Consider the following 72089-nt stretch of genomic DNA (forward strand, 5'->3'; position numbering starts at 1 on the left):
AGAAAATATACTCAGTACAGTCTTTGACATCGCTCTTTTCTGCACCCTTCCCAATACTATGTCTACTCAAGCAAGGGAAAGAAAAGAAAAAATATACAAATGGGACTACATGAGACTAAAAGCCTTCTGCAAGGCAAAGGAAATGATGAACAAAACGAAAAGACAGGGCCAGCCCCGTGGCTTAGTGGTTAAGTGCACGAGCTCCGCTACTGGCGGACCAGGTTCGGATCCCAGACGCGCACAGACGCACCGCTTGTCCGGCCATGCTGAGGCCGCGTCCCACATACAACAACTAGAAGGATGTGCAACTATGACATACAACTATCAACTGGGACTTTGGGGAAAACAAAAAAGGAGGAAGATTAGCAATAGATGTTAGCTCAGAGCCGGTCTTCCTCAGAAGAAAAGAGGAGGATTAGCACGGATGTTAGCTCAGGGCTGATCTTCCTCAAAAAAATAAAAAAACGAAAAGACAACCCACGACTGTGAGAAAATGTTTGCACATCATATATCTGACAAGGGGTTAATTTTCAAAATATATAAACAACTCATACACCCGACAACAAAAAAAAAATAATAATCCAATCTAAAAATGGGCAGAGGATATGAACAGACATTTTTCCAAAGAAGATATACAGAAGCCCAACAGGCACATGAAAAGATGTATAGCATCACTAATTATTAGGGATATTCAAATCAAAACTACAATGAGTTATCACCTTACACCTGTCAGAATGGCTATAACTCCCAAGACAAAAAATAACAAATGTTGGAGAGGATAAGGAGAAAAGCGCACCCTCACACACTGCTGGTGGGAATGCACACAGTTGCAGCCACCGGGGAAAACAGTATGGAGATTTCTCAAAAATTAAAAATAGAAATACCATAACTTCCAGCTATCCCACTACTGGGTATTTATCCAAAAAAATTGAAATCAACAATTCAAAGAGATTTACGCACCCCTGTGTTCACTGTGGCATTATTCACAATAGCCAAGATGGGAAGCACCCCAAGTGCCCTGCTACAGATGAATGGATAAAGAAGATGTGGTATGTATTATATACAATGCAATACTACTCAGCCAGAAAAAAAAGACAAGATCGTCCTGTTTGCAACAACCTGGATAGACCTTGAGGATATGTTAAATGAAATAAGCCAGACAAAGAAATATGTATGATTTCACTCATATGTAGAAGATAAACATACACAGGGATAAAGAGAACAGATTAGTGCTTACCAGAGGGGAAGGGGGCTGGGCGTTTAGTGAAAGAGTTAAAGGGGCACATGTGCATGGTATGGATAAAAGTCAGACTACTTGTGGTAAGCACGATGCAGTCTATACAGAAATTCACAGATAATAATGAACACCTGAAATTACACAATGTTAAAACCCTTTATATTTTCAATAAAATAATTAAAAAAGAAAAAAATAATTCATTATTTTTTATGGTTGAATAGTATTCCACTGTGGGGATATACCACACTTTGTGTATCCGTTCACCAGTAGATGGACATTTGGGTTGTTTTCCGTTTTTGTCTACTATAACTTGGCTGTTATCATCATGTGTGTACAAGTCTGTGTATAGAAATATGTGTTTATTTCCCTTAGATGGATTCCTAGGAGAGGAATGGCAGGGTAGACGTATGTAATTATTAAAGACGCATCCAAGCTATTTTTCACCAGTACTGATGAGAGTTTCAGTGAATTGACATCTTCAACAATATTTGCTATAGTTAGTTTTTTTAATTTTAGCCATTCTCAAGTGTGGTGGAATCTTATGATGACTGTCACTTACATTTCCCCAATGACTCATGTTGTGAAGGAGAAGGCAAGCCACACACAGACTGGGAGAAAACATCTGCAAATCATATCCCTAGAAAAGGATGTGTATTTATAATATATAAAGAGCTCTTACAACCCAATAGTAAGAAGACAATCAACACGTCATGGCTTGCCAGGAGACAGCACATCAGGTTTGTGATAAGCACCAGGAGGCCCGCCAAGCAGATGAGGATGAGGGCCCAGAAGGGGAGGTCTGGGGAGACAATTGGTGTGGTGAGCCACGTCCTGTCATCACCCCAGGGCTCCTGGTGACCCCACTGTGCCTCAACTCTCCTTGACAAGGGTTGGCCAACATTCTTCATCATCCAAGACACTGTGCACATGGTTCTCTTCGATGAGACACAGCATCAAGATACTCGTCCTCTACCATGGGCTAGGACTTCCTGCAGGTTTACCAGGTTTCTCAGTCAAGGTGTCATCTCTATTGGGAAAATATTCTGGAAGTGAATGAAATGGAGAATGCATGTGAATGTGTTTCACTCTTTTTAATAAAACTTTTTAGACACAGAAAAATAAAGGGAACAGTTTCATAAACATCCACCATCTAGATTTAACAACGTATATTCCAGCCAATTAAAACAATATTTCATCAATGTATAAATTATTAACACTTGCCACCCTTGATTCATCCCATGTTTTCAATGAAATATTAAAGTCAAGTAGACATCATGATGTTTCACACAATTTTAGTTTCCATTTCTAAAAAGTGAGCACACTTTGTTACAAAATCCAAGACCATTATCACAGAACAAAAGTGTAATAAATTAAACCAAATTCATACCTCTGGGCACAGAGGACTGAATTTGGGCTGGACTTTCTTAGGATGGTTGGGGGGAGAATGGGTCATCACAGTTGGCAAGCCTATGGGATCTCTCTAAATTTGTTAAATCCCACTCAAATGTGTTCTTCCATGCCTGGAAACACATCATCCCCTTCTCCTTTATCTATTTGCTTCATATTCATTTTCTAGGATTAACCTACAATGTAATATCCTGCAGGAAGTCTTCTCTGATTACGGCCTCCAAGTATGAGTTTGTTCACATCAAATAATTGATAAGTTTGAATTCTCTATTCTTGTTATTGCCAGCTACAACATAAACTCCAGAAGGGGAGGACACACAGCACCCAGTGGGCATGGGGGGAGGTGTGTAGGTCCCTCTACTTGTACCTCTATCCAGACAAACTCTTAGAGGTGTGCTGTCTGATATGGAGCAGCAACAAGTCTCTTTTTGAATTAAAATTAATTTTAGTTAAATAAAATAAAAAATCTAGTACCTCAGTAACATTAAAAATCAGTACAAATAAAGACCAGTCACAATACCATCCTTCGAGTACTCAACAGCCACATGTGACTATGCACTGGAGAGCACAGATATAGAACATTCCAACACTGCAGAAAGTTCTAGCGCATTGGTGCTCATCTGGAGTGGGACTGGGTAAACTATAGCCTGTGGATCAGAAACCACATGACGCCCAAACCTGTAAGTCTTCCTCACACACAGCTGGAGACCCTCACTGACCATCTGGCCTAGTGGCTTTCAGTGCAGAGATAAGGAAACAAAAGTCCAGAGAGGGGAGGTGCCTAGCTTGAGGTAACAGAGTTGTCTAGAAGAAGGTGACGGCCTCCTATATTACACTGGTGTCCTTTTCTCTCTCTCAATGGTGGGTAAAGACTGGGGGACTATGCCACCTCCTGCCAGCCTGAGAAAGTTCAATGCTTTCTCAGCCCCAGGTATCCAGATTCCCCAGAAAGTCCTCATTTCCTTTCACAATGACCAGGGAGTCTTATCATTCCCAAGGAAACTCTTCCTGACCAGGGTCAAGTTCTGCAGCTGGGTCCATTCTGGGTCAGCCACAGGAATTCCTCATAGATGGCAACTCTGTCCAGCCTCTGTGCCAAGGCGGCAAGGTACACAGGGAGTCCACTCCAGTGTGGTTACTGTGGGGGACAGACCTGGAAGGGTACAAGGGATGAAAAAGAGTGTCTAGAATTCTACTCTGATTCTAGATTCCCTGCTTCTGGGTCCTGTCCAAGATAACTTTCTGCAATAATGTAAACGTTTGTCTGCACTACCAAATACACTCATTATTAGCCCCATGTTGTTATCAAGCACTTAAAATGTGGCTAGTGTGTGTGAGTGAGGAACTCAATTTATCACGTAATTTCATTTTAAGTAATTAATTTATAAATAAATAACCACAGGGAGAACATTTTTGAAACATTTGAGAAAGGACTTCTGCAAATGCATAAAAACAATGAGAACACTGGTAAAATAAGGTCAAAATCAACTTTTCAGAAGTCTAGAAATTAATCAACGGCTTGTAAGAATCTGAGGAGGGTTTAGTGAAGAAACATGGTGGAATCTTGATAACGGAAGCAAACTTTGTGGCATTATAAGTTGCACTATTCCCATCCTGCTCTCACAATATCCTGCATAACTTTGAAAGCCATCAGTCTCAGAACCTTGGTAGCTGAGACAACCAGCAGCCAAGCAGACATGATGGGTTTGGAGCTTTGAAAAGAGCCATCACCATTGAACTGTCACTAGCTGACCTGCCTGGCAGCTTCCCGAAAAAGCCCCATGTTCAGGGCTTGACGTTACTTGACTCAGAGCTTGCCCAGGGAGGAAAGTCTGTCCCTAGGGCACTTGCTAAAAATATTCAGGGCTAATTTTTTTTTATTGTAGCTGCCTGAGGGAGTGATATCAGCTGAGGCAGGCAATGGTGAGCCAAAAACTTAGAAGAAAAATTGAGGGAATGAGATGTCCTCAGGGGGCTTTGAAAATCTCCAGTGTATTTGCGGGCATCTAGAAGGCCACAAGTGCTCATTGCTGTGGCACGCCCAGGAAAGACTTGAGACCATCTTAATCTCTCGCCTCTAGTTGAAGGGTTGGCTTAATATCTGAAAACTTGATTATGTATTACACAATATTAGAAGAGTAAGGGCCAATACCACGCAATCTCGACCACATATATAAAGAATTTTACAAAATACAACACCTTTCATGTCTAAAAAAGAAAACACTCAACAAATTAGGAATAAAAAAAAACTTTCTCAACCTATAAACAGCATCGATGAAAAACCCATGGCTAACACCATATTCAATCGTGAAAGACTGAAAATGTCCCCCTAAGACCAGGGACAAGACAATGATGTCTTCCCATATCTCGTATGTTAATCACAGGTACTAGAGGTTCTAATGAGGGCAATTAGGCAAGAAAAAGGAATAAAAGAAACCCAGATTGGAAGGGAAGAGGTAAAACTATTTGTTTTGCAGATGAGAAGATATTGTATATAGAAAAACCTAAAAAATACACTCCTCCCCACACATAATATGTGAATCGTATCCTAATAGGTGTATAAAAAATTTAAATTGCCCCATGTGGTTAGTGGCTCCGCTATTGGATAGCACAGTTAGACTGCTGATATTTGTTGAAAGTCTCCAGAAGAGGATGAGGAGTAGGATGCTGGAGGTTGGTGGCACCAAATGTTAATGCTTTTCTCATCCCCCGAAAACCTATGGAAGGAGATGTTAGGATTAGCTGACAGGGATGTGGGGCAGAATGGGCACGATGTAAGTGACTTCCAGATCAATGATGTGTCACGGGAGCTCAGAGTCATCAGCCACCAGCTCAGCCAATGCTTCCAATCTCCTCAACCTACATCAAGTCGGTGACCAGGCAGGAGTGAAATATGTCTCAAAGCTGGCTGCCTCTGTAGAGCTTGGTGACCTAGAACAAACGCGAGGGAGAGTGGGTGAGGTGGAGGTCTCCTGGGGATGCAGGGCGCCACTGGAGCCAGTGAAAGATCACAGACCTTGGGGCAAGGGAGACCTGACTTCAAATCCTGGCTCTCTCCCTAACTCACTGTGTGACCTTAGGCACAATACTCCCCTTTCTGAGCTTCAGTTTACCCATGTGAGAAATGGGGATGGCAGCTAGGACATCACCTCTGGACACTGAGAAAACCCAGACATGCAGGGAAAGTGAAGCGTTGAAACAATCACATAACAGATGTAAGTCAGATGGAGGAATGATTGTGCCCTTAGGGCAAGGAGAGACGGGAGAGGGAGACCCCACCTGGTCCTGGGTGTCCCCGAGCAAGGCGGTGTATTCCAAGGATGTGGGCTCCGAGTTGCTGAGGTTCCAGCTGATGATGCAGAAATGTAGCTGGTGCTCTCTCTGGATGGATAAACTCTGGGCTGCAGAGCCTGGAGCCACCGAGAGGAAGAGCAGACAGGTGGAGACTCTCAGCTCCCAGCACAGAGGCATGGTGGCCCACGAGGTCAGGGTGGTGGGTACAGACAGCGTCCACACTGGTGGCTGCCCCATCCTTCTCAGGTCTGGGGAGAGAGGGATGTGGGTACTCTAGAGAGAGGTCCTGTAACCTCTGGGGTTGGGGGTCAGAACAGGAAGGAGGAAATGGGAGGACAGTGGGGAGACAGAGAGGGGTGGTCACAAAAGTGGTCATTAGGGGCAAATGCTCAGGGGAGGGTCTCACCTAAGGGAGACCAGTCTGCAACTCGAGTAGAATGGGTCCAGGCTGCTCTTCTTGAAGAAGGATCCAGCTAGGGAGGAAGGAGGAGGAGGAGGAGCAGGAGGGACAGGGGTTTAGGGAGGGGCTGGGTGGGATTTAACCCACCAGGAGCTGCTGGGACCAGGGTCTCCCCAGGCTCTGCAGGACCCTCTCAGTGAAGTTGATCTTGGCTTAGTCTTTGCTCATGTCTGAGGAATACCAGAGGGTGGAGATGGTGACGTTGACAGTGAGGGTCTTCAGGTTGTGCCTCAAAGCTGCAAGACGAGAGGGAGAGCGATGGCCGTCTCTGAAATCTGGCCTGAGACCACACCAGAGTCCTGCACTCATTATAAACTGTCGTCTTCTGTCCCAGTGGCAATACCATCCACACGTGCAGTCACCCAAGTCAGAACCAGCATATCTGCTCACTTCCACCTCCTTCCCAGTAACACCCATTCACCTTGCAAACTGGTCCTCACATACACTCCCTCTATCCACCCCTGTCCTAGCTCAGGTCTTAACTTCCTTCACCCGGACAAACACCCCAGCAGGCTCACAGAATGCTCTGTCTAAAGGATGTTCTACGTGGACTACTAGAAGAATCTTTCTGAAATGAATACACCACTAGGGCCACAATTGCTCTAGTACCACCCATGGCTCCCTATGGCCTTCAGTGTTTAGTTCAACCTTCTTGACCTGGCACTCAAGGCTCTACTCAATCTGGCTCCTGCTGACCTTTCAGTCTCATTTTATCCATCCACTGCGCATTAAAGGTTATGAATCATGCAACCCAAATTCATTTCAATTCTCCCCATACGGAATGTTGTTTCTGGCCGGAGCCTTTGTTCATGGAATCCCCTCTTCCAGGAAAACCCTTCATCCTCTATTTGCCAGGGTCCCTCCTACTCATTCTTAAAGACTTCATTCTGGTGAAAATTTCTCTAGCAAGCTCTTCCCCTCCAAATTATGCCAGGTGCCTCTCCCCGAAATATCCCATATTGTATTATAATGGTGTGTTAATTTCACAAGACTTGGGGTTCTCTGAGGTCTGGCCTTAGACTGAATCGTTGGTATAATCTTTGTAATCAGCATGATTGCCCTAAAACCAGAATTTCACACCCTGGCTTCCCAGCTCCTGGATCACAACTGGCTCGTGGGGGAGTGGGGCCAGAGAGCTTCTCTTGGGAAGGAAAAGGCACCCCCAGATACTTGTGGTGGCTTCTGGTGGCACAGGTGATGAGCAAGTATGCAGGGACCTGGTGGCCGGCTCGGGAGCTGTGGAGTAGGCTGTCAGCAGGGAGGGACAGAGTGGGATGAGCCCCCAGGCTCACACGGGCTCCAGCACTGGCTGTCTCAGGACCACCATTCACAGGTGAAGCATAAATGAAAGTGAGGTGACGGGTGACTGTGTGAGCAGAGGGATGAGCAAGCCTGTGGATGAGAGGAGCCCAAGAGAGAGAGATAGGTGAACAAGAGAGACTGAACTCAGAATAGAGACAGATAGACAGGTAGAAAAATGGGAAGATGGATGGGATACCTGGAAAAGGAGGACCAAGGGTGGGGCTCTAGTAGAATTAAAGTGAAAACCACGTGGGATCAGAATGTAGTGGAGAACATATCTGTGTCTAAGGCTTTCTCACACTGGGCTGGGACTCTCCACCAGAACCCGGGAGGGAGAGAAGGGATGAATTAGGGCACTTCAGGTGCCTCCCTCATCAAGGACAGCAGGTGAAGGAGAACAAGTGCTCCCCAACCCCAAATGCAGACGGGACATTGGAGTTCAGGGCCAGGAATACTCACTGTTGGTAGTTGGGGCCATGGCTCCATAGGTGTAACCTGTGGAGAGAAGGCCAGAGGAGCTGAGCAAGAGTTGGGGTGAACATAAAGAATTAAGGAAAAGGAAGGATGTAGGGACCTTTGTGGGAACAGCAGAGGGGATAAGTGGAGGGGTGTTCAGGGGGAACGCAACGAGATGGAAGGTGGTTGGACCCAGTGATCACACAGTGATGAGAAGACTGAACCCAGACCAGGAGGATAGAGAGATGGATCATAGCTCACTTTAGAGCAACGGAGGGAACACAGAACTCCGACTGGGAGAGAGAGCGTGGTTGTATCACAGCCCCTCACCACTGACGTAGAGGCTGTCCCCGTCCAGGATGAAGGAGCCCAGATGGGTGATGCTCTGGGTCTCATGGCTCAGCTCCCAGTACAGTCACTCTCTGTCCAGCCTGGGACCTGCAGGGGTCAGAGGGGAATGTGCAGATGATGTCCACCACAGTGGCTGCCCCACCCTTCTCAAGCCTGGGGGAGGAAGATCATGGGCATGTGGAATACTGAGCAGGGGTCATTCTGGGTGTGGAAAGCGAGAGAGGGGAAGGGAGGAGGCTGATGGAGATGCTGAAGGGGCTGCTCTGATGCCTGCAGGGGCTCTCCTAGGTGTCTCCCGTGTGAGACAACCACCTCACAAGTAAGGCCTGACTTCTTTTAGGATGTGGAGGTGGGCCTGTGAGTGGCAAAGAGGGGTGAACACACAAACGTGGGTGAGGCGCCTGCAGGTCTACACGGACAGCAGCGAGGAGCACAGTCAGTGCCCTGTGCCATCTGACACATGCAGGCAAGAAAGTACCGTTATGTTCTCTCGGTTTACACTCCAAGATCTTTTCTTTCTACTTCTTTCCTACTCCACAGCCATCACCCAGGCCTAGGGAACAATCATCTTATTCCTAATCTTATTCCCAGCACCTCCCATCTTGCATATTAAGTCTTCATTCTTTACCATGAAGTCCATTTTTACCCACATGCTTAGACCAAACCCTAATCACATCATCCTTCTACTCGCATCTCTCCAGAGTGTTCCCACTGGTCTTAGAACAGAGTCCCAAGTCACGCCTGATCTGGTCCTGCCTGTCCCGCCCTCGCTGGTGTGGCTCACACCCCTCCCCCTGTGTGGACTCGGCTCAGCCATCCTTCTTCTCAGTTCATGGACACACCAGTCTCTCTGCTTCAAGGGTGTCCTCATGCGGGTCCCTCTGCCTGAAACGCTCTCTTGAACACACTCCCACACCCTCACTCCAGTCTAACCCTCCGACCAGCTAAATCCAGTCCCAACTCCAGCTCTCAAGCTAAATATCAGTCCTTCTCAAGAGGGCTTCACTGCCCCCTCACGTTGATTCCCCTTGTGCCAAACTCCTACATCACTCTCATCATTAACTTTTCAAAATCCAAATTCCCAAATACAATATAAATTCCATAGAGATGGGACAAGGTCTCTCTGGTTCTCCAGGTCCCCATGCATGTGGCCCAGGGCCTGGCTCATGAGATGAGGAACCATCCCGGTTTGTGTAGGACTGCCCTTGTTTGAACACTAAACGTCCTGTGTCCTGGAAAACCCCACTGTCCTGAAGAAACGAGGATGGTTGGTCACCATAAATTATACACTCAAAGATTATCTATTGCATGACAAGCACACATTCCCCTCAAGAACATCACAGGAAAGCTAGAATGAAAAATGCACACACACACACACACACAATTAGTAGAGGCCAACAACTAAATACAAAATTACTTAACAAGATTCTCTGCAACGTGAATCACCAGACCGTTATTTCAGAAAAGTTTCAAGAAACAAAGTTAATTCCCTTTAGATGGCAAGGTGGAGAGGACAGTCTTTTTGGAGACTAGCGCCCTTCCCTTCAACCTACAGTGTTGCTTAGTACTCTTCCAAATGATGTGAAATGTCATAAAGAAAAAAATGCTCAAAATAAATCTGGCTACTGGCAAATTCAATTTTAAATTTGTTATTAATACAAAGAAGTTCCAAATATCTTTTTCCCTGAATGTTCCTTTATTTCAAATTTATGTGGAGGATTTATAGGACTTTAGATGTCAAATTGAATGGGTCGTAGGAATGTTGCTGAGTATCCCTGCTAATATTTCATGGGATGTTTTCTAATACTACATACACACGAAAACATTTCTGTATTTATCTTATATATAAATCCTGACTTTTGAGTATTATGCAATGCAAGTAAATCTATATTTTTTACTATAATACACATTTGCAGTTATTTACGTTTGTTTCATGTGGTTTTATTTGCATATAACTGTACTTACTGAAATATTTACCACACAGAACCACACACAGCTTACCATGTTTCCATCCATCAAACATCAACAATATTTCTCAAGATACCTTCACTCTCAATGACTCCATGTGGTGACAACCTGAGCCCAGGAAAGGCCACTGGCAGGTCTTCTGCACAGCGGAGGCTGCCGGAACCTCTTGGTACCAGGTCCACAGGGTACTCACCTGGTCACACAGAAATCCACGGATCAGCGAGGACAGGTGGACCCTGAGACTGTTTTCACCTCAAACTTGATCTCCACGGATGCTTTTCGTGTCTGAGGGGGGAAAAAAGTGCAAACAATCTTTTGAAGCCTTTTATAGGGTGTTGGATGGAAAGTTCACCCCATTCACTTTTCTTTTTATGTATTTACTGATTTAACTGTAACTGTTGGCTGTGACTGTATTTTCCCAATTCCTATCCAGCCACCTGCTGCTCCCCGAGATGGGAGAAAGCAGCTTTGTGCTGTGTGCACTTGAGTCGCTCAACTCACTTGGCTGGACAGAGATTTTTGATGACTCTGGACCCTTTAAACAAGCTTGTCATTTAGGGACCCTGTAAGTGACTCGCTGACTTGTCAACAATTTCCACACTTCATTCAGGGCTCGGGAGATTTTCAGGCCCTGGAGCAGGTTTCCCAACCTCGGCACAACTGATATTTCGGGCCGGATAAATCTCTGTCATGCGTTCCTGGGCCCTGGAGGACACTGAGCAGCATCCCTGCCTCCCCCACTAGATGCCAGGAGCACCCCATTTGTAACAACCCAAACACCGTCTGCAGACGCGGATAAGCCCTCTGGGGACAAAATCCCATGGAGAACGATGACGGGGACTCTGAGGAGGGGACAGCGGCTCCCGGAGCCAGGAGGAACAGCAGCCTCGGGTGCACTGAGCGAACAGCCTCGGGGGAAACGGGGCTCCGGGAGGACGGAGGGACCCCGGCCCCTGACGGGGCTTCTCCAGGCCCAGGCCCCTCCCTGGACCGCGACTGGAGCTGGGAGAGCCCGCCGCTCACCGAGCCCCGCCCATGAGGGTGAACGTCCACAGGAATGCTGTCAGCGCCAAGAAGACGGAACACACCGAACAGAACGCCTGCTCCATCCACGGCGCCACACGCGCTTCCGGTTCCGGTCTGGGGCGGGCGTTCGGGGAGGACAAACGTTTGGGGGCTGCGGGATGGGCGGTGGGCGGGGCGAGGCTGCACACCCCAGGCTTGGGGGAAGTGTCTAGTTTCTAGAGTGAGTGAGAAGCTGGAAAGCGGGCTGGGTCAGCATCAGGGACAGGGACAAAATCTAGGGGCGGGGCAGTGTGCGGGAACCAGTTCTAGGGGCGGGATGTGGGCGGGGACAAGGCTGTGAGTGACAGCAGGCCTGGGAGGCGGTTCTGTGGGCGGGAAAAAGGGTGCGGGTGGGGCAGTGATCCGGGACCAGGCTGTGGGCGGGGACGAGGTTGTGGGCGGGGCAATGAGACAGAACAAGGCTGTGGGCGAGGTCCAGGCTGTGGGCGGAGCCAGACCCGAACGTTGTGGGCGGAGACCAGTTCCAGGGGCGGGACGAGGTGGGGTTGTGGCTGGAATAATTCAGGCAGACTTCACAGGGGGAGGAAATCAGCTCCAGGGGTGGGGCTGGAGGCAAGGGTTTCCGTGTACCCCTAGACTGTACATGTAGCTGGATGTTGAACAGCTGTTCTTCATTCCTTTCCCCACCTTTACACAGCCTCATAGAATGATGTGCCCATACTTAGAATTCTAAATTTTTTGTGCATTTGCTATTGTTAATTTCATTAAAAAATTGGATCATATATTCACATTTATCTACAACTTGCTGTTCCAAGCCAGTAGATAAGGATATAACGCTATTTTAATTTTAAAAATCTGGGGGGAGGGAGACCTACGTCGTAAGTGCATGTATAGGAAAACTTCAGAGTGGTGCAAAGTCAATAAAATATTCTCACTTTACCACTGTCTCCCGTTACTTTTGCACAGAGATAAACATCCTTTCCTGCTCTATCCTTCCAGACATACTGTATATATGTGGGACTGTGTATATGTTCAAGCCCAAGAGGGATGTCCTCAAGCAAAACCTGAAGCCCATGAATTGTCTCATGCATCAGAAGTTAATGAGAAGAGATTTAATTTTCTGGTGGAAGTAGATGAACCAGTGATGAATCCATAGGAAGACAACAAAGAAACAAGAAAATTTTACCATTTAAAAGGTCAAAGGAAAAAGTGAGAAAGAAAATGTATTCATAATATCTGACGTAGCACATCTCTGGATAAGATTCATATGCTATAAAATGGTAAACAATTATGTCATAAAACAGTAGACATCGAATTTTGATTTATCCTAATACATTAAATAGTTATATTGGGCAAGGGGAATTATGTTTTTCACATATGTACTAACATTTCATGCTGATTTTTTCAGAGAAGAAAGCAACTATAAATAGTCAAAAGCTGAAAAATGAAAAAGCTGTATGAGTAGCTAATTTAGAAATATAGATTTTCAACAAGAAATTTAAAGTTGTTGTTTTTGGAACCAGAGTCAAGAGTGGGGAAGGTAGCTTTTCATTATAAGGCTTGGAGTATTATTTGAGAGATGTGCGTATACATACACATACACACACACACACACGGGAGCCTGAATTTGTATTCCAAAGTGATCATCTAACTCTACAAAGAATTTGTAAAAATGATTCACTTTACAACAGTAGAACGTATTTTGAAAATTACAGACTTCATGCATTAAAAAAGCTGTCATCATCCCGGAGGAAAAATGAATGAGGCATCACTTTCCAACCCACAGGGTGATAAGCATTTTATATACATTACTCTTGAGTTTTCTCACAGCAACTCATAAGGAAGATGGTATTATCAATCTCCATTTTGCAGATGAGGAAACTGGTGACAGCATATTGCTAAAATTTTCATATAAGTTCTCAATAGATATTGTTTTATGTTAAAATTGTTTATTGAATTTTCTTTTCATTAATAAAATATGTGCCACTCTTAGAAATAAGCAAAGGCTGTGTAAAAACAATTTAGCAAAACTACAGTTTTCTTTTGATATAATTAAATATAACAATCACTTTATTATTTTTCTGCTCTCTGCCTCACATCTATGAAGATACTTCCTATCCTAAAGGCTTACTAGAAAACTCTACTAAAAATAAAGCATCAGGGAATACCCATATTATGCAAGGTTCCTGAATACATGCAAAAAAAGACATTATAACAAATTTTTGTACGAAAATCTTAGATCGTTCATGAACTGATAACAACACAAATCATGATTAGGCAAGGTATTTCTGTAGAATGACAAATATATAAACTTTAGACATTTAGAACGGTAGTTCATTACAGTAACTAACATGTATAAGAAGAATTTTTTCAAACTCACTAAGTGCCAGGAAATCATTTGACAAAATGCACTGCAATATTATTCACAATAGCCAAGAGATGGAAACTACCTAATTGTGCATCCGTGGGTGAAAGGATGAAGAAAATCTGGGGCATCTATACAATAGAATATTATTCAGCCTTAAAAATGAAGGTAATCCTGTATTCAGAATTGCTTGCCTGGATCATTTCAGTAGCCATGTGCTTTCTTGCTTAGTCGCCTCTGGTCCATTCACCAACCAGGACCCAGGGTGATCCTTTTACAACATAAGCGCAACAACAGCTAATGGATCCCTAAAAGAGATTTTGGAGGTGGACTGCCTGGGTACCAGCTGTGTGACCTTGGTCAATTATATAACCTCTAATATTCCTCATCCATAAAATAGAGATTAATAGTATTGTCTCCATGGCATTGTTGTGAGCATTAAATGAGTGAATACATGTCTGATGCCTAGAATGTGCCTGGCACATGATAAGGCAACATGAAAAATTTAACTGTAATTATAACCAAATTAAATATTGTGATGGCCTATTAATTAAGTTGACCAATATGAAATTTCTAATATTCAACCATTTTGACCCATTATTATTGTTGAATAAATGATAAAACTCAGTTTAGGCAGGTTTGGTAGAGTCAAAAAGGATTGGATAAATGAAAATATTATTAGAAAAAATAAGCTGAAATTGATTGCTTCGTAATTTACAAACCAGTTTCTCATACTTTGTTTCATTTAATCTCTATAGAATGCTTTTCAGGGTATTATTACCCCAGTCTCTGAAGGAGTAACTGACTTGCCCCAAATCACACCACATAAAATAACACAATTAGAGAGGAAACATCATTTCAAGTATAAATCCCATATGATATTTTGTTTCCCCTTCAGAATATCATCGGTCCTCACAAGAAAATGATGAAATAATGCTGATTCATAGGAACTTATTCTTAAAGAGACATACTCTCAGATGATAAAAACTACGTCTTTGAAACAGGGTGTTGCGAGAAGTAACTTGGAACCAAGGCTTTCTGGGTTTTCAAGTCTATGATTAGACTTCTGGAAAACAATCAAAGAAGGGAAAGGGTGAATAATAGTCCAGAATGTAAAAAGTTTGACGTATATGTAACTTTATGGATCTCCTCAAGATTCTCTTTTTATTTACGGTCTGTGTCACCCTACTAGAATATAAATGCTCTTAGGGTAGATCAGTGCTATCGTGCAGCAAGAAGTAGGCGCTGAGTAAATATTTATTAAAGGAATGAAAGTGGCCTTGAATACATCTGCTCTTTACTCACCAGAGAACAGCCCCATAGCAGGCACATGGCATCATTAACAAAATTTTAAAAATCATATCCTTATTAGCTCGTAACCATGGATACAAGGCTCCCATTTATTTCATACTTTCTAAGTACTTAAGCATTCTGGTGTATTAGGGAGTGTTTCCACAGCCTTTCTGTAAAATAAAGCAATATTTTTTGGCCCGTTGATTGCTGTTTCAAGCAGGGCCCATCTCTATACTTACCTCTAAACAATTAACTATAGATTTGTTATCCCAATGAACAGCGATTTGGTATGGAACCTGTTTTATCAGTGTCATGCGAAAGTAGACATTTGATATGTCTTAAGGGGTGATATGGATAGTAATGTTGATGCAGAAGAAGACAAGTGGATATTCTCTCTGGTCTCTGTCAAGTGCATCTGGGTGAAGGATATCTTGTTGTCACTGGATTTCAGAACTCAAAAAGACTCGTCCAACTCTTCATGTTACAGTTGAAGAAACTGAGGTCTAAAGAGGTTGAGAGATTTGACCAAGACTAATGCCTGGGACTAGAGAAAGATCCTCTGATTCTCAGCTGGCCACGTTGTCATAAGATCTCCAGCTCCAAACAGCCAAGAGAAGCAAGTCTGTTGATTTCCAGACAGAAATGATTCCCCTTCACGTTTTTACTTTTTCTCCCTTAGATGCCTGCTCTGCCCTGACAAAGAATTTATCTGATGTTTATGCTAAACTTAAGAAGATGAAAATGCTTCTGGCAAACACTTGAGATTCAGTGTGGCACTGGCGACCACAGCCATAAAAAAATGAGAATCAAAAGAATAAGAGGTAAATAATATTAGAGAAGAAGAGAAAAATCTATTAATTTAGTGGGACATAACTTATAAAGTTTAGAACTGGTAAATAAGTGTAATAATGTATAAGGAAGCTAGATTCCTATATGAAACATCAAAAATACTGTTACATGAGCAAGAATTAGTTTAAACATGTAAATAATTATTCCATACCTAAGAGCAATGAATTATTTAAGAAGAGTAGTTAAAATAATTGGAACTACACATTAGTTATATGAAGAAGATTATAAAGAGATACAAAGCGTGTAAAAGCTCTGATTAAATGCAGAGATATACTATACTTGTGATTGAAAATTAAAAGTAAAAATCCCCCACGTATAGCAGTGGTGGATGACAATATATAAGAATATCCATAATCTTAAAATTAGTGAAGATATTCTTAATATATATGGTTAAAAATGTCTAGTTGAAAAGAAGGAGAAAAAGTAAAATGCAAGGTGATATGGTCTCTGATTTTCTTTCAGTGACTTAATCTAGAGAAAAATATTCCAGTCTACGATATTAGATAAAGAAATAGAAATCTGTGATAATTACACAAATAATGAGAGGACATATATAAATGGTAGCATAATGTATCAACTAGCTTCTGCTGTATAACAAACCACCCTAAAATACGGTGGCTACAAATAAGAATAGTTTATTTTTTCTCAAGATTCTGTGGGCTAACAGGGCAGTTATTTTGATCTGGACCTATTGGTGGCTCAGCTGGAATTGGCTGGTCTAGGACGGCCTTACTCATATATCTGATTGTTGACTTGTAGTCACCTGGAGTAATAGAGATGTGAAGTCTATCTAGACTCATTCACATATTGATGGCCTCAGGCTTCCCAAGGGCAGACAGAGAAGGACAAGTACCAACAAAGAGCAAGTGTTTTTCATGCCTTTGTTTATGTCATTTGTTAATGTCCCATTGGCCAAAGCAAGTTACAAGGCCAAGTCTACCCAGAGTCAACGTGGGATGCTACGACCAAACAGACAGTGGGAGAAGACTAATGTGTGGCCATTTTCGCAATCTTTCACACATAATTTTAGAGGAGAATTAGTATGAATGTTTTTGTATTTGTTCATTTGAATGCCCGAGGAAAATTGTACAAAGCCAAAACAAACGTAAAGCAAAAAGTTAAGTGGAGATGTAAGATAAGTTTAGTTGGTACTTAAAGTGAATCTGCAAAAATGTGGTAGTTTATTTTTCAAGTGTAGACAAGTTCTTGTGACCTATGAAAATAACTTACATTTTGATTATTTTCTCGCTGAATGTGTTTAATTCGTTAACACATTTGATGTGTTTCTCTCTGGCCTTAGGAAAATAACGTAGCAATTTGGAGCAAAGATGCAGCCTAATAGCCCCACACTGGAGGCCAAGATGAAGCAGACATCCACGGCCACCATGACCTTGCACTTGGTGCTGTGGTAGACGGGGAGGAAGGTGACCCAGACACTGCAGAACACCAGCATGCTGAACGTCAGGATCTTGGCTTCATTAAATGTGTCAGGCAGGTTCCGGGCTAGGAAAGCCACAGTGAAGCTGCCCAGGGCCAAGGAGTGCAGGTATCCCAGGACACAGTAGAAAGCAGTGACCGAGCCCTTGTTGCACACGATGAAGATGTGGCGGTGTTCAGAGTATGCATCTGTGTCAATGAAGGGAGGAGAGGTTCCCAGCCAGATTCCACAGAGACTAAGCTGGATAAAGGAGCAGATGGGAATGATGAAGTTAGGTTCCTCTGACACCAACCACTGCCACATCCTTCTCCCTGGTGCAGTGACCTTGAAGGCCACAGCCACAGTCATAGTTTTGGCCAATACAGTGGAAACAGCCACAGTAACTACAACTCCAAATGTGATTTGTTGAAGACTGCAGGTGGCTGTCTTGGGACGATAAATGAAGAGTAAGGAGCAGAGGAAGCAGAGGGTGAGGGAGATGAGCAGGATGTAGCTGAGAGTCCGATTATTGGCCTTGACTATGGGAGTGTCTTGGTGCTTCACAAAGACCCCCAGAACCACAGCTGTGAGGACAGAAAAGCACAGAGCTGTGCAGGCCAGGGCCATCCCCAAGGGGTCCGCATAAGCCAGAAAGGTCACAGCTTTTTTGAGGCAGCAATCACACCCTCTGTTGGCATACTGATGATCTGGACACTTCACACACTGATCCATGTCTGGGGAGAGATGCAAAGTTTCCTCAACCCAGGTTCAGTAATTCTCTCTCATTCGCATGCCCCCAAAGAAGGCATTGGGTAAGTTTAGCCAATTGTCTTCCTTTGTTGCTCCAAGCACCAAATAACAGAATGCTCTGCAGAGAACCATTCCCAGTTAATACTGCCCATCTTCTTTCTGGTTAAGTAAACAAAGCTATTATCCTTCTCAGTATTTATCTTGCATATTCATGAAAGCACTTTTTTCTTAGCAGAAAACCAAATGTCCTCCCTGTCTCTCTGAGCTATACCCCTGTAAGCTATGGCCTAGATTTACTAGTTCAATGAGCAAGCAGTTATTGGAAAACCTCCATGAGGCAGATAATATGCTGCATTCTAGGGAAACACAGATGACCAAGTCATAGACCTCACTCCTTGGCAGTGTCAAAATGAGACCCTTTCTACCATCTAAAATGATCTCCAAAACATTTCATCTTGATTTCACTTCCACCACTTCTGTTAATATTTTCGTCACTTCTCTCCTATGTTATCATAAGATCCTTTTACTCTGGTTCCCTGCCCTTGTCCTGCATCACAAGTGATACTTCTACATGTAAGTGGGATCATGTTTATCCTCCATTAAAAAATCCGACAAACTCTTAGGAAGACCAAAAAGACTGTATAACCTTGGTCTTGCCTACCTCTACTACCTCTGCTCTGATTTTTAAGATTCCCAAATCTTCATGTGGTTTTGAAACTGTTCCGTGCCCACTCATCCCTGCAGGTAGCAATACATACCTTCTACAGGGGCATTGCTCCTTCCTCTTTACGTCCCTTTAAATTCTCTCACTTTTCACGTTTAGAACTACAATCTGCCTGATAACGTTTTCTGTGGATGGTGTGAGTTAGGGTTGGCGAGTCATTGTCTTCTTCATGAAGACAGCCAATTTACCCAACATGGTTTTTTGAAAAGTCTTTCATTTTCCCACTCCTCCTCAGTGTTTCCTTGTAAATCAGACGTCTATACGTGAGACCCTATATGAGCAGCTTGTATCTGAACTTACCATTTGGTTCCGTTGATTTTCTTGTTTATCCTCTTGATGAACCTCCTCTATTGTGATGCTATAATACTTGATGTCAGGTAGGGTAAGTCCTCCCACTCTATTCATTGTCTTCAAGATTTTCGTAGCTAAGTTTTTCCTTTATCATTTCCATAAGAATTGTATCAATTGTAATTTCCACAGAACGGGTCATCATTTTAGCTGCAATTTTGTGGAAGCTGTAGATTAATTTGGACAGTTTTGATATCTGTAGAATTTTGAGTCTGTTCAGTCACGAATTTGATTTATCCCTCCACTTCGTTCAGTCTTCCTCCATTTTTCTAAATGCTGTTCTATAAATTTATGGACAGAAATCTTTTGAAAGTCTCATTAAAGTTATTTCTAGGTACTTCATACTTTAAGATGTTGTAAACGTCATTTTTTAAAATTTAAATTTTGAATGCTTATGACGGGTAGATGGAATCAAAACTTTCTATATTAACCTTGTATTCAGCCACCAATAAACTCAGTTAATATCTTAATTTATATGGATTTTACATTTATACCATAATATCATCTTAAGATAACATCAATTTTACTACTTCATTTGAAGTAAATTATTCCTTTTATTTCTTTTCCTGCCAATATTGTATCAGGCAAGACCTCCAGCAAAACGGCTTATAGAGGCAGTGATGTTGAACATTCTTCTCTTAATCTTGCTTTCAACAGTGTAAGATAAAGTTCCATTCTGTGAATACTGTATATGGGAGTAAGAGAGTTTCCTTCTGTTCCTTATTTGGTAACTGTTTTTTCTGTTGTTGTTGTTGTTTGTTTTAAAATATGAATAGGTGTTTAATTTTACTAGTTTTTCTTACAGTTATTGAGATTATTATTTCTCTTTTTTCAGAGGTTAGTGTACTGAATTACATTGCATGAACCTAATTTGGTCATGATATGTCCTTCTTATAAAATATGGCTAGATTTGGAACCTTGATTTGATTTGATTTTTTTTTTAGGATAAATGAATTTAATCCAAGAAAGAGAGTGGCCTGTAATTTCCTTTCCTACAATGATTTTGTTAGATTTTGGTACCAATGTTAATCTCGTCTCTCAAAGTGAGTCAAAAAGTTTTCAGTTTTTCCTATTCTCTGGAAGAGTTTGAGTAGATGTATATTATTTTTTTCTTGAATATTTGGGCAGATTCATCATCTTTGCACCAAATAAATAGCTTACAATAAAATATTGCAGAAATATTTTAAAGGATGGTCTCAATTTCTGTAATAGGTATGGCAATATTCAGATATTTCATTTTTTCTTGAGGCAGTTTGGTCACTTTTATTTGCCTAGAAATTTGTGAATTTCCTCTAAATTTTCATTGTATCAACATGATATTTATGTTTTCTTCATGTTAAAAATTTTCCATATGATCTGCACAGATTACTCCCTTTTCAACCTTGGTTTTATTTTGTTGTAATTTTTCTCTTTGTTTGAACACAGGTACTAGGATTTTATTGAGCATATTTGTCATTTATTAGAATCTAATTTAGTTTTATTTAACCTTTTGATATTTGTCTTTTATTTTGTTAACACTTCCTCTAATATTTATCATTTTGTGTTTTCTCTTTTCCTTGTGTTTACTTTTCTGCTCTTTTTCTAGTTTGTGATGAATGCTTAGAACTTAGAAATTCAACCTTTCTTTATTTAAATATACACAATAATATATAAATATATATAATCTAGGATTATATATTTCTCTTTAAGGATAGATTTAACTCCACCCCTTAAGATTTGATGAATAGTATTTTTAATTGGAAATACATTCTAATTTCCATCATAGTTTACTCGTTAATCATCGGTTGTTTACAAGTGTATTTATTAATCTCCAAGCATGTAGGAATTGAAGTTAGTGGACGTAGTGTTCTTTAGATGTGCATATGGAACATATACCCAAACTTACCACATGCCAAATGTGCACGTGGAAGCTTTATCCAAATTGACGATATGCCAGACTATATCATCAATCTCAGTACATTTCAAAAAAATTGAAATTATACAAAAGATGTTGTGAAATTAAGCTTCATATCAATCACAAAAATAAAATTAGATAAAGCCAACATTGAGGGGATTCCAGCATTGCACCGTTTAATATCATAAATCTGAGTAATTCCAAGATGTTAATTATTGTATGAAAAATCTTCAGTTTTGGTTTTCTGTCCCTCTTCTGCTTCATGACCCAACTCACAAACCCACATTGTCTGTGTTCTAGTCATGTTGAACCTTTTCTCAGCTCCCTAGAATATTAAATGCATGGCTAATTTGCCAGTTTCTGCCATTTCTAAGAATTCCACCAAGAATTTAATCCGCTTTCATTAGTCTGATATAATACTAATGCTACTGCCTCTATGAAGAAGTCCATGACACTTCCCTCCCCACAAACATATATACTATCACTTATTTCATCCCATGGGTCTCTGTGTACCTATATTGCAGCCCTATGTCACCACCTTGAATTTGCATCACTGCATGTTGTCTCCCCTACTCACCTGTGAACTCGAGGAGATCAGAAACCAAGCTGTACCATAAGCTCATTGTACACCATGGAAATACTTACTTCTTAAATCAAACACAACCTTTCTGAGCTCCTGCTCTGTGCCAAGAACAACATCAGGCACTGGAAAAATAAGGATTTGTTCAATGTGATCTAAATGTAGCTTTAAAGAAGATTAAAAGTAAGGAGTTACAATACCATGTGTTAGATTCCATGAGAGAGATTTAAGTTAGTTACTGTGGAGTGCTCATAAACGGTTTCCTTAAGATCATAATGCCTGCAAAGATGCTAAAATGAGACAAGCAAGCTAGTTCAAGGTAGAGAGAGAGTGTATCATTTTGGGAGAAAATCTTATTGGCTATAAAAGTTAAATTACTAAATGGACGAAGGCAACATTTTGACCCTGCAGTCTTCATCAGAGCTTTTCCTTTTCTTTGAGAGAACGGTGCATACAAAAGAGAGGTGGAGAGCCAGCCCTGATAGCCTAGTGGTGAAAGTTCAGTGCTCACCACTTCTGTGGCCCATGTCGGTTTCCTGGTCATGAAAGCACACCATCTCTCTGTGAATTGCCATGCTGTGGTGGTGGCTCACATAGAAGAACTAGAATGATTTACAACTAGGATATAAAACTATGTACTACAATTTTGGGGACAATAATAAAAGAACAAGATTGGCAACAGATGTTAGATAGCTCAGGACAAATGTTTCCCTTAAAAAAAAAATTGAAGTGTAGAATGTCGCTGCAAGGCATATACTCACCTATCTCATTAGAAATCACATTCTCTGTGCTGGGAATGCAAGCAATACAACAGGCAGCCTTGCTCTCTTGAGGGCTCTTCCTGAATCCCGGACTGCAACTCTCACTGCATACAGAGTGTGGAGTCTGGAGAAAATCAGATAACACTTGGTAACAGCTGTGACTTTTGCCTAATTTTCAAGTAACTAGAGTGTTTTAGAGTATTGGGCCTTAACAAACTTAATCTTGAAATATCTAAATCCAATTCATTGTTTGGACGCCATGCTTATTGTATGATATCAAACACTGGTACACCTCAGAAATACTGTGGGTTTGTTTCCAGAGCACCACAATAAATGAAATATTGCAATGAAGTGAGTCACACCATTTTTTGATTTCCTAGTGCATAAAGAAGTTATGTATACACTATACTGTAGTGTACTATGTGTGCAATAACATTATCTCTAGAAAACATGTACATAACTTAATTTAAAAAAAAAAATTATTCCTAAAAATTACTAACCACCATCTGAACCTTCAGCAACTTGCAATCTTTTGCTTATGAAGGTCTTGCTTCCATCTTGGATTGTTGGTAAATAAAAAAATTACTTCAGTTGGAAGTGAATTGTTAAATTCCCATATGTGGCCCTTGATGAAGCTCTTAGGGGACACAAAACCCCAACAAGATTTTGGTTATTCGTGTGTGGTGTAAGTAATTGTGATTGGGTTCAACCCACCTCAGTAATTCCTGTGTCCCACTCAATCATCGTCTCAGATAAAGACAATTCTTGACGACGTGGAGCCTGTTGGGAATATTCTCCTACTTTCACCTTAAGTCCAAGACCTTCGGGAAAATTCCAAAAGCTGAGAATTGTTTACTCTGAATCTGATTTTCCTTCATCAGCCAAATTCACTGAGTCACCATCAGGATTGTTAAGTTCTATGTTCCTCAGAAAGAGGTGCAGCTAAAAGAGACACATCATCCTGTGGTGAAGTGGGCCCGGGTGTTAAAGAGAAAAACCCTGAATTGGGGACAGCCTTTCATTGTCTGTAATCCGTGCTTCATAATTTACCTTTATTACAAGTATCCAATGAAGTAAAGTAAAGGAAATCATATGGAGAACTAAAATATCATAATGTTTCTAAAATGTCAGTTAGTTTCAAGAGAAAATGCCTTAAGACAAGAATATCAAGATGATCAGTGGTGATAAGATTCAGACAAATCTCGAGTACAAGGTCCAATCTAGCCACCCTCATGCACTCTCTGAATTTTCCCAGACCATCAATCTGCAAAATGATGTTAGCAATACTTAAAGTTGTTGCAGAATTAAATGAGATCATTTATGTAAAGTATTCACTGTGATGTTCAGCACCAGATAGGCACATAAAGGACAAGTTCTCTTCTTGTCATTGAGGAGCTTCATGGGAGAAGACAGGATATTCCCTATTGAAACGTTAGGCAAGAAGGATGTTGGGATCCTTTGTAACACAAAGCATTGATATTGACTCATAGCTCACTTCCTCGTTGCCACTAGAACCTTCTTGTAGATGACTTACTATCCAGGACTAGATATACCTCCTAGATAGTGAAACAAGTATAGAAACTCTTGTTCTTTTCTTGGAGAAAGAATCCTAACTGCTTGGTTTGAGCACCTGTGGAACCATAAGAAAGTCACTTTTACGAGTGTACACTCTGTTAAGTTGAAGAGACTTTACCTGCCAGGGACAAAACACCAGACCTTCCCCACTTTGCATTGGCTGCATTTCTGCATGTGGAAGAAACAGCTTGTGAAGGTTCCAGGCCACAGCATACACAGCATTTTACATACTGTAACTCCATTCAGTCATGCTTGTGTCAAAAATCTGCCAAGGCAGCCATCCTAAGGAGGCATTAGGTGGACAATTCTCCAGTGTTTTACAGTAAGACTCAGAAATCGTGCAAGGAATAAAGGGAAACCACAACATAGTGAGGTAAATGTCTTCTGGATCTTTGGAAGTGTTAACTGTCTGGATAAAATTTCCAAAGCCAGGGACCTCACTATGGTGGTGTGAAAAAATGAGAGTCCCATGGAATGAATCGAGGATGAAATCTCTCTCACTGTGGATAAAATCCCGCTCTGATGTCGTGACCCAGACTTTCCATATCACTAAATACTCCCAAGTAGAAAAGCTCAAGCTTATGAGAGAGTTGGCATCACCATAAATGATAACCACATTCCCTTCTGTTTCCTCTACTTGCAAATCATATGGCCATGTCCTTGAGTAATATGACCTTTCAGTCACGGGAAACTTTTCCACAAAGGCTGCACAGATTCCATTCTTGTCCATCTCTCCTCTCAAGTCTTATAGTAACACAACACCTTTCTTGTCTTGCGAGATGACCAGACCCACCCAGCTCCAACTGAAATGAAGCAGCAAAGAGTCCATGACAATGGCTAGAGATGTGTCCCTGGGGCCCATCTAATAGAGAGATGGAAACTGCTCATTCATCACTCAGGGTAAGATCAAAAGGACAAAAGGTAAGCTAAAAGGAAACGACAATTGGAAGCAATATGAGGAAGGGGATTGGCAAAAATCACACTCTCAGTCCTGAAGTCGGTTCAGCAACACCTGGAATGGTAGAAGGGGACAATTGCTCATTTCATTTTCTTATCATTTTCCACTCCCTGAAAGCTTTCTATAAAATAAGATCAGTCAGAGTTCCAGGAAACTGCTTTGTTTCCCTCCCCCTCAACCTTCTCTCTACTCCAAATAAAGGAAATGTCATACTCGATCGAGGTCCTGTACACGGACCCTTTGAGACCATATCCTTGGAGAGATGCACAAACCCAGTCTCCTCCGTTATTCCTTTTTAGGCCCCTGAGAATGGCACCAAAGGAGACGTGGTTTCATCTCTCCCCATCCCACCCAGTCTTACCTGTGGAAATTTGTACAGTTCCAGCAGTGTTCCAATCTCTGCAGAAATTGCCCAGGTAGTTCCTGTAAGGACTTCTAGAGACTTACTCTCTCTCCTGCAGTTGTAATTAGGGATGTCCTTGCCCAACCCTGAGAGCCAAATCAGGGAACTCTCCAATGTCCTCCTTTCACTGAGCAGGGCATTATAGAGATCAAATCCCAGAGATATGTTTGGCAAGATATGAGGGTTCCTGTTGATTTCCTCAATGGCAAAAACCAAGGCAAGAACATACTGGTAGTTCTTGTACTGAAACCTGCATAGAGGGATAAGGATCCTTAGGGAAAATACTCAAAATGATTTCCTTCAAATGCAATACAATGACTTTATTAAAATGAATTTGCTATTGATTCGAATGTCTGTGGCAACAGATGGCACTCCTGAAGCCTTAGAATTTATAAGTAAAGAAAATCACATGACTCCAGCTGTGGAACGTCCTTACTGAATTACACACTCATGAAAGAAACTGGTTAAATACACAGAAGAAAGTACAATGAATGGAAAAACAGATCACATTCAGAGTAGACTTGTAAATGGCTCTTTGGTTCAGAATCCAAAATGCTTGTTTATATGAGCACACCATAAAATCCTTCCTAGAAGAGCAACAATATTAGCATGAGATTGGAGAAAGCCCTGGGGAGGAAGAATAGTTGCAACTGGAAGATACCTGACAAGCATAGACGCATGACATGTGCACGTTGAGAATGGTGCAACAGAAGGCTGTCAATCAAATTGCCTAAACCTCTGTCCCCTCAAACCTGTGCGTCTGCCACCATCAAAACCAGGAAACTAAGGTGAACTTCAGAGATCCAATGAAGGAGGAATCATCAACAGGCAGGAACAATTGAAAGAATCAAGAAGGACTGAAGGGACTAGAAACACTTAGGAATCTAAGAGAGAGAGCACTGTAAAGTTTAAAAAGCTTCTCATCCATTTCTTACTTTAAAAATATAAAATTAAAATTAACCATTAACATCTTTAACGGTACCTATTCCCGATAGCCCATATTGTCTTCATCTTTTCTACAGACATTCTACACACAAATAGCACCTAAGCCAAAGAAAATTCTCTGCATTTCTATTGCCTGGGATTTGTAATAGCATGAACAATAAAATAGAGCAGTCACTTGTACTTATTTCAAGTGTTCTATTATTTGAGGATTGATTAGTACCCTAGTTCATGCTCACTGCTTGTTAATGCTCCCACTGTCCTTGTGAAGAATAGGTGTTCTTCACTTCTTGGGTATAGGGTTCGATGTGTATCCATTAAATCCAACTTGCTAATTTGTTTTTCAAATACTCTATTATTAGATATATGTTATTCTTTGTCTCAGAGGAAAGTTGAAATTCTTCACTATGATGATATATTATGTCTCCCTCTCCTCTTCCTCTGCATCCTTCTCCTGTACTTCCTCCTCCTCCTCCTCCTCCGATTTTTCTTCTTGTCTTCTCCTTCTTCTCCTTCTCCTCCACTTCCTTCTCCTCCTTCCTTTCCTAGTTGAGGCTATATTATCTTCACATGACATCGTGTGTAGTACAACGACTATATCTTCATGATAAGTTGAACTTATATACCATTGGGGTTTAACCACTTAATTCCTAATGATGCTTTTTCCCTCATCTGTTTTATCTCATATTATTATAGCTACCCTGGGTTGATTTTTGACTGATATTTTCCTAACATATCTTTATATCTTCTATTCTGCTTTGAATTTCTAGTTTTTCATGTTTTTTAGTTTTCACATGACTTGTAAACAAGATATAGCTAAATTTATCATTGTCGCATCAAATTTAACAATCTGTATTTAACTCGAGAATGTATTCCATTTACATTTGTTGTGATTATTTATATCCTTCTTTTGTTCTCACTATGTTTTCCTTCTATTTTTTCCACAAGTTTTATTATGTCATTTATCTTTAAAATTTATTGATTTATACTGGTTTTCCATATTCTATTGTATCTCCTCTATTTGGGTGAGAATTATATTCTCTACTTCTGTTTTACCACCAGTCCACATTGCCTGAAGTGGATATAGTTTCTCATCTCCTGAGAAATTTATAGACCCTTTAACTTTCAGTTTTACCCTCATGACTCACTTGTTTTTGTTGTACAGTAATTTATTTCTCCTTTTTCTTTACTCTCTCTCATCATATCCATATCGAAATTATCTTTCATGTTTTTTAGTTCCTTGTCTTTCTATGCTGCATTCTATTTCGTTCAGAATTCAAATTTGGTTTTCTATTCTCTCTTCTGTTGTAGAACCCATCTATGAAGTTTTAAAACTCAACAGTTATGTATTTTTCCTCTCTTAAAGTTCTATAAGGCACTTTGCCAAATATGTCAGATCATTTCTAGAGTCTCCTGTTTGATTTTGTTATTCCATTTTTTGTTGTTCCACTTTTTATGCACAGTTATTTTATATCTTGAAGTTGGTAAGTCTAATAGTGAAGGTTTTAGTGTTTAAATCTATTGTTTTACTTTTAATTTTCTTATGTCTTATGACTCTTATCGACAATGGCATGTATTCCTTATTTGTTTGGAGAACTTTGATTATGAGCTCATATTTGTCTGATTTTAATGTGTACAGAATGTAAGGCTTTAGTTTAGATTCTTTCCTCCAGAAAAGTATGTCACTGGTTTCTGCTCACAGTCATGTGAGATGACACCAAGTTAAGTGCCTTTTTTGTGTGACTCACAACTAATCTGTGAGTCCCAGATTCATTCCCTCAAGTCACTGGTGACTCAAAGACAAATCCTTTCATTAGAGGATCATACTGGCCTTTGACCACTGGGTGAATCCAAATTTGTCTAGTGCTTACAATTTCCTTCTTCTGTCCTTTGAGACTTGGCTTATATCATGTGAACTCAAGAATACAATAACATTATATTTTATGGAAGATAGTGTTTTTTGGAGGGAAACTCCTTTGAGGTATCTACTCCTCCATACTCCTAGTATTTCATTCTTTTGGATACTTCTTTGCATTTCTTTCTTTTAATAAAAATTCTTTATTTAACTTGAAAAGAAAATAAATTTTAAAACCAAACGTGTGAGCTTGGGGGTATAGAAATAATTTACATGCTATTCAACAAAATAAGTTTAAGATATAGAAAATTTTACAGTAATGTATGTATGGATTAGGTACATTTAACTGAAACTAAGAAGCTCTATTTAGAACATATTTAATCAAGTTTTAGGAGAAGAATCATTGAGATGCACACTTCAGGAACATTCTGTTTCTGTGAGGTGCACACATACTACAAATATACCTGATCATCATGTGACAAACCATGATATGGCCAACTTTAGTTCAACTTAGTTCAGGTGTGATATGATCAATTAAACTTGGAGAAGGGAGAGTGTCCAGAATGTCCAGAAGCCCCATGTGTTTCCAATGTTAGAGCATTAAATACTGAGAACAAGGAAGAATGGTGCAGGTGTTGTATAAATAAATTGCAATTTCTAAAGAGCAGAGAACAGCATCCACATTAAACTTATTGCAGATTTTGTCACATTTCTGAAGATAAAGCACCCCTTTAGAGGAAAAATGAAGAACACTTTTGTGTCAGTTGGGGCCTCCAAATGCTGAGGTGGAGTTAGGAGTACAAGAAGATTATTGTGGCATAACACCTGTGAAAAATCAAAGGCTTGGGTAGGGACAGCCAGCACACTCAGATACGGATTTTTCTGCCTCTGAAATGAAAAAAAAATAAGGAATGTTAGGCACAGGAGCTTTGAATCACAATTTGTAGATGCTAGTCTCCACCCAAGACCTCCTGAATCAGAATGTTTGGGGTGTTTTCCAACAAACCTTCTGTGTTTTAACAAGCCTTCCAGATAATTCAGATCCATAATCAAGTTTGAGGTTGACGGGTTTCAAAAAAAAACACCGTACCAAATAAGTGAACACTGAAAAATTAGAACAATTGTCTCAGTACTTTGTGTTAATGTGATTTTTAAAAAATGCAAAACACAAACTACTTTAAAGAATGTGCATGAAATTTAAAACCATCCTGAACCAAGAGCTTAATCTATACTTAGAGACACTGGATTTGGAGAAAAAGAAAAGAAGTAAAATACTAATTAATTTTTCATCTAACATTGAGGAGGCAGTGAGGCAAGACTTCAGATTCTGGGTTCTTCTTATTTCTCAAATTAAAATTATTGTAAAATAGCGGCCACCCAGGTGGCATAGTGGTTAAGTTTGCACGCTCTGCTTTGGTGGTCTAGGGTTCATGGCTTCAGATCCCGGGTGCGGACCTCTGCACCGCTCATCAAGCCATGCTGTGGTGGTGTCGCATATAAAGTAGAGGAACATGGTCATGGATGTTATCCCAGGGCCAATTTTCCTCAGCAGAAAAAAAAAATTCTAAAATAGAATGTGAAAAATATGTATATATCCAATATCGTGGAGAAAAGTTTACTAAGGAAAATTACTTTAAATGGAGCAAAACAAGGAAAAAAGAAAAAAAGCAAAGTACAAAATTTAAAAATAGAACCACAGAGATAATGCTACATATAGCAGTTATACTATACTGAAGTTACTTAAATCACTTTTTCAATATTGACTGTTACTCTACATTCCACGAAGACATAGGAAACTAACACTGAACATAGATGTTGAAAGAAAGGAGATAGTCAGTGATATTCCATACACGTGTTCACAAAAGTAAAGCCACAACTAATATGAAACTTTTATATATGAATGTGTATAATGTACACATATCTGAAGGCAAAATATTTAGGGACTAAAAGGTGGTTAGCAGTCAAAATGTATATGTTCAATTATAGTATCACATTTTTAAAAAAGGATTTTAAAAATATGAAGTAAAGTGAACTTAACTACAACCAAAGTAAGAGTATTCAATTAACTTCTCAGTATTTGTCCAAAAAAAGTCAATATAAGAATTATATATATTGTTAATCTTGATTTATCATTAAATATGTTTGGAGCATACACACACACGTGCCTGCATATAAATATCAAACACCCTACTTCAAAGCAAAGAAAGCATATTATTACAAAATAAGGTCCTATCCTTGTTCAGCAAGCAATTTCGACATAGTAATCAATTCCTGAAGCTGCCAGAAGAGAGATACATGGCCAACCACAGATATTCTGACTCAGTAGCTCATCAGAGGAACGGGCAGAATTGAAATCCAGTTCCTTAACCAAATTGCACGCAAAAATGCTCATTAACTGCCAACATATCTTAAGCAAATCAGACAATTTATAAGCCAATAAACACTCTCATGAATAACTGTTTGGTCAAGCAGGAAATCAAACCAATGATTAGAAAGCAGTGGTGATGGTTTGTAATTGGTATTTGAGTGGTGAACACGATGTAATCTATGCAGAAATAGAAGCATAATGATATACACCTAAAATTTATACAGTGTTAAAAACCAATGTTACTGCAATAAACAAAAATTAAAAATAAATAAATAAATAAATGAAGGAGTAGCAAGGAGCCCTGGAGAGAGATGCGAGAGAAAGGAAGAAGAGAAGAAAACTGTCTGTTCCGAGGGAAAATATCTCAGCAAGGGAGGAGGAGAGGGGAATCACCTCCTGCAAACCTGGAGGGGGAGAGAGAAGGGGAGGAAAGGGGGAGAGAGAATCCCCCTCTGACCGTTCCCTGCAGCTTCTTAGGGCTGACCAATTCCTTAACAAGACAGGTTGGCTAGAGAAAACCAGACCCAGCTGAAGAACATGAGTCCGTGGGAGAAACCCGGGAAACTGTGTCTCTCGCCACAATGGCAGAGAATTTCATCTTGCATCCTCTCCTGTGCTAATGACAAAGGTGGATGTCGTGGGTGGGCCTGTGCAATGGGAGAAGGGATGAAGACAATTGTCATTCAGAGAGACAGGAAAAGGTTTGTCTGACCAGTTTCCCCTGCACTGGAGTCAGGTCCGGAAGGGCTGGCACGGAGGTGACCAGGAACCGTCCTCTCTGTGGTGGGGCTGGCCCTGGGGCAGGCGTGGGGGCAGTGGGTGTAAGTGGCATGGCGTGTGAGTTGGCAGCAGCCAGCAGTGGAGGCAACGACTCAGAGGTCATGGATCTCTCTCTCTCTCCCTCCTTCTCTCTCTTTCTCTCTTTTTCTCTCTCTCTCTTTCTCTCCCTCGGGGACCTGAGGAGAGGAAGGTGACGCACCCTGCCCACCTCGCCTACATCCCCCATGGGCCCTTCTTTCTCTGACCGCTCTGGGAGTCCTGCGGGCTTGTGTTCAACCCCCACACCCCCGCACTGGCCAAGGGTGCATGCGCGACCGCCAGGGTCTAGTGCTGGCGTCAAGGGTCCTCAGTGAAGGTCCCACCCACCCGCCAGGCTCTGACCGGCGAGGGCAGACCTCTGGCGCCTCCCCACTGCAGCTGTTCCATCGCCACCCTTCTGGACTTGGCTTCAGCTGTTGTCTCCCTCCCCTCCTCCACTCCCACTCAGCTTGAAGGCCGCTTCCCTTCCTTGGAAGCATTGCTCTGGCCCTGATGGCCAGAGGCATACTGGGCTTCAAGCTCAAGGATCTGCCTGGGCCAGCTGCTTCATCCAGGGGCTCCTTTCTTCCTGGAAAGAAAAAAACCATGGCCTCATCCCACCTCTGCACTTTGTGTCTGCAGCCAGGTCAGGTGTAGGAAAGGCTCTGTGGAGTCAGAAGGGCAGAGACAGGTAGATGGCACCACAGGGCTAGGGAGCCAGGGCCAAGTGGGCAAGCCCTTCTGGCGACAGGTCCCAGCCTCCTCCTTGGAGTCGGGAAGGCCTGGCCTTCCTAGTGTCCAGACCACGGCTCCAAGGAGAAATCCGCCAGGGAGGGCACACGTGAGGCCTTCTGCCTGAGGTCGCAGGTGTCACGCGCAGGGCCACTGCAAGCCTGGCTTGGCTTCGCTGCTTCCTCCAAAGGAGGCTGGCCAACCAGCCAAACCTGGCACCTGGGCCAGACCCCTTCCAAGGGGACGAGTTGTGGAGGACATAGCCCTGGGTACAGCTGCCAAGTCTCCTGGGGCGTGTGCTGGGCCCCTTCAGAGGAGGAAGCAGCCTGCCAAGCAGTGTGCCAGACCTGAGATCTGGAGGCCTTCCACACCTGGGTCCCTGTCCTGCCCAGGCCTCCTGAGGGAGGACGATGGTCGTGGCAGTGGCGAGTGAGGTGGGCCTGGCACCGAGCCTGCGCTTGGATGACCCGTGAGAGGGCGCCGGGGTGTGGGCTGCCCCTGGCCAGGTCTGAGGCACCGACCCAGCTCAGGGCTGTTGGGGGCAGAGAGAGACTCCCTCTCCACACTTTCCCTTCAGGTTCTGATGGCTGGCCAAATCCTTAACAAAACAGGTTGGCTGGAGAAAATCAGACCCAGCTGAAGAACATGTGTCCATGGGAGAAACCCGGGAAACTGAGTCTCTCCACACAGGGCAGAGATTCTCATCTTGCATCCTCTCCTGAGCTAATGACAAAGGTATATGTCTTGGGTGGGCCTGGGGGATGGGAGAGGGGAAGAAGGCCATTGTCATGTAGATGAACATGTAAAGGCTTGTCTGAACCATTTCCCCTGCACTGGGGTCAGGTCCGGAAGGGCCAGCATGGAGGTAACCAGGAACAGGCCTGTCTGTGGTGTGGCTGGCCCCGGGGCGGGCGTGGGGGTGGTAGGCGGAAGTGGGATGGCGTGTCAGTTGGCACCAGCCAGCGGTGGAGGCAGCGACTCAGAGCTCAGATGTCTCTCTCTCTCTCCCTCTCTCTCTCTGTCTCTCTCTCTGTCTTTCTCTCTCTCTCCCTGCCTCGGGGAACTGAGGAGAGTAAGGTGCTGCGCCCTGCCCACCTCACTACCTCTCCCATGGGCCCTTCTTTCTCTGACTGCTCCAGGAGCCCTGTGGGCTTGGGTTCAACCCCCCACACCCCCGTACAGGCCAAGGGCGCGTGCATGATCAGCGGGGCCTAGGGCTGGCCTCGGGGGTCCTCAGTGAAGGCCCCGCCCACCCGGCAGACTCTGACTGACTGGCTGGCGCCACCCAGCTGCAGCTGTTCCATTGCCGCCCTTCTGGACTTGGCTTCAGCTGCTGTCTCCCTCTCCTCCCCCACTCCCACTCAGCTTGAAGGCCGATTCCCTTGCTTGAAAGCATTGCTCTGGCCTTTATGGCCACAGGTGTACTGGGCTTCAAGCTCAAGGCTCTGCCTGGCCAGCTGCTTTGTCCCGTGGCTCATTTCTTCCTGGAAAGACAAAGCTATGGCTTCACCCCATGCCTGCACTTTGCGAGTGTAGCCAGGCCAGGTGTAGGAAACGCTCTTGAAGTCAGAAGTGCCGAGACAGACGTATGGCACTGCAGGGCTAGGGAGCCAGGGCCCTACTGGCCCTACTGGGCAATCCCTTCCCACAACAGGTCCCAGCCTCCTCTCTGGAGTTGGGAAGGTCTGGCCTTCCTAATCCCTGTCCATGGCTCTGGGGAGAAATCTGCGCCGGAGTGTGGCATGAGGCCCTCTGCCTGAGGGCACAAGTGCCACACCCAGGGCGACATGAAGGCTGGCGCAGATTGCGTGCTCTTTCCAAAGGAGGCTTGCCTATTCGCTCATCCAACTGTGCCGGGCCCCTTTCCTTGGGGGATCATGTCCGGTGGAAAGAGCCTTGGTGCCTGCTGCCAATTTTTTTGGGTGTGTTCTTGCCCCCTTCTGTGAAGGGAACCACTTGGCAACTGCTGTGCCACACCTCGGGTCTTTTAGACTCCCTCAGCTGTGTTCCTGCCATGCCCATGCTTACCTCCATGGAGGGACTACTAAGGTCTTGGCAGTTTCCAGTGGAAATAGTCATTAGAGACTTAACTTGGAGTTGTAGTAAAAGAGCATATCATCACAGCATTTAGCTTGGGCTCTGCCATTCATGAGCTGTGTAACCTGGATGAGTTTTCTAGCCAATGCACCCAGTCTCTTCATCTATATAATTGTGAAAAGACCAACATCTACTACGTCGGGATATTTTGAGGATTATGTGTGTTAATGTATCTTCAAGCACAGAATTAACATTCAGAGTGTAGTGCCTGGCTCAGTAGAAGTGTTTGCTGCTGTTATTATAATTATCATTATTTCATGTCCTTCACTTCCTCGTGAGTTCCCTGTAAAACCAACCATGGTCCATGGTGTCAACAGTTTTATTCCAGGCTCTTGCTTAATGGCCTGCAGAGGGATCCTCCCGCTCATAAGCTCTTATTTTTATCCTAGTCTCTGGAACTCTTTCTTCTTGGCACTGAGGCCCTGAATGGGGTCCCACACCCAACACTGTATGTCCTCCATTTAATATCCCATGCTTTTGAAACAGTGTTTAGTGTTTACTTGGTGGAATACACTCCCTGACATGAACAACGCATAGGAGATAGGATTTAGGAAACATTGTTCCATGTAGGGCTCTGATTTTATCATAACACAGAATACAGTTGATCAAGGGCCAAGGTAGAGTTCCTTATTGCAAAAATCTTCAGAGATGAGGGTGTTCTAATGTGATACCACCTGAAAATAAAGCCAGCACATAAAAGCAGATGTAGTTTTAAAAGGAAAAGCACACAACTGAAAGAATTGATCCAATTAAATACACTATTCTATTTGTTTATGTATCAAATTACTGATAGGTAATAAGCAGGTGTACAGATAGTAGAATTATCAATTTCACAGAGAATTCTTTTAACAGTTGTTCATATCTTGTGTTTTACATCATTTATTAAGGTAATATTTTCATCTTTACTTTTCCTTGTGTCTCTATCTTTCTCAACTTTTCCAAGAGATATATTTATATTATCTTCTAAAATTTTAGGGAAAGTTAAAAAAAGTTATGAAACATTTGAAGTTGTTGATTTTGTATATTGGAGGAGGACTAGATTGCAAGTGAATTAGTGATAATTAGAGATTTAGTTTGGTAAAATATGGTAGTTGGAATTGATACCAGGATGTTTGTAACCTAGTTTTTACTTCATTATTTGATATAGTTTCTAAAATGCCAGAACCGGTAATTTTAAATATAATAACTTGTCTCATTTTAAAATACGTGTTCTTGGAGAGGGTGACTGAGGTAAGTAGACAATAATTTACTGTAGTGACTTGTTTTTCTCCAATTTATCTGTTATAAACCCAACAGCCATATAACATTCTTTTGTCCAAATGACCTGATAGCACTTTCTTAACTTTTCTTGCTGTGACTCTAGCAATCTGGGGTCACACCACCCTCTAGCTCCTAGTCATGCTGTCAGTTGTAAGAGTAACATTGTCAATAATATGGTGACAAATTTGCACACAGTCTACTATTTACTAAAATATATATATCAATTGCAAAATTTGATAACATAATTGTTAAGGAATGAACAATTTGCAGTGCACTTAACAACTGATTGCTACACATTATTGTGTTAATGACATCATGGTTAAAACCATTATTTGCAACATGTGGCCCCTTTCAATTTTATTTTAATGGAAATGGTTCAATGACATTTTTCTTTTGAAGAAGAAAGACTTGCATTTCCATCGTAGAAAATTATGAGCTTGTTTTTAGCCCTTTTTCTTGTCTTCAGCTCTTCTTTATATTGATTACTAATTCACATGTCCAGTTACTTCAGATTCATGGTGCTATCTCCTCTGTCTTTTTCATGGCTCTCACACTAATTTTTCCATAATCCATTCTGTGAAAGAGGTTTATCTCCATCTTCATATATTGTGGAAGGAACCGACCCTCCTTTATGTGAACTTGGAAATAATGTCCAAGGTGATGCCTTGGTGTCCCTCCCCACCATTGAGCTGCAGAATGGCTGCAGAGTCCTGTGAATCTTTTGCTCACCTCCTGGCTCCCTACATGCTTGTCATTTTCTGCGTGGAGAACCCCAGCTTGTTACAATTGAATTTTTGAAGTCTCTAGAAGCCAGCTGAAGGATAAGACTGGCTAGAAAGGACATCAGCAAGCAGTGTACTCCAAAAGTTGGTGGCAGAAATATTAAGAAGAAGAAAACCTTTCCGTTTATCTTGTTTTCTCTTTATCTTCTCTCTTTTCATTTTCCTTTAGTTATATGGTATAAACCCTATCCACCACCCATGGTGTTTTGTTTTTTTTTTCCCTCAAAGCCCCAGTACATTGTTATATATCTTAGTTGTAGGTCAACCAATAGTGGTTCTTTTTCCTGGAGTCCCATGGCATTTTATACATATCTCTTTCTATCAAATTATTTCCATAACGTAATTTATCTGTTTATACATATCTGTCTTCTTGCAGACCCCCAACATTTCAAGACCTTTGGGCACATAATATATACTTAAGTATTTGAGTGAATCAATGAAGATCTCTTGTTGAATAAGATCTAAATAAATACAATACCTACTCAGCACATGAATGCAAGCATTTGAGAGAGAGTTTTGTGTCTGCTGAAGCAGGCTGTGAACTAATTTAGGGGCTCAGTGCCAAGGTTACTCAATAGATTGAGAGAAAATGAAAGAGATAATTAACTATAGTTTTAAAATTCATGGAGAACAGGAGCAGGATACCTAGGTGTGAATCAGCACTTGATCATTCTTGTTGCATCTTTGGAAAATCCAGTCCTTTATTTTTCTATGATAATGTGACAGGCCAAGAGGGTGAGCAGAGGATTGGTTTTTAGAAAGGCAATTTTGTCGCAGGAAAACCTGGAGGAAAATATATGGAAGGAGAGCTGGTAGAAACATGGCAGAAACTTTTTGTGTAGAAACCCTAAAAATTGAGTTTACATGCTGGGTGAAAGATTTGTAACCCAACATTCCTCCAATATAGGTTAGAGCATATTTTAAATATCTAGGTATACAAAAGGAATACAAAGGAACATAGATCACACTGAAAGGAGTTTAGGATAGAACAAAGAAATGAAGCTAAAGTAAACCAGCACACTAAAATGTGTTTCAGAAGGACCTGTAGTTTTTAAAGGTAGTTGGAAATTTATCACTTAGGTTTAAAGTAGAAAGGGAAAGGGGAACAATTTTCTATCATTTCATGTCCATAAGATTAAAAGCTACAGTCTGTCAGAGAAGAAAAACTTGTATGGCATCTAATGTCCAAAAAAATGTTTTGAATCGTGCCTAATGAAAGAGAGTCTGTGTGATGTAATGTGAATACAGTATCATCAACTCACATCCAAGTTTATTACAAACACTTTAGCACACGTTTAATTGAGGTAATGCATAATTCTATTAGGAGTCATGGAAGAGGCTGATAGCATTCTCTCTTTCAGCTTCTCACTTGACCAAGGGAGAAAATGTTCTTGAACAGATTGACCACGTCTCCTAAAGACAATGTTCATTTTCAATTTTTCTTTTTATAAACTCACCCTGCATTTCCCCTTACTTATGCAAGCTAAAGCGTGTGGCTAGACATCCTTCATTGGCAATGAGGACAGATCCATACTATTAAATAATCAAATAAGCGGAACATACGGTTGATGCCTTTTAGGAAAATTACAGGTTTAAGCCCACCCTCATTGGTGGAAGGACATGGTATACCCGAATTAAAATATCTACCATTTATTATGCAGCTAATCACGTCATGCTATTTAAATGAAACTTAATGAATACTTCTTCTATAAAATTGATTATATTTTAGTCAAACTGATGTATAATTTTATATAAGTGCATTTTTACTTAAAATGTAAAACTCTTTAGAGTCTGCTTCATTCAGTTTTAGAGGCATATTTTGTATATTTTGGTGTGATTTTATTAATTATCCTTCATAGCAGAGAGGCACATCCTACTCTTTTTCTTGCTGCCCTCTCTTTACAAGATAAAACTCATCCAAGTTTATTTTGCTTCATAAGCCATAGGCTTATTTTTTGATGAAAAAGAGATCATTTCTGAAACATATTTGGAACTGTAGGGAGCCCAGAATTTTAGACTATGCTCAGAATTTTGTGAGGTAACTTCAAAAAAGATGGAACATTTAAAGTTTGCCAGGAAAGTTTTCTGCTACTTTGCTTAACAGTAGGTTTTTTTTTTTTTTTAACAGTTTAGTTTCTTAAATCTTTGGAAAGATGAGTGATGGATTTGGCAGGTTTAAATGTACCCTTGATAGAGCTCTCTTTGGGTTACTCTTTCAAAACAACCATCTCAGTTGATGAATATTTAATGGGGATTCTGTCAGTCCCAGAGCTGAGAGAGGCAGTTCTCAAAGCTCCAGCATGTCCTGGGAGAGGAGAGCGCTGGTAACCAGTGCCGTTAGAGTTTGGATGAGGCATGGTCTTTCTCAGGATGTTAGAACTGAGTGGAGTTCTCAGATGCAGCCCAGTGACTCTAGACCTGAGCCCTGCTCAGAAGCCAGTTGACTTGTCATTCGCTCTGAGCCTGGTGTCTTCCCTCTGTTCGTGCCCCTTTCTGCCATTTCTCATGCTTCTCCTAACCCTCTCTCTTTGCTTACACCTTCTTTCTTCTTTTTTCTCTTTTTCTTACTTTTACTCTCTATTATATTCCTTCTCCTTATCATTTTTTTTTGTCTCTTATTGTTCTCATTCATTTTATTTTTATTTTGTAGTACAGTTACTCTGTACATCACTTTCAACTTAAAATCTTGACCCTCTACAACTCCTATACTTCAGCTAGCTATGTTTTTTAAAGATTTTATCTATTTTTCATTTTTCCCCCCAAAGCCCCAGTAGATAGTTGTATGTCACAGCTGCACATCCTTCCAGTTGCTGCACGTGGGACGCGGCCCCAGCATGGCCAGTGAATCAGTGCGTCGGTGCGTGCCCGGGATCAGAACCCGGACCAACAGCAGCGGAGCGCGCATGCTTAACCGCTAAGCCACGGGGCCGGCCCTCAGCTAGCTATTTTGAAGAGAGTATTTTGATAAATTTCTCTTAGATGTTATAACATGCTGATTCAAGGAAATAAAAACTATCACAAATTGGATGGGGATGAAGAGTGAATTCACTTCAGGTAGCCATGGAATTAGACAGAGGGAATCTGAGAGCTTAAGTGTAGGTGTTCAAAATATTTCCTGATACATCTTTGTAGTTCATTGTTGTGGTAAACTGCACACAGTCTTATTTATTGCTGGAGCCCAGATGTTTGCTCCTTGGGTCATCTCATCACACCTCGGCCTATACAAAAGTAACTAGGAAACATTGCATGCATTTCTAATGTGAAGAACTGTTAGTGTTCCACCAGGAGACACCTTGGGCTCTTCCCTGCACTATCTGAATAGAAAAAGAGGAAGAGAAGCTTTTCTCCATCTGCAAAAAACCAGGAACTTATCTTGAGTTTAAGAGGATTGGAGGTGACTGAAAACAAAATTGTTCCCGAGTTTGGATTTGCTTTAACAAGAACTATTTGCTGGCTTTGATGTTAAAGGTCTTGATTCAAAATTGACTACCTCTAATGCTAAGTTCAGAGTGGAGATTTGTCAGTATAAGAGAGAAGAATCCCTTTTTGATTAAGTCACTGAAATACAGTATTTGGGAGAATGGTTATATTTGAAGGTCACTTGTTCATATTCTGTTGCCACAGTGACATCTGTTGGTAAGTGACTACTTGATGCTATTCTCGATGATTTCTGTTTGAAAGACATACTGAGCTTGATAAATAAATGGCAAGCAATAGCATATATTGGAACACATGAGGAAGCCATTTGGGGTAAAGCTAATTCAGCCTGAATTTGTTTTTCCAAAAGGATCTGTCGCCTGCACTGTGTATAAGCTTTGCCATGTCCCAAAGAGAAGAGTAAATGCCCTTAAGATAAGAATGTAACTTCCCCCCCATTGACATTTCCTTAAGGATAAGCATTTCTCCCTAGGCTTGAATTTGATTGTTACAGTCATCCTGTGACCACCCAGCTCCAGACAACAGACGTGACACCAGCCATGGCCATCGAGACAGCAGATCTGCTCCCCGCTGTGTCCATCAATAGCTGTTCTGGCAGGGCAATCTGGCAGGGCTGATCTCGTGGCTATTGTAAAAGGGATATTGCAATCACTTGCGATACATGCTCTTTGATGGTATATAACCGCTCTGTACACCCCACTTCTTCGGTGTCCTTGCTTCCTTAGGGAAGGAAGGCCACAGGCCATGGTCCTCAAAAGTTGGCTCATAATAAACTCACCCCAATTTTGATTTATAGATTGATTATGGATTATTTACGTCGACAAGCTTAGGTGCAGGAAGCAGTAAAGGCACAGTGGTACCCATGTTGCCTGATATAAAATCTTTCCTCCCTCTTTCCCTTCCCAGGATGTCCACTATTCATGGTGGCACTTACTTCCATGGTGTGATCATTCTTCTGATCACTCCTTTCATTCCCTCTTACAATTACTCAACAAATATTTAAACACCTACTGTATGCCAGGCTTGGGATACACTAAGGAAAAATTTTTCTACAAAATCTCTGTCTTCACAGAGCTTGTTTTTGTTGGCTAAGTGAGATGATGGATAAGTAGGCAGACAAGTGAATTACTTAGTCTATCGTGTGATGATCTGTGTCAAGAAGAAGGTAAGTGACAGGCAATGGGGAGAGCTAGAGAGTGAATGGGTTGCTACTTTAATTAGAGAGCACAGGGAGGCTGGAGAAAGGACCAGAGGGAAGGGACAGAGCAGGAGGACATGCAGATATCCCAGGGCTGCAGAGATGCTGTGGAGGAACTGTGACTCGGATGTTGTTGGGCAGCAAGAAGCCAGTGTGGCTGGAGCACAGTGAGCAAGAGGGGAAAGGCAGAGAAGGTTTGAGAAGCCGGGGAGGGTGAGCAGATGAAAGAAGGCCCCTGGGCCCATCAAAATTGTGCTGTAAGTGAAATGAAAACTTTCAATGTCATTTAACTATACGTTATACAATTTAAGTAGTAAATACCTTTTGTTTTTCTATAGTCTTGTCAAGCACATCAAATAAAATGCTGCTAAATTGGGAATGTCTAAATTATCCCCAGGAGTGACTGCTGTATCTTGTCAGGTGTCTGGTCTGCACAGCAGTTGGGGGTAGGAGTGATGTGACAGTCAGGAGAGGAACTCTACTCTTCAGGTTGTCATCAACTGTTTGTGTTACGTTTCATCTGTAAAATGCGGAGGACGGAAAAGATGAGTGGTTTTCAGACACCGATCCATGGAGCACTGGATATTCCTGAAGGCTCTTGGTTTTTGTTTGTTTGTTTGTTTGTTTTTGTGAGGAAGATCGGTCCTGAGCTAACATCTATCACTCCTTCTCTTTTTGCTGAGAAAGACTGGCCCTGGGCTTACATCCATGCACATCTTCCTCCACTTTATATGGGATGTCACCACACCATGGCCTGACAAGTGATGCATCGGTGCGCTCCCAGGATCTGAACCGGCGAACCCTGGGCCGCTGCAGCAGAGCGTGCACACTGAACCGCTTGCCCCACCCAGCTGGTCCTGAAGGCTCTTTGTTTTTCTTCTTATGCTTATAAACTTCGATGCACGCTTCACGTAGAGGAATGTTTCCCCTAGCTTTAAAAAGATTCCTGGACCTGTTCCTCACTAAGGTTTTCTAGTATGAAGAATTTGCAGTCTCACAGACTCCCAAAGGACAGACAAAAGGAGCAAGATACTTTTTTTCCCGAGTGTCTCTTGTGACAGTGCTCATTGTCTCTCATTCAAACCAGAAGGTGATCTGTCAATAGTGAGATATAGCATTTGAGACCCCATCCTTCAAGATGGCTGAGTTGTCGTCCATAATTTTACAGACTTATGCTAAGTGAATAATATAAAAAGTGAAGGTCTCAGCAGGTACTCTCTGACACAAAATAGAAAATAGGAATTGAGAAAAGTAATTATGATTGATGTCTGTCAATAAGGGCATAGGGCTAGTCTAATTCAAAAGTAATTAAAGGCAAGAGTGTCAGTCACTGTACATATTAAATATATTGAAAAGTATTCATGTTCTCATAACACAGAATTATAACTGAAAGATAAACTAGATGTTTTTGGTACTTATGGTTAAAGATATATTTTATTTAGTTTTGTTTTCCGATTGAGGAAATGAGAAAATTTATTTTTTAATATATTGACTATCTTCTTCCTTTCCAACCTAGAATCTCAATCTGCTATTTTGGAAACTCTGAAAAATATGCTCAAATGCTGTTCAACAGGTAAGAAAATCGTGTTTGATGTCAAATCCTTTTCTCTCTTATTTATCATAAAATTGTGACAGACTCTCCTTTATCTTCCTGTCTGCCCATCTGACTAGGCAACCTTGTTTCTCTAAGCCTGCAGGGGAATCCAGTCAGGTGGACGGGCATGTTTTCTTCCACTTAGACTTTGCAGAGAAAATCAGCCTTGAAGTGGAACTGAGCACATGCTTTTCAGAAGCTGCATCATTCTGTACCCAGCCAGAGCATTGGGCCTGACAACAGCTGGATCCAGCAGAAAACTGGACACTTTAGGAGATGTTATATGGAGATGCGCTTGGCTGGACTAATAGTCACGTGAATATGAGTTTTAAAAAAATCTCTCAGAGCTTTTCCAAAATCAAATAATATTATTAAGTTGCTGTAGTAGATTAAACATTAGTTAGAGTCTTTTTAATTTCAACAGAACCTTTTTTTTTTTTGTTACTAAAGAAGACAAATTTCATTTCTTTTTTCTTGTTACCAAAATGGGCTTACTATTAAAAAAAAGAAACCTTCAAGAAAGGAAATACTCATATGGTATAGAAATTGTGGGTAGCAATTGCTACTTTTTTATATAAAATCATCTGTTTTATTTATTTACACTTTCTCCCAACTGTGCTTTTGAAAATACCTTAGTATTAGAAATTACGAGTAAGAAGAGGGTGTGCTCCATTGAGTGTGGTCCAGTAGAAGTCAGGTGACTCAGACCTGAGTTCTAGGCCCAGGTCTGTTTCTGGTTAGTGTGTGACAACGTCCTTAGGCTCTCTGGAACGTAGTATTCCTTTCTGTAAAATTAAAGAATTTGATGATTTTTGAGAACTTTCCCAAATATTAAATGACTTCTCTTATAAAATGTAAAAAGATCCTTCTCAAACTTATAAATTATCAAAAATTTTTTGTGACCTTTCACGTACCAAGAACAACTGATGTCCCTTCAATTATATTGATTGAAAATAAAGATCATAAAAGTATATATTTGGTAATCTAATAAATGAATTAGCATAAAAATGAGCCAGGAAAAAATTTATGATTAATAAAGATATTACACTATGAAAATATTACTGTTTGTTACAGTATATAAAATTATGACTCTAAAATAGTATCTTTTTGCTGTCTGTAAGTTTATATTGTTACTCATATATCACTATTAACCCTATTATGTTTTACAAGTAATAAAATGTGTTGAAAGGAAAAAACAATAAAGCAGCAGCCCTGCATTACACATGAAACTTGTGCTCCCCCTGGAGGGAAAATGAGGATACAACATTGGTCGAGTACTTCATTTTGTAATCCACTGGTGTCTTTCAAAAATATAGCTATTATTGTCATAGTAAAGATATTCTTAAGAATAGTGCCACAAAACTGGTTTTCCAGCTTCTTTTTGTCAGAGCTGAGACCTACATCAGGCTGGGATACTTGAAGGGGCATGGGGGACTCAGCTGAGGGTGGTTTAATTGCTGTGAGATGATTAGTCAATAGCAAATAAGACAGAGAAAGATTAAAAAGAGGTAAAGGGAAATAAAGTTGGAAATAATTAAGAAAAATAGTGCCTTCAAAATATCCTTTCATTATTTTTATAGCTTTTTATTTATTTTATTTTTTTTTGAGGCATGACTAGGATAGTATGTTAGATTTTTCTAAACCCTTATCTCCAGGGCATATATTACTGAGTTCTTCATTATAAATGATAATGCCAAAGAAAACCTGGACAAAAGTATCCTGTACTATCCACAAGGACAAAACATGTACAACATTGCTCTGTATATTAAGAGTCGAGCTGTAATAGTCAAGATATATACTCATGTGTGTAAAATTATAATAATTCTCTAATTTTCTCGGGCTGTGAACCATGGAAAAATATACAGTAATAAACAGGAAACCTGAAAAACTAGGTGATTTAAAAAACCTGTTGTTACAGCTAGATCATTCAAGGGTGAAATCAATTTAAATTTCACACCTTTTCCTTTCTTTGTAGCCAGTGAAGTGTCTGGAAGACAGAAAACACATAAAATTAATTGAGAGTTAACAGTATTTGGAGGCAGTTGAGGTTAAGCACTCAACAATGATGTCCCTTGCTTCAGGAGCCATTGACTTTTTGTCATAAGTTTACTTTATACACGGGTTCTCTTCTTAGATTATTTCTGTATGTTTCTTAGAAGAGAGACAGGGAAGGAGAATTAACTATCAATCTACTGTGCACCGGTTCTTTTACTGTATTACCTTATGCAATTCTTACAATAATCCTTTAAGGTAACTGTTATAATTCATATTTGATAAAGAAAAACATGTTTACAAAATTGATCAAGGGTAAGAGGGAAGATCTGAACATCAGTCCGTTGGGATTATGCCTCATATTCTCTCCACTGTGATAAAAATGGTGCTTCAACATGGGTACTCACCATCTGGCTATTTAATACCGGCTCCTGCAAACAGCATTGGATGAGATGAGATGAGAAGTTATTTCCAAAGCTATTCTATTATATTTAAACTGTACTTTTTATGAGTCAGATGTCAAGACATGTTTTAGAGGCACAGAGAGCAACTGGTTAGTTCACCTACACATTATTAATGTTCACTATAACTTTCGTGTACCACATCGTGTCAACTTTACCAACTTTAGTGCTTGACTGTTCTTTTTGAAAAAACTCAGAATGTCACTTTTCGTGTCAAACACCTTGCTGTTTTCTTCTTATTCACTAGATGACAGTTCTGTATCTCTGTAAATTACCACTGCAGCAGGAAATGAGAGGTCTTAAACCAGTTCGCTCTGCACAAATGATGGACATAGGAGGACTTCTGCTCCATCAAGGCTGCCTGTATTATTCTGTGGCTGTAACGGGGATGTCCAGGACTACTTAGTCAGAGGCACGAAGAAGAGTCAGAAAGCATCCTCTAAATTCTTCTTCAGCTGTGAGTTCAGACACCTGTCCTCTCACCTGAGCACACTGGAGTTTATTGAATGTGTTCTGACTCTTACTCTCTCCCTGTAGTTAATAAGTCTGAGAGCTCCATACCCCTAGAAAAAACACAAGACTCATAAAGCCTTTTCTCAACTAAACGGAGTTGTGGGCTATGGTGTTGCCCGAGAGTCTGGTGCTTAAAGAAAATACAGCTGGTGCTCAGGTGGAAGGCAAGAGAGTCAGCCGCTCCCGAAGGGCTTTTATTGATGCTCCCATGGAATGAGCAAGTTTAAAAGAAAAGCACAATTCTTAAACCTCACTAACTGATTGTTTTATTTTCAAGTAATATGCTGTGAAATCTGCTATGTCTAAAAAAACATTTCAGGCCGGCACCATGGCTTAGCGGTTAAGTGCGTGCGCTCTGCTGCTGGCTGCCCGGGTTCAGATCCTGGCATCGCACCGACGCACCACTTCTCCAGCCATGCTGAGGCCGCATCCCACGTACAGCAACTAGAAGGATGTGCACCTATGACAGACAACTATCTACTGGGGCTTTTGGGGAAAAATAAATAAATAAAATCTTTAAAAAAATAAATAAAAAAATAAAAAAAATTTCATAAAACTTAAACTTCTGAATTTTATTCTCTGGTATTTGAAATTATTATTAAGACTGTAAATCCTTTAACATTCTACAATATACAAAAAGGCAAGTATCAATTATATTCTCTAAAATGGTTTGCTCCCATGTTAAAGATTAATATATTGTAGCAAAACAGGTTACCATCCAGTTTTTAACTCATTTTTTGCTTTTGAAATTACATATATAATTTGTGGTTTGAAGTATTTTCCTAAAACTCAACTACTTTCTGATATAAATCGACTAGATGAAAGGTAACTAAAATGAAATTTGATCTTTAAAGATTTTATTTATTTATTTTCTCCCCAAAGCCCCAGTAGATAGTTGTATGTCATAGCTGCACATCCTTCCAGTTGCTGTATGTGGGACGCGGCCACAGCATGGCCGGAGAAGCGGTGGGTGCCGGGGATCTGAACCCGGGCTGCCAGCAGCGGAGCGCGTGCACTTAACTGCTAAGCCATGGGGCCGGCCCGAAATTTGATCTTTAAAACTCGAGCTTTGTGTAAGAATTGGTAATATCAGGCAGTTGAAAGTTGGGTCTCTCCACATTATGATATTTATTAATTGTGAATAGCCACATCTATTAAAAGTGCTGAAAAATAAAAAGAATTTGAACAATATCAACACTCTCTTACCCCACATGTTGTACAGTTTATATGCAAATAAATTCTCAAAGGCCAGAAAAATGTTTATGATGTCAGATAACTGTTGAAATACTATCTCATTCAAGTTTTAACCTCATTTGAAATGGACTGAAAACTCTTCTCTTAGGATTTTGCTCTGATCAGTGCCCCCAGGTCCTCTCAATGCCTCATTTGCTTGTAAATTTATCTGAGGAATTGAATATTTTTTTCCATTTGTTCTCTTTAAGGTATCTGTGATAGTGCTTTTTATGCAATGACCACTTGGTACAATTTATTATTAGTTTCAGAAACATGCTTATTTAGGAACAAATCAAGGAAACAGATGTGAGGAATGTGGGGTCACCTAGCTGATGGTGTTCGAGGGATTCCTCATGTGAATCTTGGCATAGAAAATTTCAAAGGGTAAAGCAGTATTGGTCTGATCAAAAGTGTGGGGTGAACATAATTCTGAAGGAATAATGATGGAGACATAAAAACAAGAAACCCCTTGAATTGCGTTGGAAGTTATTAGACACATCAAAGAGCTGGGAAAAAAAATTGTTTAATGTAAGTTCTTTCTAAACTCTAAGGCAAAAAGTAACATGAATTTACATGGTAGTTATAAACCACAAAACAACAATTCAAAAGACAAGTAAACAACTAAAGTAGAAACCAGAGTAAGAAAAATCGAGGTTAAAGGAGAGATGGAAAGAGATGGTTGGGGTCAGAAAATATGGCTTAGTCATCCTTGAGGTCTCCCTCAGACTCTGCACATTCTCAGTGCTCAGTAAACACTTTGAACCCATGAGCCTGTGGAGGAGCAAAGTGACACGTGGTTGGGAGAGGAGATAATGCCAAGATACCTTTGTGGAGGCACTGACATTGAAAATCAGTGACATGTTTGCAAAGGTGTTTACCATAATATTTTAAGGATTATTCTGGAAAGTTAAGGATTTTTCTGGAATGTACGTTTTCATTTTATGGAAACTCCAACAAGCCCAGTGAAAGATTTAGACATTTTAGCTTTAGAAATAAAAAGAGGGGCCAGCCCCGTGGTGCAGCGCTTAAGTGAACGCACTCCAGTGCAGTGGCCTCATGTTCACAGGTTAGGATCTCGGGTGCTCACAGACACACCGCTTGTCAAGCCATGTTGTGGCGGCATCCCATATAAAGTAGAGGAAGATGGGCACAGTTGTTAGCCCAGGGCTAATCTTCCTCAGCAAAAAGAGGAGGATTGGCATCGAAAGTTACCTCAGGGCTGATCTTCCTCACACACACAAAAAAGAAAGAAACAAAGCCATAATGGGAATTTTTTTCTGTCAGTTTTAACAATGAAAACCAGTTAGCATTTGGAAATCAGTTGCAATTTGAGATGAGAATGTGAAGAAAGATTTAGATGTCACACGTTGTTTTTGCTTCTCTGAGGCAGTAAGGCTTGCAGGGGGAATGAATTTCCATCTTTGCTCTATTGAGTTTGTGAAGGTGTAAAATTCATTTGTGCTGGGCAACACTGTTGACCTGTGGAGAAAAACAAATGGTTTAAGCAGCTGATCTAAAGGAGTAACTGAGCTTATAAAAGTTCTTAGTTTATAAAGGGTGCTTCTTCTTTACTCAACTTTACTGGACATCCATTGACCTACATGAGCAAGGTATTTGTGGTAGGTATTGAAGGAAATACAAAGAATTATAGGGTTCCAAGCTCCTTCACATATGTGATATGGTTTGCAAGATGTAATTTAATTCTGCCAAGGTATTCAGTGTATGTTGTATTACAGAACCTAAAAAATATGGCAATATTATTGAGAAATTGTAATTAAAGACAGCTTCTTAGGAGAGATGGACTAGATCAAGTCCTCAAAGAGACCACTTTGGGCAGGCAGAGGGAAGAAAGAGTGAGGATTTCAGATGGGGGAAGAGAGGAAAGGTACAAAAGTAGAAAGGAACTTGGCATTTGGGCATGGGGGTGGGGAGGCCATAACAGGCACAGTTGTCCCGTGACTGAGATGCAGCTCAGTTTCCTCCTGCAGGAGCCCAGCACTGCTTCCCATTTCCTGGCCTCCTCCACCTGCAGACCCCACGCCTGAGCCAAGGCCTATCTTATCTGGATCGCTGCCTAATTTCTCAACAGGTCCCTTTACTTCCAGTCCTAATTTCTTCTAATCTTTCCTCCACCACGCCTGCAGAGTTACATTATAGTATCCAAATTTGCTTAAATCTGATATCTGCTTCGACTCTTTCAATAACTGTTCGGAGTAGCCTAGAGAACATTCAGATTCTTGAGCTGGACACGCAGGCTTTCCCTTGCTGTCCTCATCTTTACTCTCATCACCCACTCTGTCCCACATGTTTGCTTTGTTCCAGCCTTAAAAATACCACCCATTTTCTGAAAGATTTAGCATCCTTTATACCTGTCTTTTTATATGTGCTGCTTCTGTCCTCCTACCCCATTTTTTAATCAACTTAATTCCTATTTTTTAATCTAAACTCATGTCAAATATTCCTTTCTCTTGGAGACTTTTCCTGAGAGGTCTCCATCTAGAGATCCATTTTGATGTCCCCACTCTGGGACCATATACTTATCTACTTTTCTATAACTGTTGTTTTATTCATGTCTCATAGACAGTGAGCTCCTTAAAGCTCAGACTATCCTTCTTCTTGATAAATAAATGGCCAGCAACAGGATACATTGGAGCATATGAGGAAGCCATTTGGTGTAAATCTAATTGGGCCTGACATTGTTTTTTTTTTTTTTTTTCCAAAAGGGGCCTGTAGCCTCTGTTCATCCATTGTATATCCTCTTTAAACAATTAACATGTCCCAAAGACAAAAGCAATGCCCTTAAGGTGTAAATGCAACTTCCCCCACATTGGCATTTCCTTAAGTATAATTATTTCTCCCTAGGCTAGAATTTGATTGCTGCGTTCATCCTGTGACCACCCAACTCGAGACAACAGCCACGCCCATGGAGACAGCAGACCTGATACCCACTGTGTCCATCAATGGAGGTGCTGACAGGTCAAGGTTGCGGCTATTGTAAAAGGGACATTGCAATCACACGTGGTACATGCTCTTTGATGGTATATAACCACGCTGTACACCCCACTTCTTTGGAGTGCTCCATTTCTTTGTGAAAGGACTCTCCCAGGCTATATGGTCCTCAAAGGTTAGCTCATAGTAAACTCACCCCAAGTTGGTTTTATAGATTTTTTATTGATTATTTGTGTCGACATTCTATTTGTCCCTCTAGTATCTAAACACAGTACCTGACACCTTGGGGACACTCAAAAAAAGTTTGATGAGTGAATAAATATGTGGGAGACCACACTGGCTGGAGAAGAAGGGGCTTTTTGGGGAGTGCTAGAAAATTCACTCACGTTCCTACCATAGTGGTTGAGGCTGTGGGCTTTGGACCAGTTTGTCTGGGCATCAATCCCAGTTATCCCGCTTTTAACTGGAGAAGCTGTGCAAAGTATTTAGTCTCTGTGTCTTAGTTTTATCATCTATAAAATGGGGCTACTGAGAACTCCTGTCTCATAGGGTTTTAGTGAGATTTAAATGCATTAACTTATGTAAAGTGTTTAGAAGAGCTCCTGGCACATGGTAGGCATTAACATGTTAGCTGTTGTGTTATCATTATTGCTCTTATATCTTAACGATACTCTGGTTTTGAAAAGATGTTTTCATAATATAATTGATCCTCATTATCTGTGGATTCTGTGTCTGCACACTTGCCTACTAGCTAAAATGTACTGGTAGCCCCCAAATCAACACTCTCAGGGCTTTCATGTCCATTTGCAGATAAACGCAAAGTGGTGAAAATTTTGATTCACTCGAAGTGCACGTTCCCAGCTGAGGGGTCAAGGTGACTCTCTGCCCTGTTGTTTCAGCCCATACTGTAAACAAGTGTCCTTCATACAGTCTATTTAGTTCCTCATTTGTTATCTTTTTGTGCCTTGTGTTGGTGACTCGACTGTTTAACATGTCCCCCATGTGTAGTGCTGCAATGCTGACTGGTGTTCCTCAGGGAAAGAGGCTGTGACGTGCCTTTACAGAGAAAGTATTTGTGTTCGACAAGCTTCTTTCAGACACAAGGTACAGTGCTATTATTCTAAGTTCAATGTTAATATATCCACAATATATATTAAATAAGGTGACTTTAAAGAGAAACACACAGAGAAAAAGGTTATGTATTGATCAGTTGAAGAAAATGTGACTAAGGCTTGCAGGAACATAATCCTGTATTTCCTGTAGGAGCAGTGGGTCATATTCACTGATTCAGTGTTCACAGTGACTTTGTAGAATGTCACACTGTGCATAACAAGAACTGACTGTATCTTAAGTAATCCTCACACACTCCTTTATAACAGGCAGGGTAGGGTACAGAGTGTCCACATTCTACGGGCTACTACAGACCTTATGAGCCAAGTAGAGAATTTAAAATGTCTTGTGTTCAGCATAAGAGCCCTGAGCTTTTGAGCAAGGAAGATGTAGGATGAACTGATGTTTAAGGAAAAATTACCTGGCAAGAGAATGTAGTTTTGAGAGGAAGAGGGAGAACTGAGCCAGAAAGAAGGACCAGCTGATAACTCTCCAAGTATTCCCATTGCTAGGTGAGGAGATTCGGAGCTAAGGTGCTGATGTGATAAAGGAAAAGTAGCAGCCAAGGGATGAAATAATGGATTTGGTAACCATATATAGGGTGTAAGTTAGGCTGTGGTTCTCAAAGTGGGGTCCCTGAACCAGCAGCATTAGCATCATCTGGGATCTGGGAAGAAATGCAAATTGTCAGGTACTGCTGCAGACCTGCTGAACTGGAAGTTCTGGGGTGGGGCCTGACAACTTGGGTTTCAACAAGGCCTCCAGGTGATTCTGGTGCCCATCAAATTTAAGAGCCAATGAAATAGAAAAATGATTCCAACACGTCACCATGCCCAGGTAAGCCACAGGGCAGGGAGGTGGTATTTGTTTGGAGGATAAGACACATTTTAAATTTTAGGAAAAAGTAATTCAGTGTCTGTTTCATCATGATGATTCCAGAGATGCCATTTTAGCTCTCTGCATGTGAAGCTCTTTTTTCCACAATATGTTCTCCTTTAGAGAGCCCTTGGTAAGTGATTTACCACTTACCACATGTTCTGAGAGTCCCTTATTTCTTGAAATCCCCTTTCAGATGTGAAAATGTATTTTATTTTTCTGCACAATCTCCTCTATTTAAAATCTGGAATTCTCTTCCTATAGGATCATGTACTGCACATGCAGCCTTACTGTCAATTTGGAATGTCATTGGTTTGTTCCAAAAGCTTAGAATGTTTTAGAATTTAGAACCTGGTGAATAGAGAATTTATATGCTTCTGTGTAGGATTCATATTTTTCAGATGTCTAGAGGTATCCCAACTTGCCAGTAATGTGGCCTTAAGATTTAACAGAACTTGAAAACCTGAATATAGTAGAAAATTAATTACATCTGTAATATTAACATTTAGAAAATAAATGATTATATTGTTAACGTAGCAATAAGCACTTTCTATATTCTAGGCTCTGAAAGTATCTTGCTTACATAGTAAACCTGATAAAGTTTCAAAGATGAGCCAATTAACTTTTCAGCAAAAGCTTTACTTGAGTGTATCTTGGATTCCTTTTTGACAGTTTTAGCCTTGATGTCACTGTAATGTTTTCTTTTTCTGGGAATCAGATAATCTTCTAGTTGGTGAACACTTTAATTTTTAGTGGTCACTTGTATTTTGTGATATGCACGTGTTCAAATAATCTATAAGAACTAACCATTACCACCCACATATAAGATTATACAGGAATGGAAGAATTTTGGCTGACTTACTGTATATAATAGTTCAGCCAAAGCAGATGGTAGTCTCTACCACATGCAATGATTTAGAGGTTTGAAGCAGTATCTTTAAATACAAGTAATGTCAAAAATGTTAATATATAAAGTATATCACTTACTGTGTTAACTAACCAAAATAGTTAAATTTGTTATCTTTCCTCCCTTTATAAGGATGAACCCATTATATAGATTCTGTACAAAGTTGCAAAGATCAGTTTTTTCCTTTTCAAAATTGATTTATTTTAATTTTTAATAGTGAGAACCTTAGTGTTGGGTAAATTGCTACACAATTACTGGAAATGCTGAGAGTCTTTTGGAAAAGTGTAGAAGTCTAAAGATAATGAAAAGTACATTTCTCCAATGTCAAGTCCTTTGAGCTTCTGTCTAGTTGTACTCTGAAGAGATGGAAAATTAAGTACCAGCACAGGACACAAGGGAACAGGCTGCCAACTTGAGGGCTTCCCATGGAATACAGAGTGCCTGGCAGACTTTTGGAGATTGAATCTGGGCTTTGTCCATGGCTGGGCCCTGAGAGGAGGATTTTGCTTAAATGATCAGAGAATAGACCACCTTTTTTCTGGATAATAAGTAATATTTACCATGTAAATTTCTTTATAAATCTCTGAATAAAACAAAATTATAACCCGTATAGAAATCAACTCTTACTGACAAGCCCCACAGCCTTCTCTAGAGAGCTCAACAGAAAATGTCTTAGCTGACTGTGAATTGGTCTTCTCTGAAAACCAACCAGCCCTTCATTGATAGCCCTGGATAAGGAAGGCCAGAAACAATTCTTTGAAGATGTTTAGCTGAATTCAGAACCAAAAATCCTACCTCCAGTTGGCTCCTGTGTGAGAATGGATGGCCGGCCTTATTTCACAGGCTGGGCAGTTGAGGTTTCAGATGAACTTAATTGCTCTCTTCCACAGGGATGGAAAAGGAGGAATGTGACATTGATTCAGTGCTCAGATTTTGCAGGTAAAGATAGGGTCATAGAGGGGAATAAAGATTTCAGCAAATTGGTTTTTTGTTCTCTACAGTGGAAGTAATTTAAGAAACAGATAGTCTCTGACTCCAACTTCTCTTCCCTGTTATCTATCTGTAATATCGCTGTAAAAATTCTCTCTTTAAAGATTTCAGTCTTGGGCCAGCCCTGTGGCTTCGTGGTTAAGTGCGTGTGCTCCATTACTGGCAGCCCGGGTTCAGATCCTGGGCGCACACGGACCCACCGCTTCTCCAGCCATGCTGAGGTCGCGTCCCACATACAGCAACTAGAAGGATGTGCAAATATGACATACAACTATCTATTGGGGCTTTGAGGAAAAAAAGGAGGAAGATTGGCAGCAGATCTTAGCTCAGAGCCAGTCTTCCTCAACAAAAAGAGGAGGATTAGCACGATGTTAGCTCAGGGCTGATCTTCCTGACACACACACAAAAAAAATAATTTCAGTCTTTTTTCTTTGCAGTCTGGTTATTATCATCTTTATGAATGCTTTGATTTCACCATCTTCTTGGCACTACAACGGTAGCCATTGAGATGTTATATAGATTCAGTTTTGCAATTTTATCATCTTATCTCTATTTCCTCTGCCATTTCTTAGTTTTAGTTCTTACTGTATCTTATGCTTGAAAATATTTGAAGATTATAGTGTGTATCAGTTCCTTATTTTCTCGACTTTTATTATCTAAGTTCCCTCAACTATCACTTTTTTAAAACAAGAAGTGAAATACATAACAGAACAATACACTTTAATAAACTGACCACTTATAAAATTAAGTTAAACCTGAAATCCCTCTCCACTTAACAGAGACCATCTTTCATAATTCACCATGCTTTAGTTTGGACAGGGTCAGTTTATCAATGATTTTTGGATGTTTTAAACCACACGAGATGAATACAATATAAGGTAAAATTGTTAATCTTGCAGAAGTTGTAGAATTCATTGATGGTTAGAGAAGTTGATGGCAGAGAACCTGAATCATATGAAAAGTAGTTGATTACTTAGCACCTGACAGAGTTTGTTAATATGTTAAAGATGATGATAAGACATACATGTTAAAAAGATAACTTTGCATATCAGAGTATTGTCAGAGGCCACTGGGAAAATTCATAATGTTCTCAAATACTACAAAAAATGACCATTTTTTCATAAAAGATGTCATACATGATGGCATCACATACTTATGTCAGAAAATTTGCAATGAAGAAAATTAACACTTGAGTCATTTTAATTCTAACAATTTGTTCATGCTTACTATTAGGTTAAAAACAATTTTTAGAAATAAAGTGATAAATGATGTACTTGCCTAAATTTTAATTTTTTTAGGAAAAAACTTTTTCACATTTTTAAAAAATATTTATTTGTATTTATTTTATGTTGAATTTATTCCTAGGTCCAAAGGCTTTTTTTAAATTAACTAACACCAATTCTTTTCAAACTCTTTCAAAAAGTTGAAGAGGAGAGAATACTTCTAAAGTCATCCTATGGGGTTAGCACTACCCTGATATCAAAGCCAAAGACACTAAGAGAAGGGAAAACTACAGGTCAATATCTTTCATTAATATTGATACAAAAAGCAAATTCAGCATCATATTAAAAGGATTATACATCATTTTTAAGTGGGATTTATTCCTGGAATACCAGGATGTTTCAATATATGAAAATGAATCAATGTAATTAACCACATTAACAGAATGAAGGAAAAAAAGTGATCATCTCAATGGATGCAGAAAAGGCGTTTGACAAAGCTAAACATGCTATCATGTTAAAAACACTAAAAAACCCTCACAGTAAAAGGAAGCTACTTCAACACAATAAAAGCCATATATAGAAATCCACAGAGAACATCGTATTCAAGGGTGAAAGACTGAAATCTTTTTATCTAAGATCAGGAGAAAGGCAAGAAGGCCCACTTTCATCACTTCTATTCAACATGCTTTTAGAATTTCTAGCCAAAGCAATTAGATAAGAAAAAGAAAGAAATAGCATTCAAATTGGAAAGGAAGAAGTAATATTATATTTGTTTACACATAATATCTTATATGTTGAAACCCCTAAAAATTCCACAAAAAACTTTAGAACTAATAAATTATGCAGAGTAGTGGCACACAAAATCAACGTGCAAAAATTAGTTGTTCTTCTATACATTAATTACAAGTAATCTGAAAAAGAAATTTAAATCTTTACATTTTTAATTGCTATAGCATCAAAAAGAGTAAAATACTTAAGAGTCAACTTACAGAGGTAAAAATTCCAATGATTTTTTTGCAAAAATAGAAAAATCTATCCTAAAATTCATATGGACTCTCGAGGGACCCTGAATAGCCAAAACAATCTAGAAAAAGAAGAACAAGGGCCGGCCCAGTGGCTTAGTGGTTAAGTGAGTGTGCTCGGCTGCTGGTGGCCTGGGTTTGGATCCTGGGCGCACACCGACACACCACTTCTCTGGCCATGCTGAGGCCACGTTCCACATACAGCAACTAGAAGGATGTGCAACTATGATACAACTATCTACTGGGGCTTTAGGGGAAAAAAATAAATAAAATTATAAAACAAAAAGGAAGAACAAAGTTAGAGAACACACACTTCCTGATTTCAAAACTTACTACAAAGTAATCAAAACAGTGCAGTACTGGCATAAATACACACAATATACTGATGAAATATTATAGAGAACCCTGAAATATACCTTTGCATATATGGTCAAATGATTTTTGACAAGGGTGCAAAGATCATTCTTTGGAGAAAGGATAAGTTTTTCAACAAATGGTGCTGGAAAACTGGATACCCACATGCAATAAAATGATGTTGGACCCTCACCTTATACCATATACAAAAATTAACTCAAATTGGATCCAAGATATAAATGTTAGAATTGAAGATATAAAATCCTTAGAAGAAAACACAGGGTAAAAGCTGCATGTCGTTGGGTCCAAATGCCATTGCCAACAATGATTTCTTTACTATGACGCCAAAGACATAAGCAACAAAAAAAATAACAAATTGGACTTCATCAAAATGAAACGTTTTCTGTATCACAAGATACTAACAACAGAGTAAAAAGGCAATGCACAGAATGGTTGAAAAGATTTGCAAATCACATATCTGATAAGTGATTAATATCTAGCATATATAAAGAACTCTTACAATTCAAAAATAAAAGAATCCAATTTAAAAATGCACAAATGACTTGAATAAACATTTCTCCAAACAAGTTATAAAATGGCCAGTAAACACATGAAAAGATGTTCAACATCACTAAGTATCAGGAAAATGCAAATTAAAACCACAATGAGATACATCTTCACACCAATTAGCATAGTTACTATCACAAAATCAGAAAATAACAAGTGTTGGCAAGGATGTTGAGAAATTAGACCCCTTGTGCAAGAAAGGTGAGAATATAAAACTGGAAAGCAGTATGGCAGTTCCTTCAAAAATTAAAAATAGAATTACCATATGATCTAGCAATTCCACTTATGGGTTCTGAAATAATAGAAAACACATTTATCAGTCTCTGCTTCCAGTTCCTGGCACAGAGCTCCTAAAACTTTGTAATTTCCAAATGATAAGAACATTAGGAGCAACTCTTATTCTAATATTTGTCTTTGACATCATCACTGACACAGAGACCATAAACCCTTGTAATTTCCCTTTTTTTTTTTTTAAGAACGATCAGCCCTGAGCTAACATCCGTGGTAATCCTCCTCTTTTTGCTGAGGAAGACCGGCTCTGAGCTAATATCTATTGCCAATTCTCCTCCTTTTTTTTCCCCCAAAGCCACAGTAGATATTTGTATGTCATATTTGCATATCCTTCTAGTTGCTATATGTGGGATGTGACCTCAGCATGGCCGGAGAAGCGGTGTATCGGTGCACACCCGGGATCCAAACCTGGGCCGCCAGTAGCATAGTGTGTGCACTTAACTGCTAAGCCAGGGGGCCAACCTTCTTGTAATTTCCTAATTGATAAGAACACTAGGAGAAGCTTTTGTTCTATTGAGGCAACTCTGGGTGTGCTTCTGGATGGCTCCTGGATGGGGGCTGGTCACCAGGAAAACCAAGCCCTGATTAGAAGCTTTGAATTTTTAGCCTAACCCCTTATCCTGCAGAGAGGGAAGGGGGGCTGGAAACTGAGTTAATAATTGATCATGCCTACATGACGGAGCCTCCATTAAAATCCCAATAGAAGGAGGTTCAGAAAGCTTCCAGGTTGACAATGACAAGGAGGGCTTGGAGAGTGCTGCATTTGGATATGGCATGAATGCTCTGTGCCCCTTCTCCATACCTTTCCCTATGCACCACTTCCATCAGGCTGTTCTTGAGTCATTTCCTTTTGTAATAAACTGGTGAACTAGTAAATGTTTCTCTGAGTTTTGTGAGCCACTCTAGTAAATTAATCAAACCCAATGAAGAGGTTGTGGGAACCTCTGGTTTATAGCCAGTCTGGGCTTGCAACTGGCATCTGAAGTTGAGGTGAGGTTGGGTGGGTGTGCAGTCTTATAGGACTAAGCCCTCAACCTGTGGAATCTGATGTATCTCTGGGTTGAAAGCATCAAATTGAGTTGAATTATCTGACGACTAGCTGGCATTCCAAGAATTGCTTGTTGGAGGTGTGGGGAACACCCTCACGTGTGAAAAAATGAATCTCAGAACACCATTTATGGGCATACACCCAAAATGATTGAATGCAGAGGTATAAAGACATAAATGTACACCCGTGTTCTTAACATGATTATTCAAAATAGCCAGAAGCTGGAAGCAAACCAGGTGTCCATCAACAGATGAAGTGACAAAAAAAAGGTGGTGTATACACACAGGGGAATACCTTTCACCCTTAAAAAGGAAGAAATTCTGACACATGCTATGACAAGGATGAACCTTGAGGACTTTATGCTAAGTGAAATAAAGCCAGTCACAAAAGGAAAAATACTGTATGATTCCACTCATATACGGTATGCAGAGTACTCAAATTCATAGGAATAGTAAGGAGAATGGTGTTTCCTAAGAGCAAGAGGGAGGGACAACAGGGAGTTGTTGCTTAATGAGCACAGAGTTTCAGTGCAAGGTGAAAATAGTTCTGTGGATGGTTGGAGGTTATGGTTACACAATAATGGGAAGGTACTGCATGTCACTGAACTGTACACTTAAAAATGGTTAAAATGATCAATTTTAGGTTATGCATATTTTATGACCATTTAAAAAATTAATTATTTTCAAGAAATGAACAAACATTAACTACATGTAATAGCATGGATGAAGATCACAACCAAAATGCTGCATAAAAAAAATTATATTCAAAAGGCTATATATATTTTAATTCCATTTACATAAAATCCAAAAAAGAAAGAAAACCGAGGTCTGGTTTCCAGTAATGGTGGAGTGGCTTGTTGAACTAACATTCTCACAGATAACAATGATAAAATCTGCATTAAATATTATATGTATTTATATAGAATCATGTATTTATATGTAATACACATATAATAAATGTGTATATGTGTGTATGTATAAATCTCTTCTGAAAGCAAGCAGAACTGAGAGGGAGTCTTCCCTTAAATGATGGGAATTGCACCAGGAGATATTTGCAAGCTTGAGTCTTTTGCCTCAAAGCATTCCAAAATCTGTACATGGCACAGACGGGAAAAACTACAGTCTTACTTGTAATGTTAGAGGATGTATTTTGGGGCTAACAGAGTAGCTGGAAAGTTAAGGGAGAAATTCTGGAAGGGAGGGAACCACACAGAGGAAAATCTCAAAATATGTATGTAAGTCTCCCCCACACACACACCAAATTAGTAGATCTTTGAACAACACACATGCAGGGTAGGCCCCAGAGGGCCTAGTGTAAAAACAGCAGTTAGAAGAGGAGAGAATTGAATGAGGATTTCAGCGATGCCCACTGTAAAGGAGAGAAGATTCGAGTTTCAGTCCAGCCAAGTTAACTCCCTGCTAGAAAAATAACAACACTCTTCAAAGGAATACAATAGAATCCAGAGTCTCTATAACTGTCATTCACGGTTTCTAGTACAGAGTTTAAAAAATCATGAAATTTGAAGAGATGGGAGAATGTAATCCACATATGACCAAAAGCAGGCAGTAGAAACTCTCCCCAAGGTGTTGCAATTATCTGACAAGGATAAGAAAGCAGCTATTATAAAGATGATCAAGGTGGTATGAAAAATATTCTCATAATGAATGAACATATCTGGAAACTCAGCAGAGAAATGGAAATTACAAAAAAGAACCAAATAGGAAGATTAAATTTAAAAAAGTGCTTTTGAGTTTACATGTACATTAGAAACAATAAAAGAGGGCCGGCCCCGAGGCTTAGCGGTCAACTGTGCGTGCTCCACTGCTGGCGGCCCGGGGTTCGGATCCCGGACGTGCACTGACGCACCGCTTCTCTGGCCATGCTGAGGCTGCGTCCCACATACAGCAACTAGAAGGATGTGCAGCTATGACATAGAACTATCTACTGGGGCTTTGGGGCAAAAAATAAATAAATAAATAAAATTAAAAATAAAAAGGAACAGTAGAAGAAACATGAAGATAGAGCAATAGAAATTATCCAGTCTGAACCAAAGAATGTAAAAATTTTGAAGAAAAATGAAGAGAGCCTTACCTGTGAGATGATTGAGTCCCCAGCAGAGAGGAGAGAGACAGAAAAATTAAATGAGGCAGAAAGGCAAATCAATAAGTAATAGCGTAAAATATCCAAAATTTGGTAGAAAATCTAAAATTTTAGATCCAAGGAAGTCAGCAAACTCAGAAAATAAAATACAAAATAAAACCACACCTGGGCACATGATAGTCAAGCTGTTAAAATCCAAAGATAAAAAGAAAATCTTGAAAGCAGTCAGGGAAATACATATATACAGGGGAAGACATTACATACAGGGAGAAATAATGTCAATGGTGGATGATATATTATCAAAAACAAAAGAGACAAATCAACAACAAAATTACATCCTTCAAGTGTAGAAAGAAAACCCAAAAGTCAACACATGATTCTATATTTAGCAGATCTCACTTTCAAAAAGGAGGCAGAAGCCACAATAATATTCTGCACACCTATTAGGTGGCTGAAATAAAAAATAAAATTGCAAATATCAAGCGCTGGTGAGGACAAGGAGCAACTAGAACAGGGAATGCAACATGATAGTTGCATTCGGATAACGGTTTAGCAGGTTCTTATAAAGTTAAACATACACTTATTATATGACTCAGATATCCCACTGCTAGGGATTTACTCAAGCAAATTGAAAACTAAGGTTTAAACAAAATCTTTGGGTGAATGCTCATAACCATGTTATTCATAATTGCCACAAGATGGAAATAAACTAAATGTCCTTCATCAGGTGAATGGAGAAAGAAACTGTGGTGAATTGGGACATTAGAATACAACTTGGCAATAAAAAGGATAAAATCTTGATTCACACAACAACATGGATGAATCTTGGCTGTATTTCTCTAAGTGAAGGAAGCCCGCTTCAAAAGGCTATACAGTATGTGGTTTCATTTGTATGACTTTCTAGAAAAGTCAGCATTACAGAGATGAAAATTGATCAGTGGTTGCCAAGGGATGGAATTGGGGAAGGGGTTGATTACACAGGGACAGTATGAGAGAATTTTGGGGAGTGAAAAAAACAGCTCTGTATGCTACTGTGGAGGTGGATACATGACCATAAAGTTGTCAAAACCCACAGAACTGTACACTACAAAGAGTGAATTATACTCTGCAAATTTTAAAAATCAATCAGGATGCTGGGGAACTCAGATGAAATGCAGTGACAAATGAATCTCACTGTATTACAAGCATGTGACATAGCCACACATAATGGGTAGGGATGAAAGGTCATGACCTAAGTTACATTGGAAGACAGTGTTTTGATGGGATACTGTAAAACTAAAGTAATGTACACAAACACTCTACTCTAGGTGGTAAGTTTGTTTTTCATAAGGGTATGGATTAGCAATTCTGAAACTAGTTGACACATTAGGAAATATATTGTAGCTAACTGGAGTTAAGTTTCTCACTGTTGGTGAAAGAAGTTAAAAATAAACAAAAGGAGAATGCTGGAATAAACTCTGTGGTGCTGGATAGGAGTTGGAAGTATCAGTATGAATCCATGTCACTCCTAATATATATATCCAGATAGATGGATAGATTGATAGATCAATAGATAGATGTGTATACCTGAGTTTATATTCATACATACATTTCCAGGCTCTGCTGAGATGGTCCAGAAGCAGTGACACCCTAGTATCAATGAGCACACTTAGCTCCCAGATCTTGGTTTCTAAATATCATTCTCCAATAAAAAGAACAAGGTTTTCTTGGAGGAATGGCTAATTCTAGGGTGTAGATGGAAAATACAATATGAGCCTGGACCATCGTGTAGTGTCAGAAAGTAGGAAAGTGCTTTAAATAAAACACAGTAAATGATGAGATGTGTCAAAAGGAATCAATCCGAAAGACTTCTCAATGGCTCAAGCTGGAAAACTGTGAGCAACATAATAAATAATGGCAGCATTGGATTATTGCACACAGAATAAAATAAATATCCATGAGTCTATACTGACATAAAATAGATTAAATAAGAAAGGAAGAGTGGCCGGCCCCATGGCTTAGCGGTTAAGCGCACGCACTCCACTGCTGGCAGCCCGGGTTCGGATCCCCGGCACGCACCGCTTCTCCGGCCATGCTGTGGCTGCGTCCCACATACAGCAACTGGAAGGATGTGCAGCTATGACATAAACTATCTACTGGGGCTTTGGGGGGAAAATAAATAAATAAAATCTTTTAAAAACAAAAAAAAAGAAAGGAAGAAAGAAAGAGGAATAAAAAAAATAAGAGAAAGAAAGGAAGAAGGAACGGAGAGGGAGGGAGGGAATCTTCCTCACAGAATTCCAAATAATAAATGTGGCTGGATAGCATGAAATAGAAAATCGCCACTAGAACACCACAGTAATAATTATTGTGGGTAAAGCTGACTGATGAATGCAAAAACTGTGGGTGAAACTTAAAAAAAAAATACATTTGCAGAGCCTCAAATCATTTGCCACAAAATACATAAGTTTTGTATGTTAATTACTTTAAAAGACCTATGACTATTGAAAGCAAAAATTATAACACTGTATTGTGGGATTTATAACATGGGAAGATGTAAAATTTATGACAACAATAGCACAAAAGACAGACAGAGGTAAATGGAACTTTTCTGTAGCAAGTCTTCCGTATTTTACATTGATTAAACTGGTGCACTATTAAGTCTAGGTAGGCTGTGATATGTTAAAGACGCATATTGTAATCTGGACCAACCACTAATAAATGCAAAGATGTGTCACTTAAATGCTAATAAAGGAATTAAATAGCATACAAAAAGGGTTTGTACAAGAATGTTCACAGGAGATGACCTGCACGTCCCCAGGAGGAAGATGAGCCCACTGCGGGGCATCCACAAAGCAGAACGCCCTCAGCCGTGCCGAGGAGCAAACGCTGACACACACAGGTTGGGAGAGACTCATCAACCTCGTGCCGAGGGAAGCAAGCTGGACAGAAAACAATACAGGTGGGATGATTTCAGCCAAGATGAACCTATGCTGAAAAAACAAGAACAGTGGCTTCCTCGGGAGAAGGACAAAATTGCCTAGGAAGGAACAGGGAGGGGTTTTCTGGGGGTGATGGAAATATCCTATTCTTAAAGGGGTGAAAGTTATATGGGCATGTTTATTTGCCAAAAATGTAAGATTGAGATATGTGCCTTTCAGTGTGCATACATCTTACGCCCCCCCCACACACACAAAGGACTAAAGGAATAATAAAGTGAGGTGGGAATGGGATGGAGTGTGGAAGAAACAAAAATGGCAGATGATTAGTAGTTGTTGAAGCTGGGTGACGAGCCTACTATGCTGTTTTGTTTATTTTGCATATTGTTTAAATTGTTCTGTAATAAAACACTTGTATAAGAAGACAAACTCGATTTATAGTGTTCGCTGGTAAGATGTCAGTTACCTTTGGGGAGGAAGGTGGGAGAAAGGGATTGTCGGGGACTGAGTGAAGCTGGTGCTAGTTCTTGGTCACACAAGTGTGTTCACTTTGTAATAATTCTTTGAGGTTTACATGGATGACTTCTGCGTATATTTCTATATGCATGTTATACATCAGTAAACATTTTAAATCTGGCATATTTGCAAAAAGATCCTAACTCAATATCTCAGAATAACAGCAGTGTTTTGTTTTAAAGTGGAACACGTTCACTCATGATATCATCAGATGGATTTTAATACTCCCAAGAATCTAGTAATTCCCTCACCCTTGATTGGCCCCCATGGGTCGTTCCATTTTTGCCTCAATTTGGCAAGTGGCGTGGCTTTGAGATTTTATGATGGGTATGGGCCCTTAAGGTGGGTGGGTTCCAAGGGGAGGATCTCTGCAGCAACCCTGATCATGGGGTCCAGAGGGAGGAACATGGCAGGCTGGATGGATGGAGGGGATGGTAGGACAGATGGCCTTGAAAAGGCAAATTCCAGGATCCCATGCACCCGGTATTTCCATTTTAGATATTGAATTTACATTTCAAATACTGGCCAGGGAGCTTCCACCAGGACTTCAAGCATCCTCACCAATATCCGGGCTGGTGAGCCACACCCCTACCCAAGTACTGGCCTCAAAGGATGCAGCCCAACCACACTGCCCAACTGTGGGGGATGGGCAAGGCATGGAGAGATGGCATCTTATAGAGAAGAGGTGGGGTAGAAGATGGGGTGTAGAAGCAGAGGGGCGTGGGCCAGGGGTGGAGGGACAGGTGGGAGTTGAGTCCCCTAGCTGTGCATGCTTGGTGCTTTTGTCTCTTAACCATTCCCAGCTGGGAGCTTACAGGACTGCAGGACTACAACTCCCAAGATGCTCTGGGTACGGGGCGGTGCCTAGCCTTGGGGGGAGGGGCAGGGCGGTGAAGGCTTGCCTGAGGACCAAACCAACGTTGACTCAGGACTCTGGTCCTGCACATGCTCCAACTGGACTGAGTCCCGGAGGGATGTGATGGGACGAGAGGGACCAGGGAGTTAGGAGTGTGTGGCAGCTGCATGGGCAGCCGCGGGCCTGCAGCGTGCAACTGCTTTTGTCCAAAATTGAAGCTGGACTCGTGCCTCTTCCCCACCGCCTCCCTCCGTTGCTTGAGTCCTCCTCCCCCTGTGTGCCTGTGGGTCTTTCCACAGCCTCCTACCTAGTCCAGGGCCAGGTGCGTCTCTAAACTGCTTATGGGAACTGGTTTGACATCTCATAAACTTTCCAGTTTGCCTGATGCCCTCTGCCTTCTCCAGCCAAAGTGCCATCATTTCATCAGCTTTTGGGAGACATTCGCCTTTGTGGCCCCTCTTGCAAGCACAACTTAAGAGTTTGCAGGGTGGTAACATTGGCTGTTGCTTGCCTTTTTCGCAGGTGTGGAAGTTGAGGCATCTGTGAGGTTAATCACTGGTTTCCCCAGGATCCACTAAGAGCAGAGGAGAACAAATCAATTCCCAGGCAAGTATCTAGTAGGCTGTTTTCACTAACCCATTCCAGGTCAGAGCCCTCTGAAACAGCATCCTTAAGATGAGAATAGCTTAAGCATTTTGCCCTTTAGATTGAGCACCTAATCTCAGCTCAGGCCTGAGTTGCCAGTTTCTCAGGGACATAGGTGGTGATTCTGATCCCTCAGGAAGAGACCGGTGGTCCAGCTTTGGGAGAGGCATGTTCATGGTAGACAGCACTTGGGCAGCATTTGAAACCTGTCAGCTTTAACATCTCTGCTTTGGATTCAGGCAAGTTTCCCGGATAAACATGCCTTGGGATAGTCAGATGTACCGTATACTTACAAATTGGTTACATCTGTGAAAAGAACAGAAAATAAAATATCCTGCTCATTTGCAAAAGATAAAATGCAAGCAAGACTTTCTTGTTAATTTTTTTCTGCTCATTCTCTTGGCTGTACTGTACGCTTGAATGCAGAAACAAAAAACTTGAATTGCCATATTCTCTTTTCCTGAGATTGGTAAATTAACTTAAAAGTCTTATTGAAACCTGTGGAGAAATGATTAGCAGTTTTTCTGACTTATGTCATCCTTAAAAGTCTGGGCGTTGATCTAAATGAAAACAAGTCCTTGTTTATATTACACACCCCAATAGGTTACATTTCCGATTCCTGAATGTGGAATATAATCAAAACAACTGGAAAACCTGGTCATGGAAACTAGACCCTGTCACTATGTCAAGAATTTGCCTCTTTATGAATTAATGACACATGAATTCTTCAACGTTTTTGTAAAGAAACGATGAGAATCTCTGCAGTGTCTCTGAATGTGGAAAGACGGGGAATTCTTGTTAGACCACATCCTCGGGTTCCTCTCTCGTGTTCAACAGGCCCGGGTGATAGTCCGTGTGGTCAATTGCAGTGCCAATCCCCAGTCCCCATTGTTCCATCCTACTCTGGCCTGTGACCTCTTCAGGGGGTTCTGATGACACTCGTCCACAAGTGTTGGAAGGAGATATTGTAACGTGAGGATAATCCTCATCTTGAAACAAGGATTAATTGAGAGGAAAGTCTCTGGGTCTGCGTGCTCCGATGCGCTGCTGTTGGGGTGTGGCTGCAGTGACCACTGTGCTCCCAGCAGTTCCCACAATGGCTGCCTCAGACATTTGATCTCCTGGTGCAACCACAGCAGCTGTTGACAGAGCTGGGCGCTAGTCGTTGTTAAGTGTCTTCCGTCAGATTTTGTGGCTCTGACCCTCCTCTGCTCAACCTCTTCCCATTCCTAACTGCTGTATTGATTGTTTTGTAGTTGTTTCCTAGGAGCCACTGTGTGTAACTGGATTTCACAGTATCTTTAGGGACCCACCTTCACTACACGAGTCGCTGTACAACAGCCACTTATCCTGGTGTAGCCCATGTTTGTCCTCTAAAGTGGAGCTGTGAAGAAGCCTATTTACTCAGAACTCCTCTCATTCTCGTGCTGCTGGGGCTGCTTATGAAGCTGGGCATCTCGTCTTTGGTCTCATCACATTATTCTTTTCATCAATTATTCTGAAGTCAGATACGACTTTGTTAATAATGTGGACACTACCTGTCACAGGCACTTTTATGTATCTTCCCCAACAGCTCTGTGAAGTAGGCCTGTGATCCCCATTTTACAGGGGGGACACTGAGGCTCAGAGAGGTCGACTAGCTTCCTTCACACAGTGTCTTGGTGCATTTTGAGTCTCCACCTGGAACTCCGCCTCTCAGGTGTGTGCACTTAGCTGGTTTTCCACTTTGTCCCTCTCTGCCAGCCTCACCAAAGGCACACGGCCCATCCTGAGTCCATTGTCTGCTAGTTGACAGTCACCCTGCACAAACAGGCCCTGGGTGGGGAGTGGACTAGCAGGGCGTTGTCGTCCAGCATACCCTGGGCAGATTCTAGGTTTATTGCAAGAGCTGGAGTAGTGGAAGATACTGACCATCACTCACCTGCGAGGTTTCTTATGTAGAAATACTCCACTGTCTTTTTGCAGGTGTCATGTCTTTTTGTCTTCATTGCTCCTCTGGGCTTTCTCCTACAGTCCATGCTGTGCAGTAACATAGAGTACAGAGACTGGTGAACATAATACTGTTGCCCTACACCAAACGGTCACATCACTCATTTTTCTAATTATGAAAGAATTACATACTTTGTAAAAAAAGTCAAATTACACAGATCTATGTAGAGTAAAATGAAACCTTCCCCTTCCATCCCCTTCTCTGCAAACTTACTCCCCTACTCAGAAGGAACTATTGTTAAGAGGTGGCAGCTAATTCTTCTGGACATTTCCTATGAATTTATGAATACACATAAAGTATTTTTTAACATAAATAAATTACATAACTACATCGTTTTGCAACTAGCTGTTTCCCAAAACATATATCATAGAGGTCTCTCCTTATCAGTGCCTGTCACTCTAACTTAGCTTTTTAGAAATTTTAGAGCTACTCCAAAGACCAGGAATACCACGATCTGTTTATTTCTTCTTTGATGGAGATGGGGTTATTTCCAGTTTCACTATTATACATAATGCTGCAGTAAGATCCTTGTATGGAATTTATTACACTGCTATTGAACTGCTCAATTTGCTTTGTTCCCTTTTAGTCAGAGACTATGATATATTTGTAACAATTTTATGGGAATTATTTTATAGGGAAATTAATTTTATCTCTGAATCAAGACATTTATGGGGAAACTGGACTTCAAGGTCATCCATCTCAGTATTCTGGAGAAAAATCCTGAAACTCAGAAGATATTATGCTTGCTGCATCACATCTAACAAGTCATGTTAACAATTTAAAGTTGAATGTTTGGGCAGGCCCGATGGCGCAAGCAGTTAAGTGCACGTGCTCTGCTGTGGCAGCCCGGGGTTTGCGGCTGCCCAAAGTTCGTGGGTTCGGATCCTGGGCACTCACAGATGCACTGCTTGTCAAATCATGATGTGGCGGTGTCCCATATAAAGTGGAGGAAGATGGGCATGGATGTTAGCCCACGGCCAGTCTTCCTTAGCAAAAAGAGGATGATTGGTAGATGTTAGCTCAGGGCCGGTCTTCCTCACAAAGCAAAAATAAAAAACAAAATAAATAAAGTTGAATGTTAGTATAGCCTCTACAGTCTTTGTTCAGAAGAAGGATGACTTTTTCTTGTCTTGAAAACTTCTGACTCCAGGGGCTCTCATTTGGGCTTCAGAGAGGATAAGATGTTGGTGTTGTATCTGTTTCTCTTCAGCTGTAGGCTGCATCATCTAAAGATCATAGAATTGAACATGGTCCAATCTGTATATATGATTTGTGTCAAAAATTCAAAGTAATGAACCCAAGATAGGAATCTATAACTTTGGTTCATTTTTAAAGTTTTTTATTTATTTTTTTTTTTCCCCAAAAGCCCCAGTAGATAGTTGTATGTTATAGCTGCACATCCTTCTAGTTGCTGTATGTGGGATGCGGCCTCAGCACGGCCAGAGAAGCGGTGCGTCGGTGCACACCCGGGATCCGAACCTGGGTCGCCAGCAGTGGAGCTCGAGCACTTAACCACTAAGCCACGGGGCCGGCCCTATTACTTTGCTTCTTAATGAAGAGTTTCCTTAGATATTCTCATGTCTCTGTGATTACTAGTATAAACTCACCTATGGATGAAGAGATGTGGTTCTGCTGGCAATGTCTGGCTTGAACATCCATAATTAAGGCTGCCACATCCCTAGGTTGATTAGACTTGACCTCTCTATGACCGCTGCCCTTGTTCTTTGACTTGGGAAAAATACGAATTTTAAAAAACTGTTGTTACTAGCACTAAATGCTAGAAATGCCCATTAAAGCGTGAGTTTGATTTGGTAAACCAAAGGGAGTGTAAGCAGAACAAAACCTTTAATATCTATGAAATTTCAGAAAGTTCTAATTTTTTTAAAAGTAACACTATTTTTGCAACAATGCAAAATGTATATATATGAATGAAATATCCCTCTGTCCATTTCTTAAGTTGTTTCCATTGGTTTGATGGATTTATCCTCTAATCAGGATTCCAAGTGTGAAAGAACATCTTGGTATTTCAAAGAAAAGAAGCCATTGATATTTGATTTTCTTTTAGCTTGGCATCCTACAGGTTTGAGAAATAAATTATCATGTAATGATAGAATGATTCTGAAATCTAATTGTTAATTAGAGAGATGTAAGGGATGATTGAATGGTGGTTCATTCCCATGGTCAGGGGTATTGTACAAATGGACATGTAAACATGATGCAGGAAACTGCTTCAGCCCCGTGACATCACTGAGAACCACAGTGCAGGAAGATCTAGGGGCACAGCCCTTTGCCTCGATCTCCTGGGTTACATGTAGATCCAGAGGTCTTGACAGTGGCTTCAGAGCAGCTAACTTTTGTCTATTTCTCCCCTTCCTTCTCTCCAGTTTATCTCAAACAGTCCTGACTATCATGTCTCAAAGTAAGACCAATTATAGTTATTTACATGAGCTTCTTGTTCATCATTGAAGAGTAATAATCAGGCATAACATTAAATATCATTTAATCTACCTAAATAAATTGGTTGTACCTTTTAATTGATTAAAACACTAAAGTTGGTTCAGAGTTAGATATTCACCAAGTGTGTTAATCTGCGTACAACTGCCATGTGCCTCATTCCTCTTATTAGTGTATCTTTGGCACATCACAAGATTTTAATGACTCAAATCATCATAAATTAAGATAATGCACTGTCTTTTTGATGACCGGGAAGCACGTGGGTCCATTTTGGAAATATGCCCATCTGTCTTTGCTCCCCATGGGAAGTCTCTTGTCACTAGGTCACCAGGTGGCTTGCACAAGCCCAGGTCTGTAATAGCTTGGTGCCTCTCCTTCTATTTGGGGTAGAAATAAAAGAGGTCAGAGAGACTTATTAAAGTTTTGGTTGCATGAAGTCTTCTATGAAGACCATCCATGCATATTGTTCTGGATAGCTCTCTGTTCCTAAGACTACTAGTTATTTTAAGGGCTTGTCAGAAACTGTGAAAGGTCTGATGTTTTACCTTACCTGCAAACCAATAAGTTAGCCTACAATGGTCTTACAGATGCTGGCAAAAGTCACGAGACCCATGGGTCAGAGACAAAGGACTTAATGACACAACAATAGCAGTGGCCATAGTATCAGCATTTGCACCGGTTCACTAAATCTCACTTCCTACAGGGTGATACACAGTGGGCCAGGGGACATGCAGAGAGATGCAAGATCTCAGAGCCTAAGGAACTCAAATCTTTGATAACGGGCAGGATGTCTGCTAACCTTTGCCTCGGGGGGGGGGTGTTATTTTTATTACACTGGGCAGTAAGCAAGGCTGTCCTTTGCTCCAGAGAAGGCCACTATTTCTATCTTCCAAGGCTGACATCTCTACACACATCCTTGAAAAGACAGCCTGGTTTTACTGGCTTTCAAAGATGAGCTTGAATGAGACATCAACATCATTCAGTTCTTCTGTTTCCTGTATTGAGATTGTGCAAATATGCTCTTTTCTCTGTAAAGTTCACTAACTTTATTCATACATAAGAGATGCTTTTGGTTTCATTTATTAAGTTGAAATTTTCTTATTAGAGAAAATGATGAAACTATTATGGGTTGGATGTGAAAGTATGTTTTTGCAGGAAAAATATGAAAGTAGATCGTTGCTCGTAGAACTTATCCAAAAGGAGCTGATAGCAAATTAAATGATTTTAATTTGAACACTGTTTTGTACAACTTTCTTCCATCTTACATCATCCTCTCTGCTTCCTGTAATTCCCATATTGGAACGGGGCAGTTTCAGGGATTCACTGGACTCATGTACACCATTCAAATGGTTTTGTCTGTTGTGTTTTTTTAATTGAGATAAAGTTGACATACAACATTAAATTAGTTTCAGTGATAGGACATAATGATTCAATGTTTGTATATATGTTGAAATGATCACCACAATAAGTCCAGATTACATCCGCCCCCATATAGAGTTACAAATTTTTGCTCTTGTGATGAGGACATGGCATATTTCAAGGTGCAGAAGAATCAACGATGATGTCATACATTTCCATATACAGCTTGATGAATTTGGACATAAGCATACACCCTTGAGACTGTCACCACCGTCAAGGCCACAAACATATCTATCATCTCCCAAAGTTTTCTCTCACCTCCTTTATTACTATTATTCTGTTGTAAGAACTCTTAATATCTACTCTATTAGCAAATGTAACGTATGCAATACAGTCTTGTTAGCTGTAGGCACTATGCCGTATCCTAGATTTCCAGAACTTATTTATCTTGATAACTGAAACTGTGTTTCTTTGAACATCAGCTCCCCATTTCTCCATCTCCCCAGCCCCTGGCAACCACCATTCTAATCTCTGCTTGTGTGAGTTTGACTATTTTAGATTCCACAAATAAGGGAATATTTGTCTTTCTCTGTCTGCCTTATTTCACTTAGCAAAATGTCTTTTAGGTGCATTCATGTTGTCAAAAATAGCAGCAATTCCTTCTTTTTTCAATGTTGAAGAATATTCCATTTCTTTATCCATTCATCCATCAGTGACGTTTCGGTTACTTCCATATCTTGGCTATTGTGAATTTGCTGCAATGAACATTAGAGGGCAGATATCTCTTTGAGACCCTGATTTCATTTCCTGTGGGTGTATACCAGAAGTGGGATTGCTGGATCATGGGCTAGTTTTCATTTTTGGAGGAAATTCCATACTGTTTTCCATAATGGCTGTACTAGTTTATATTCCCACGAGGGTTCCTTTTCTCCACATCCTCACCAACATTTGTCATCTTTAGTTTTTTTGATATGCGACATCATAACAGGTGTGAAATGATAGCTCATTGTGGTTTTGATTTGCATTCCCTGATTTGTGATGCTGAACAAATTTTCATACACCTGCTGGCCACCTCTATGTCTTCACTGGAAAAATTTTACTCTGGTCCCTTGCCCATTTTTTAAATTGATTTGCCTTTTTGTTTTTGATCCAAAGAAAAAAAGAGAACAATATTTCCAGGCATTATGGGTGCTTCCCATTTGATGCAGATGGCTTTGTATTTACAGTGGTACC

This window comes from Diceros bicornis, unplaced genomic scaffold (assembly GCF_020826845.1).
Source record: "Diceros bicornis minor isolate mBicDic1 unplaced genomic scaffold, mDicBic1.mat.cur scaffold_96_ctg1, whole genome shotgun sequence".
NCBI classification, from domain to species: Eukaryota; Metazoa; Chordata; class Mammalia; order Perissodactyla; family Rhinocerotidae; genus Diceros; species Diceros bicornis.